The sequence below is a fragment of the Antennarius striatus genome, chromosome 5, assembly GCF_040054535.1.
Source record: "Antennarius striatus isolate MH-2024 chromosome 5, ASM4005453v1, whole genome shotgun sequence".
Taxonomy (NCBI): domain Eukaryota; kingdom Metazoa; phylum Chordata; class Actinopteri; order Lophiiformes; family Antennariidae; genus Antennarius; species Antennarius striatus.
The window spans coordinates 9,573,838-9,642,532 of NC_090780.1; the positions used below are offsets into that span (position 1 = coordinate 9,573,838).

Below are 68,695 nucleotides of genomic sequence, written 5' to 3' on the forward strand. Positions count from 1 at the left end.
CAAATATTTAATGCTGTTTGAAGCCAACTGTGATTGTTGGTGGACAGAAAACTCATCTGTATGGTGACTACATTTGGAAAGTAGATGGCAGAAAACATATGCCTTGCTTAATCTTCATTGAGATATCGAACTGTCTGTAAATGATTTTGGTCAACATACAGCAGAGATATAATCAGCTGTCCAATGTGCAGATGCTCAGAAACCGGTTTGAGTGCATATACACACAAAAAAATAAAACCATTGTACCCTTCACAATGTACCAATCGCAGTAATCAAAGACATAATAAGATTCCGTGAACAAAACCCCTGCAGGCCTGTGGAGGTCAGTTCCTTAACAAGTGACAAAAAGGTACATTCTGATTAGACGTCTGTATAACAGAGCAATGGTAATTCCATTCATGGGTTCATGGGATATTGATAAACTGCTCATGCCTTGTTTCATTAAGTATCATCCAATTAGAATCTAATTAAATGCCATCCAGTGGGCATGATTACCGTTTACTCTCCTCCAGGGGCCGTCTGAGTTTGTTCCCTGATATTTATTTAAAATTGCACCCATTGTAAACAGAATTCAATCAGGTTTGCTACTTGCTTTGTCTGGGTTAAATGCTTGAATGTAATTAAGAATACCATTGGGTATGGTCTGAGTAAAACTGTAATGAAAGTCTATTAAAGTGTTGATTTTAATACATGAGGCAGCTTAAAAATTTAATTGAAGAGGTGTAGTCAAGCTAATATTGATGCTACACGCAAGTCACACAAGATTGGCTGATAGAAGCATCCATTTTTTAAAATGATTTTTGTTCTGTTTTGTTTTGTTTTGTTTTTTGCTTTGTTTTGTTTTGTTTTGGGTTTTTTAATTTTGTTTTTGTTTTGTTTTGTTTTGTTTTGTTTTGTTTTGTTTTGTTTTGTTTTGTTTTGTTTTGTTTTGTTTTGTTTTGTTTTGTTTTGTTTTGTTACAATCCAGCCTCAAAGCGGTGATGTATTGTAATTGTCAGTGTTCATATGTTCGTTCATTCATTCGTTCGTTCGTTCGCTCGTCTGTCCGTTAGTTAGTCCAACAAATATCTTCGCAACCGTTGCAGATAGAAAGATGAAACAAAAAGCACATTACTCGCGCGGCACAGGGGAAGAAAATGAGATGATGACCTTGACCTTGAGAAAAGTAGGTGAAGGTTAAATTTAAACTTTTGTACACTCAGGAACCGGGTAAGATAGAAAGACAAGGGAGAAGACCAGTGTGAGTAAGACCGTAGATCAAAGCTAGTGCTTTGATCTATGACAGTAGGTAAGAGAACTAGCTTTGATCTTCGACCTATGCAAGTAGGTCAGGGTAGAATTTTGAATTCAGGGGTGTCGCGGGATGTTGCAGTCTGTGCCTTGGTTCTAGTTTTGTTTCACTGCTCTGATATGGTTGATTCCATACCTGGGATTCCTAAGAACATGGATCTCACCCAGTCTTTCCCCCTGGTGTGACTTTAATGATGCTTATTTCAGGCCTGACCTGATAAAGCTGCTCTTAAAGGACTTGTGCTTCTAGTTAATAGTTCTGAGGTCAGTCTGAGGTCAGTCTGAGGTTTAAAGTCTGCTCTGTCCCCTGATGGTCCTGCGCTGACCCTGTAGACAGGTTCCTCAGACACCAGGCAGATGGGATCCTCATCATCAGACCCCTCCTCTCCTCATATTGACCCCCTTCCAACATTCTCCTGCAGCCATTCTTCTCTGCTTATCCCTCGAACTCTTCTCGTCCTCCACCTTAACCCCTGAGACACTGAACTTTAAGCTGATTAAACACACAGCTGTCTGCTCAATGCAGGCAATTAACCAAGTGATCTTTGAGGTTACGCATTTATGATATACAGCCAGAAACTTCAGGCTGACCAGACCGCTCAGAAATATTGGATGAATATGTGCATCTGATACTTTGAGTGAAAAATCCGTGGTCATAACACTGGGGAACAGTTCCTAATAAAGGATTACCACTAAGGTTATGAACAAAAAAATCAATTATATTTTCAAAAACTGCATGAAAGTGTCCAACTTTTTGCATCCCGTTAATAATTACGCACTTTTAAAAGGTGTCTGGATCAGTAACCAGAAGAAAAACCAATCCAACAAACTAAACCTGTTAAAAAACCAGACAAACAAATCTCCATTTGAAGCCATGCAGACGTTTTTATGCCTCATCTCACCTGTGAACAGTATTTACCTTAACTTCCGTCGTGTTCATCCTAGTCACTGGCAGTGTCAAACTGTCTCGGATATCATAATCCATGGCCTCGATATTAACCATACCTTTGCAAACTATCCAAAATAGAGGGACAAAAACAGACAGGGTTTTGGCAGTGTAACATTAGCTCATAATGGCTCGTTTTGAAAAGCATATTAGTTCCAGCATAATTACAATCAGGCCTCATGCTCTGTGTTTTGCAGGCATTCACAGGACCAGCCTCTGAGCACCAAGTCACACCAGTTGACTGTGACTGACAGCAGATTTAGTTCAAAATGCTGTTTTTTCTTCCCTCTTTTTTCCCCACAGGACAAAAATAACATCTTTTGAACAACATCCTTTCTCCCTATTTATGTTGACTTGTTTATTTTGTGTCTACCTTTTGTCGTACTTGATGCTGCAATTATACTTTTTGTCAGTCAGAGGGGGTGAATATCAAAAGGCCTAATTATGCAAACAGGACTATGATAAGAGGCATCTGCCTGAGATGGGATCTGCTATCTCTGACATGCATCTGTCTCTGTGCTGTCTTTGGGGCTCCAGGCCTGAATATAAACAGCCTTCCCTGTCCCCAGGATTGCATACGATTCAACTACCAACACTGGAGTGGAGAGATGTTTGGGGGGGTGGGGAGGGTGGGGGGGGTGTTCGTGCAGCAACATCAAATAACTAACAACTTCCCCATTTGCATTTTTCTGAAAATGGTGCAGCATCTCTGTTTAATGCACTTGCCTGTTCAAGCCAAAGGGGTTGCCAAGTTAAAGCAGGCATGTGATTCAAGGCATTTACTAAAGGATGTCTCTGAGATAGGAGCCCGATGTGAATACAAGATAGACGACAACGATAACCGAACTGTTCAAAAACACAGTCCCTATGAATAATCTTTTCCCGTAGTTATCAAGTGAAAAACAAAAACAAAAATGAAAGTGAGTACAGTCTCAGCATGACTCTTGCACATATATATTAGATTAAAATACTCAGATCAACTTACAAAGCCATTTGCATATGCGTCAAAAATCCAGTGAAAGGTTTACTTGGTTTGGGAACGCGTCAAAATGCATCATCAATTTCTCCTGGTTGCAGGTGACCTTCTCTGGGCCGTAATTTGACATTTAGCTGAAATTGAATCTGGGTGAGATGAGATGAGATGTGTAACTATACATGAGAATAATAAAACTCCACCGTCTATCTGGGATAAAATCACTCTCAGCTCACCTTTATGGACATATGTCTTTGAATTCAGCTTTGTCTCATGCCTATCATGTCAATTACCGGTTTATAACAGGAAGCTAAGGGTCAAGGGCGCTTGTTCAGAAATCAATTTTAAGTAGTCAGATGGGGAAAAAATGGAAATAAATATATTTGTAGACAAATTTTGAAGCAACAACATCATATTCTTGTTTTCACTTTAACACAATAGATAGGTGGTAGAACTTCAGTCTGAACAACGGACGGATGGAAATGAAAATGGCTGTCTGTGGTGTCAACACTGATGTCAGTTTGAGCAACATTCTCCAGAAAAATTCAAAGACTTTTCATCCCTTGTCTCTCAGACAAAATCACATTCTTTAGAAAACGGGTAGGGGACTTGAAAAAGAGAAGAAAAATGCAAGTGAGGAAAAAAAAGATGGGAGCCTCTATAATCTTTGGGTCTCACAACAAACAATTAGCCCCCTTTTCTCTGTTTGAGGTGGGGAGAAAGTGGGAGACGGAGGGGCAGGGGGGCAAGAAAAAGCAGAGGAGACATAGAAGGAGAAGCAGAAAGCAGTGCTCTTTTATGGCTCTTGTCATATGGATGAAGGCGCGGCGCGTCCATGAGAGCGCACGCTCACCTTCAACAACAGGGCGTCCACTGGGCCTCCCAGCCCTTTCAGCCCAGTGAGACGAGCTCCTCAGGGGGCCATTAGAGCATGAATAGGGGCCTGACAGCCCTGTGCAGCTCCGCAGGGCATCCATAAACGCTGACATATTGACTCCCCATGCCCCTGCGCTGCCTGAGTGTGAAAGCGTGAAGGGCTTGTTGGTTCGTTTTCTTTTTTGTATACTTCTGACTAAGACTTGGGTATCAGTGTCAACATAAATGTTTGTTTTTAGGATTTTTTTTTTTTTAATTTGTGTAGAACCGTCTCACACCAGAAGCCATGAGGAATGCATGTCTTATATTACAAACATGTCAGTAGTCATTAATCCTTACATATTAACTATTACTAGCTCATTCAATTGTCATTATGTTTCCCACTGTGGCAATGTTATAGGGAAAAATCCAAATTAACATCTGAGAGAGCCACATGGAGCCATCACGACACGAGAGGACCAGAATATGAACATCACTAGAAGGTCTGTTGCCTCCTCCTTCCCCACTAACACTGAGCTTTGCATCAGTTTTCCTCTTCTGTCGAGCATAATGTCACTGCCTGGGCTTGAGTCTCTGCTAATTGAGGTCAGAGCAAAAGTAATGAAATTAACAGAGAGTACAAGAAAGTAAAAACGAGTCCATGGGGGTCTCTGCCAAATGGCACAGGAGCCACAGCTTCGGTCCCCCAGCAAAGAGCTCGAAAAACCTTTGCAGGAAATCAAACAGTAACGTCTCAGGGCTATGAGCCGAGGTCTCCTGGAGGAACAAATCATTTTCTCAACAAAGCCAAAGAGAGATTACTGGGCACAGTATAGGAATGCACAACGGACATTTTTATGCGCCCAAGGGAAGTTTCCTAAATTTCTGAACAGCAAATATTGTGGAAAAGTTGGTCAGTCATAGAGGACACTAGGAAGACAAGGAGACTTGTGAAAAATGATGGAAACTTAACTAAAACCTTGCTGTCAGATTGCTGTCATAAAAGCTCAAACTAAAATTCATGAGCCGATGTTCTCTTTACAGAATACACTACATACTGCAGTATGTGCACTGGAATGTTACTAGAGCAACACTGGCCTGTTGGTTTACTTATTTACACTGTTTATTTGCTTATTTTGTGAACCCTGACAATGAATTATCTCTGTAATGAGATAAAACTGTGTATTTACAAAAAACAAAAAAAAACACACTCCTGAATGCGTATTTACAGTGGGATGCTTCTCCCTGGTCCTGCTAATGCTTTACAGCGCTTGGCATTCATTCCTAAGATGTCTCCATATTGAGGGACTGTAATGTGGCACAGTAGCAAAGCTTTTTACACTGAGACTACGTATTCCCCAAGGAGAGAATGACTGACGATGCAGAAATAAGCCCATTAGTAGAAAATAGGGGACAACATTTGAAGTTGTTATTTTGTCTGCGAGGACGGGAGCTCCACCCCAGTGTTTGGACAACCGCTTACACATTTTAACTCGGTGGGAGAAAACACATTTCTGATTTGCAACACTCAGGGAACATGTTTATTGTCCTAGTGGTTTTGGAAAAAAACAAAAAAACAAACACGTACAATTAAAACAAATGAATATTTCAGTGGTGAAGCAGATCAAGAGCATAAAATGTGAACCGATGTGCCTCTAAGTAGCATAGGCTAATGGCGATTTTTAGACTAGCAGACCATGGTTGATGCCTCTCATTCACCACTGAGGGAGAGCACAGCCTCACTGTGCTAAACGTAATTACTGTTGCACATTATGTGGGCTATTCCTGCATTGTAATAAAATTAGCCAGAAATGCTTTTTGTCTTTTCTAATGCAGCTCCATGGTAACCAGTGGACGGTCATAATGCAACACACTGTCCCGATCTGCGCCAGCTGTCAGAGTTTGACACCCTTGGGTGGCAAAGCGAATTGGAGGAAGCTACGTTTCTTTCAATAAATTATCTGGCTGTGACCTGCTCATCCATCACATAATTTAATATGGACATAATAATGTCCGGATGTACTGTATACCAATTTTTGTGATCCTTCTGATTCACTATTTGGCAGAATAACAAAGATTTAATCACCGAGACACGAGTTCGGTTATGATTACATTGTCCATCCAAAAACCTCCACGAGATTATCTCAGACAGGCAAGAAATTCAATTGCTCCATATAGTTTATTCCTCAAGCCGCAGAAAAAAATCTTAGGGATGTAAAATTCTGCAAAAGCTCAACCTTTAGCCAAAGCAAAAAACTAAAGCATTTACTTCAGTAAAATTAATTTTATCTAAAATACAACAAGGAAACAAAAATGTATAAAACATACGAGCCCATATACTGAGAGATATTTGTGGAACGGGGCATTTACTGTGAGAGGCTGTAAAAGACAGAAAAAAAGAAATAGGAATTAATCGAAAACTAGTCTCCAGATAGAATTATACCAACATTAAACTGAATAATTAGTTGCTCCTTCAAACATCAGACTTTTGTGATGGTTTGACATTATCTGTTGTCTCGACGTAACGTTCACGTGTTGATATGGCGGGTAGCTTAGGTGAAATTGTCATGATTTATGGAGTCAGAAAACAAACTGAATATTCTTTAATGCTGAGATTCACCTGTTAAACACAAAAAGGAAAATACAAAATAAATAAATATAGTTGTTTGTGACATCTCCTCTATTTTGTGCCATGTTCTATAAATTGTTTTATTGCTCGCTGACAAGATTATTGCTTTCTGACTGTCTATAGAGGTCGTGGGGGTCACTTAACTACCCTGGTTTATTACAGCGATATGGAGTGTGTGCAGAACAACTATAGCAGGAGGTTTGGTCCAGTGGAAGTTAGCTTAATTGAACTGGTTCTCTGTTTTCCATTTTAGTCTTTCTGGAGGTCACGAGGAAAGAAGCCAAAAGGACATTTCAAAGCAATTAAATGACATTTCTATCTTCTAACTACAGGTCTTTCCATTAAAACCTTTGAAACTAATCTCCCGACGGAGGACACTCATCTCTCCTTGTGGCGTGGCCAGGAATCAACAGTGAGAGATATATAAATGGTCTTTAGAAAACATTGGACCTCTTGTCAAGACACATACCTACTCAAGACCGGCAATAGTCCGCATGTCTACTCATTCCCATCCCATTTCCTGTGCTGTCTTTGCTAAAACGCTCCTGTCTAATGAGGTGGTGGGGCTGCAATCCCACAGCGCCAAGATGAGCTCTGTCATCCCTGAGTGGTGTTCTCCCTGAAGACAACCCAGCCCGCTGTCGTAGGCAATTCGCACCAATCAGCTTTCATTACAACACCAAATCCATCAATGGACTGTCCACCACAAGTGCAGTTAACACCCAACTGCCCAGGAGAAGAATTACGCGTCTCAGGGACCCCCTGCCAAACTAAATTGGATTGCCAATATGGCCCAGAGACATTTGAGAAGTCAAGAAAAACAATGGAGGAGAAAATATATAATCCAAAGCCATAATGATGACTCCACTCAGTAAACTAACACAGTATTGATCGTCTTCTTCTTTTTGTTTGTTTAGTAAAGCCTCATCCCTGCTAATAGCTGTCTCAGAGTGTAATCTCTCCCTTGTCCTCCCCCTCCTCTCCTCCCCCTCCACATTCCCTATTATGTGGCTCCTTTCAGCACGCCTCACATAGTTTAGGTTCAGTGTCGCACTGGGGTACAGGGCATGGGACTGGGGACCAATTGTTTGCTAATGTTGACACCTGCCAGAGCAGGCTTGGTCTATTTGGGGCCCGCCAAGCTGCAAACTGGATGCTCCCCCTCTTTAGCGAGATTAAGTGTGGGTTGCTGGGGTCACAAATCACTGGACCCCCTCTGATGTTGTGAGGCACAGAGCCAGAGACTGAGAAGACTAAAAGAGAAAGCTGGAGAGGGAGGGACAGGGGAGGGAAGAAGGATAAAGAGTGACAGTCTATTGTTCACTGAATAGGACGGGAATAATGTATCTTCTTGAGTCCGCGTAACCAGTGTGCCCCTATTCAGAAATAAATAAATAAATAAAATATCAACAATGAAGCCATATTGCCAAAGCTCACAATAGCTTTACGCCTTGCTTTGTGTCTTCTTTTGGGTGCATAAATGATCAGAAATATTTTAAATCTATTTGCTTAAAAAGCATCACGAAAAAGGAAAGACAAATTTTTCACACTCTGCTCTTGGTCTCCAACAAACACCTTTTGCAATTTCCACATTCAGACTTAAGCAATAGTAGCAGAAAAAGGATGTAAGACATTAAACCACCTGATTTTTCTTTTCTTTTTTTCCAATTTTTTTCATTTCTATTTTTTTTTGGATGATCCACCGGACAAACGGTCTGGACTTGACTGCCACCAAATACAAAGATGATAACAAATAATATTAGCAGAGAAAAGTTCACTAAAACTTCTGACTTCTTTTTAAGTTTTAAGTGCCCACGTAGAGTTAAGTCCTAAGAAAAACAGTGTGGTCATGACAGACAGTGCCCAGCACCCTCCCTCCTTTGCAGATGTACATTAATGCAAAGAGAGGCAGAGATGTGAGCGGCAGCAGAAGCCTCCTCTCTCCCTTTAAACTGCTGCTGTCCAGCCTGATCGTGTCAGTTTGAAGGCCCCTATTCAAAAGTATTCATGCATCTGCCTTTGAGGCACAATAGCAGCTAGTTTATAAACTGTCTGCTGAGGCTCCCAAAGGCTTTAGTTCTTATTGTTTTGAGGCCCTTAATAAACTTTTTGGAGGAGTTCATCAACTTGCCTGAATAGACTATGCAGCAAGTCTCAAGATTGAAAATAACAGAAAGGCCTTTTCTCCTCCCTCTTCTTTCTCTCTTCCTTTTCTAGTCACTGTTCGTCACACAATGGGGAGAGTAGGTTGTCAGACATCACAGGGATGTTTTTGTTCCAATACAAGAAAAAAGTATTCAATAAATAGAGAACGCAGTTTCTTAAAATTGGAACTGGTGAAAATTGTATATTTGCATTTGCACAGAAATTATGGGTCGAGCAGCAAGAATGAAGTTAAAAAAAAAGGGTGTTTACAAACTAAAAAGAAACGGCATGTTTGTGAAATATTTGTGAACATAATGACATATATGTATATTATAGAAATTGTAGACAAAAGTCTTTCATTTTAACCCTTACTTATTCTAAAAAGTCTATTTATAAATACAAAACACAAATGTATATGAAATTTCTCTTGTGTATTTAGAAACTTAAACATTTGGTGAGACCTGTCAAACAGGCAGAGATGGGAGGCAATAAGATGTCATTTTGGCTGTAAGCCATTAATCCCCTGTTATACCTTTAAACTCTGAGGACAGAAAGAGACAAATTTGAAAGTCTTTAATACATGTCTGTTGTAATTAATTTCATACCTAATTACAGGAAAGCTACATAGTCTATGCAGCCTGGTCTGTTTAGCCCGCTGGATGGTCATAATTAAAGTAATAGCGGAAAAAAGCCTGCTTAGAAAACAAAGACCTGCAGCAGCCCGATTCAAAAACTCCACCATCCAACCAGCCTCCATCCTCCACCCCTGCCACCCCAGTCTGACCCAAAAAAGCCTTATTGGTGGCCCCGGATCAACCGCCTACTGTTTCCCACCGATGCTTTTGGTGGGTTTTAGCACCCTAATTAGATGTGACAAGTTCAACGAGCGGGTTCCACAGGAGGAAAAGCTGGTCAAGTTATGATTTCCGAGTCAGACTCACAGGGGAATGTGTGGACAGCTGATTCCTGTCATCCTCATTCATCTTCTTCCAGCTAATTAAACACCACTGCTGACAAAGCCCCGGCAATTTTGGAAATACATTAGTGGAAATGGAAATGATTTAGTACTGGTACATTTACACTGCCTGCACCCATACTGTTGCTATTGATACAAACCCTTATTATTATTATTATTATTATTATTATTATTATTATTATTATTATTATTATTATTATTATTATTATTATTATTATTATTATTATTATTATTATTATTATTATTATTATTGTTATTATTATTATTATTATTATTATTATTATAAAAACAATAATAGTAATAATGAAAGCCTGTTTACCCTGTATAGTTATGTAATATAATCTCTGGTATTGATATTGAAATTATTGACAATTTCCCCTCCAAAAAAATGTAATAAATAATTAACAAGGTAATTTCCTATATCAACAGAAAAACCTGCCACATAAATTGAATTTGTCATTTTCATTTCATCATGAATGCAACAAAAAATACTGGAAATACTTCTCTAACTACAAAATAAAATTACCTGCAGCATTTAAAATAATCTGACATGTTTAAACTGCAGTAGGTATTGAGGCTAACTCCAACCACCCATTGCTTCAAAATAATTACACCAAGTTCGAATTAAGTACAATAAAGTAGATGCTAACTTTTAAACAATTAGTAAAATCGGACATAACTCAGCTCCACAGTGCAATCACTATCATCCCACCTGTTGACGTTTGTGTGTGTGTGTGTGTGCGTGCGTGTGTGTGTGTGTGTGTGTGTGAGAGAGAGAGAGAGAGAGAGAGAGAGAGAGAGAGAGAGAGAGAGAGAGAGAGAGAGAGAGAGAGAGAGAGAGAGAGAGAGAGAGAGAGAGGGAGAGGGAGAGGGAGAGGGGGGTGATGGAGTCAAATTTGGGCTAAGCAAATAAAATGTGAGTTTATATTTATTTGGGCCCTCGGCCCCGGAGGCGCAGCGCAGGATCCTGAAGGATCCATTGTGAAAATTGGCGGAATAAAACACAGACAGAAATGAGCGGCGCGCCGCAGCGCCCTGCTGTTGTGACAGGATACCTGGAGGGCAGCGCTTCCTCTTTAATTTGTCTCGTATGCTTTGAGACCGCCAAGCAGACATTGAATCTTCAGAGTGTTCGTAAGCCTACTGAATTCAATTCTCGATGGTGAAATTATATGCTATAATTAAATATCATATCATTTTAAAATGCTTGGTGGCGCAGGGCATCTTATCAACTTGGTCTTTGGCGTCGTCGTTGCTATCACATTAATAGGAATAACATCTAAAATTGGTCTCTCTGCACTTATGGGGGGAATTTTAACTTAACAAAGGGCACCTATGGGTTTACAGCTTATATTCTGATATTTTAGAGCAGGAAATGTTAACCTTGAAATCTGCGTCTAACAATGTGTGATCATAACCCCATAAATGAGGGGAGAAATTGAATCCTTTTAAGTTATTAAGCAGGAAAGGATTATAAACTTGTCTTTATAAATGAGCTAGAAATCCCCATGTCTTCCGCTGTACACTTTTAAGTTTCCCACAAGAAGCTGGAGAGGAAAGATTGGCCCTTTTCAAGAGCCCCACAAGAGATGGAAAAACCATTTTTGTGCCTAGATAGGGAGTCGTCCCAAATGGTAAGCGCCACTTTAATTAATAGACAGCCTTGAGAGGTATCGCTGTCACCCTGGATAATGGAGACACAGCCCGTGTTTGTGCACCCATGAATATTTCTGATGTGATCAAAGTCAAATGCCAGCACAGAGTGAATTTAAGCCTACTCCGTTTTTTTTTTTTATAATTCAGCGTAATGCTGCCGACACTTTAAGCCTGTGACACTGAGATGCCTCCCAGTACAGTAGGCCTACAAGCCTTAAATACACACCTTAGATGCTCGCTACAGTCTTTACTGACAGTCAAAGGCTTTCGTGTTATTTGCTCGTTCCCAATGGAACCAGGTTTGTTTCAGTGGTCACTGCGCGTCACTGTCAAATATCTCCACACGTCATTTAACAACGAATTAAGCTGTAGGCCTAACATATTAATGCTGAATCTAAAAATAAATTCTAGATCAGGTGAAAATGCTTACACTTGGATATTTTTTTTCAGTATAGTGTTCCACACTTTTATAGAAATAATCAATAAATTTTAAAAAAGATATGCTTATAATTTAGGCTGATTTAGGCTGATTTAGGCTGCTGCAAGAGGCGTGGAAATAAAAACCTACAATAAATACAATTTAATCTACAATAACTAATGCTCGCAGCGGCCCACATTTTTATGCATTTTCTTATTCTGATGTACAATTATTATTATTATTATTATTATTATTATTATTATTATTATTATTATTATTATTATTATTGTTGTTGTTGTTGTTATTGTTGTTATTACTACTACTACTGTTATTATTAGCAGCAGTAGTAATAGTAGTAATAGTATAGTAGTCGTCATATTTGTTGTTGTTTTTGTTGTGGTTGTTGTTTCTTTTGGCTCCTGCCCCCTTTATATGAAATGTAGGCCTGCCGTTGTAAATTCCAGTGAAATGTGTCCTGCGTGGCTGTGGGGACAGGGGAGGTTAATCCGAGTTTAATGCAGTGGAGCACAGCGCAGGGTCTGGACTATGATGGGTATGTTATCTCTGCCCAACATTTGGGTCTCCCTCAATTTCCACCCAGCCAAATCGCTGCGAGAAAGTGCAGATGGAGTCACTCTGAATGCCTGAGGAAAAACCTTTATTAGCTAAATAAGTTCCCCGTCCTGCCAGTGAATCTCCCTCACACTGTTCTAGATGGGTTTGTTTGAAGTGTCTGTCGCTTCATCCCCCTGTCCTCCTCATTCAGCGCAGCTTTAGAGCCGAAATAGAGCTACATTATATTACCATTTAGAGACAGGCTGTGTGTGTGTGTGTGTGTGTGTGTGTGTGTGTGTGTGTGTGTGTGTGTGTGTGTGTGTGTGTGTGTGTGTGTGTGTGTGTGTGTGTGTGTGTGTGTGTGTGTGTGTGTGTGTGTGTGTGTGTGTGTGTGTGTGTGTGTGTGTGTGTGTGTGTGTGTGTTTGACGGTAGGAGAGAAGCTCTTTTTTTAAGACTAAACACAAACTTCTTTATTTTGTTCATTAATCGATGACAAACAGAAAACCCTGTTCTTGTATGTGTTTGATTTAATTTTAGTGTGCAGTTTTTGGAGGTTGTCTCAAGATATTTAGATACTTCACAAAAAACTTAAGACACAAATGAAATGGAAAAAAAAAATCTAGACGCATGTTTTTTTTTGCCCCACTGCTCGTGATTTGCACCTTATATATCCTGGCATTAGAAATGACATTTCATCCCCTGTAACAGTAGCATCCCCGCCTCGATCTGCGCTCCGCCTGACATCCTCACACCTCTGCGCTACTCCTGTCACTGTGGACTCCTGACCCTCGGAAATAATCCCACCTGGCATCTGTTTAATTGGTTTGAGGACCTCAGGTAATCCTGCGATTTGCTGAAGTGTCCATCGCCTGTCTGCACCTCAATCATGTTGGTCTGAGGCGGATGGACGCCGAGCAGCTGATTCACCTTCTCACTGGGAGGGATGGTGCGAGACAAAAGGACACCACAGTGTGCACATATGAATGACCATTCCCTTTTTTGCCGGTAATTAAATGTTGGAGTAGAATTTAACAGCATTTTTAAAATAAGCATCAAGTACAAACCCTCAGAACGCAGGGTGGACCAGATCTCCCTCCGTGACTATTAAAAATTACCAGGATAAAAAGGCAAAATACAGCAGTGTGAAAACGTACCACAATTTTCGATGCATTGTTTATTTGATTTAAATTACTCCACATTCTTCGGGAAATAGCTCATAAACACGGGTTTAATAAAACTAGATTAGAGCTTGTGATGTAACCTCTGAGAAAATCAAATGCATGAGCCTAATAAACAAATAGATAAATAAATAAAGTCTTAAAATCTGGATAAGTAAATGAAAAAAAAAAAAAAAAATCTCGTGAATTTTGTGCCCTGGGCGAGCCACTGTGAGCTCCGCTCTAAGATGAAAGTGAAAAGAAATAAAGGGCTCTATTTAATCTGCTTTAAACCCCTCTCCACATAAGGGCTGTGCTTCAAACTCGCAGAGTGAGGGGCTGATTGGGGATAAATACATTTCTTACCATGCCTGGCAGCTATTACACCCGGTACGAACACAGCACCTATTCAGCAGCCGTCGTTTCCAGCGCGTACTCTAATAAGTATTAACATTATTAGATGCCATCCGAATGCCGGTAGTCTAAACTGCTTTACGTGGAGGCTGCGTCTCTTTTTATAGCAAAGTAATTGAGTTCCAAATTAAAACACTAGCAGCTATTTGAAAAAAAAAACAAAAAAAAAACACCCCAAAACAGAAGCAGGAATATAAAATAAGCAGTAGAAAGTTAATAAACTGCATATAATGTAGTTAACACACTTTAGTTAAACAATCACGCAATGCAGTCACCGGTTTAACGCGTATCTGCTGTGCGTAAAGAGCGTTTTTCCACAAAAAAAAAATGCTGCTTATTTTCCCGCAAACGGCCTTTGCGCAGCATCCAGACGCCTAGAAATAGCTGCAAAAAGGTGAGGTTTTTCAAATAACATCCATGCGTGGTGTGAAAGAAAAAAAGAACGTTTTCACGCTATCAACTGATTATTCTCCAACTAGCCATTATATCAAATTACAAAACTATCTACCAGCGGGGCGCACTGAATAATTCATCTCCTCTTATGTCTCTCCTTGCCTTTTGTCCAAAGTTTTCTCTCTCTTTCACCCGGTTTTTTGAATGAGAAAGGACGGGACCATATTCTCCTTTTCGCTGTCCTGCTCTCCAGGATTTGCTTTTGTACCCCAGACTCTTCCCTTTATAAAAGCATCAATAGAGGGGGGGGGGGGCTTTGCGCGTGAAGTCCATCTTCAAGTTTGAAACATTTCTGGCAGTACCATTTTTTTAATGAAGCTTTTGTGAACTCTTATCTAAAGCCCATTCAGTCATTCAGTCATGTTTGATCATCAAAACGGACCAGCCTCTATATCGTTGGAAGATGCGGATTTTTTTACTCCACCGGTAACCCCCCCCCAACCAAAAATAAATAAATAAATAAATAAATAAAAACAAAAAATTAATAAAAATAAGACAATAAATCAGTTGAGATTAGACTTCTAAAAGGCTATTCATTCACGCATTTACTAATTTTAAATTGAATTAAATTATATTGAAAAACGAAAAAAAAATTATATTCTAAAACTACATAGAATAAACAAACAAATTAGTGCATATTATATTTAAAATATCGACCAGAACAACTCAAGATGTATCTGTACAGTTTAACTTAGACAAATACAATTAGTGACTAAAAATATAATACCTGTCTGAAATTCTCTCCTCGCGGCGTCATGCATAGAAAAAAAATAATAAATAAATAAATTGATTTCCACTTAAACTGACAAGTGGTGAAATGTCAGTGAACTGACATCGATTGTGAAATGGGTCAACTGTCAGCTGTCGTTTAGAGGTCGTTAAATGAGTGAATGAATGAGAAGGAATTCGCCACACAAATTAATTTTCTGCAGTTAAATACCTTCTGCCAAGGATCTCATAAATAATTGAGTGAATGAACAACTGCTGGCTCGGAGTTAAAAGCAAGAATGAATTCTCTGCGTTTAGCTGCAATTTGGATGCGGGACATTTTCCCAAGAGGACGAAAGGAAGGAAGTCTATTTAAAACACTTACATCCTTCTTTCAAGACTGTCAATTACTTTAATAATAATAATAATAATAATAATAATAATAATAATAATAATAATAATAATAATAATAATAATAATTCGTTATTCAGACATATACAGAAGGGCCAGATACTTTCTGCTGTTAACTTACATTTATCACCGAGGATGCCATCGATGCTATGCTTTGTTTTCTTTTCTCCATCTTCATCCTTCTTATCACAGTCATCCTCGTCATCTTTTTTGCCAAATCGGGCCCTCAAAACGCGGCTGATGGAGCTCACTAATGGCAACAAAAAGGTAAATGGATGATTAGCCCTAAAACCCATAAAAGAACCATATAATCCTATCATACATTTTTTTTAGTAGGACACCATAGAAAAATAGCACAAAGTTTTACATGAAGCAGCTGGCGTGTTGAATGTTATTTTTTAGGTAAATACTAAAGGAGCACAGTCACACCATATGTGTAAATCGTTAAAAAATAGTTCGAGGTCAAATTTCCCAGCATGGTGATTTTTTTTTTTCTGGGTCAAACAGAAACGTGTCCGTCCTGTTACATTAAACATGATGTCATTTAACATGTTGGATTCTGTGGTTTGATGCTGCAGTGTTCGCTCGTAATAAGAAAAAAAAAGTGCAGCTTACCAGATGAAGCCTCACCTGAAGGAACAGTGCTTCTGTCGCACACCCCGTCCTTCAGCAGCTTGTCCCGGATCTCCCAGCTGAACATGCCGGGGTTCTCCCTCTTGTACTCCTCGATCCGCTTCTCCACGTCTGGAGTTGCCACCTGCTTTAGGTTTGAAGTGGAACGACGAACCAGAAGAGACAGAAAAAAGCAGGGGAGAGGGGAGGGGGCATCCAAGATAGTTTTAATTGGAAGAAAATTAAACTGAGATCTTATAGCATACAAAATCAAGGATATATTATAGGATATATACATATTTTTTAATGCAAGTAAAACACCATTAAACAGCACTGTAGAATTAATTCGATTATTTCTATTTAAATATCAGAGAAAAGTTGTCTCCATATAAAACAGAAAGGTAACCTACGTAATATCATGACGGACAGGTACATTTGTACTAAATAAACTTGTACTATAATACGATACCATAATAAATAAAATAAAGTGAAATTTTATTTTATTTTTTGATAAATTTTGATAAATTCACGATTTTTTTTGTGAACGATTATGCAGCACATTTTATAATTGCTTGAATATTTGTGTGAATTTAAAACCATGCTGCAATTTTTGTTTTGTTTTTAACCCAGAAAAGGCTATTACTATTATTATTATTATTATTATTATTATTATTATTATTATTATTATTATTATTATTATTATTATTATTATTATTATTATTATTATTATTATTATTATTATTATACAGTGTTGAGCTCCAACAGGCTGTTAAAACAACACATCTCTGCGCTCAGGTCCCTGCTGATGGACCCACACTGACCCACGGACCCGCTCACGGACCCCACTCACCCTTGGCTTGCTGCCTCCAATGGCCCCCGGACGGATGGAGCCGGTCTCCTGGTACCGGCAGAGGATCTTGGAGACGCAACCGTGTGAAACTCGCAGCTGTCGCGAGATTACGCAGGGTCGGATGCCATGGTGGGCCATCTCCACTATCTTGTGTCGGATGTGATTTGGCAGGGGCCTCCCGTTGATAAACACACCGCCGAGCTGGTTCACCCTCCCCTGGCCCAGCGGGGTGGACACTGCGCCACAATAAACAATAAAAGTCTCACAAAAAAAAAAAACCAATACAAACAACAACACTGATCAAATTGTTCACTTTCGTTGCAAGTTCCAGGTCCAGATGTGGCGGATTCAGCAACGTGTTGAATTTAAATAATGACATTAATGCAATGTTAGTGACTTTTAACGGGAGGCAGTTTATTCACATGATCATTTCAGACATTTTCAAGAGAACCCAATCCAGAGTCTGTCTGGCGCACAGGATGCATCCGAGGCCACTCCACCATCCAATATCACACTGAAGAGACCCTAAAGAGGGTGACACTTCCAACCTTGATTATTCCTAGTCATGCTGTACAAATATTGATGTGATCCTTTGAGCCATATCTTTGCTATGTGTATTATTACCGTTTCCAGCAACAGGACACTTGAACAAATCCCGGAGCTCGACTAACTTGGAGCAACGTGGTTTCTGCACATTTCAGTCGGGAGCACTTGAGCACGAACAGGGTGTAATGGGAAAACTGTTTCCATAAATATATGCAAATACAACGCGGTCCTTTTTCCGCCCATATGTTCAGACGAGTGGAGAGCGGGCGTTGAAGTTGTTTTTATTTTAAATTACAAATTAGATTGCTTTTATATGAACGCATTGTAATTAAATGGTAATTACGAATAACTATAATTTAAAAAATCATTTAAAAAAAAGATGTTTATTCGTTAGATTGGTAGCAGTTCAGTAGAATAAATTCATAAATCATTTTTAAGTCTAAAATTATGAATAACAACATTTTTTCTGTGACCTAAAAGGCAAACCATGCAGACATACTATAAAATAAAAACAAACACAAACACATGAAATAAACAATAAATATTGTAACCAGAGGGAATAATTTATTCATGTTGTTATAATAAACAGGTGATAGAATATTGATGTAATAATTAAAACGACAGTTGTAAACACATAATGAAGACTTCAGCATCACAACAGAATGAATCAACACACTTAATATTTAAGTATTTTCATACAGGCTGCGATTATTTCCAGAAAATTGTACTAATGCTTCACTGCAGCAACAACTCACTTGTGATTTAAGTTGTCTTTAATCATCGCTGACCGGAGGCGCGTTTTTTCGCCCTCCCTTTAATTTCCCAGTATGACGCCGTAACGCGCTGCTCTGTGAGCCCTAAGCTGAATGCTCTACTCAGGAGTTTGGTCGTAGCGGCCAAGTTCAAACATAAATCACATGTTGTTGATTCTCTTACCTTCCAGGGGGAAGCCGGTCCGGGGGTAGTTCTGGCCGGGCGCAGGGCGCATCATCCGAGGCACTGTTCCTGGTAAAGTAGCCATTACGCAGCTACTGAGACGAAACAATCAAACAGACTATAGCAGCTTTGTTCACAAAGTCCAAAGTCAGAAAAGAAATGTCTTCAAAATGCTCAACAAGATGCTGAAGTCAGCTGTCAAATCCCCCAATCCAAGGCGGAGAATCTGCATGGACAAGCCCTTCTTCCACTGGGAAAAGAAGTGATGCTCTCCTCTCGACGGCTCGAAATCAAAATAAATAACAGCAGATACAAATGAAATAAAAAAAAAATCTTCAAAATAGAGTCGCTACACCTAAAGCTGTGTACGTGAGTTACAAAGATTCAATGTTACTCGTTTCCCTTGGTGTAGTTTGGTTTCAGTAGAATGTCTGCCGGCTGGTTGGAAGTAGTTTAAGTGGCCAACTTTAGTGCTTGTCGGAGGAGGAGACAGCCGAGCGCTCCCATAGGCTCCCTGGCCTTTCTTTTATGGATGAAAGAGAGTGGGTTTAGCCAGGAGCCAAGCGACCAATCACAGCGAGCCATTCCACTTTTAATTCACTGCTGTCTTCCTCATAAGATTCCACAAAAACCGCTACAAGATGTTATTAAACACAAATGTTATCCTAAATCCTGTCACGTCAAAGTGTTTCTGCTGCCATGACATTCAGCTGTTCAAACCTGTGGAATATTAATGCCTTTCAAATTAAGATTTTTTTTAAACAATTTTCTTTCTTCCTTCCTTTTTCTTTCTTTGACAAAGACCGGATATTTAAAATATAAGCCAGTGTGTTACAAACTATATTTACACAAAAAAAAAGGCAGAATCTGTCATCTTGAAACTAAAACAATAATTAATATTGCAAAAACAATTATTATTGTTTCTTCTTATTGTTTTTTGTTCATATTGTTTGCAGAATGTAATGGAAAATAGTAATATTTGGAAAAAATATCTTAATTATTTGACAAAAATCTTTCTGTTTATGACAAATGGTTCAGCGCAAAGGTGTTATTTATCCACAGCTGTGTTTGGAGAGCTTCGCGTGAATTAAGAAAAAATCACGAGAAAAAAAAAAAAAGCATCTTAAACCGATGAATGTGGATTCTTTGTGTACAAAAGCGCAGCCCTGGATGGCGAAGGTTAGACTATAAAATGCTTTTGGCTTGTTAACCTTTCAATTAATTGTGCGCAGCGTGAACATCTCAATTGCTCCTAAAGCTTTTGTGGTAAATTACAACAGTGTGATCGACCCGCTTATTGATGACAACAGGTTGACTTGCCCTCCAGTTCGCACCACGGTAATTGTTTAAAGGTAATTGTTGAAAATAATGCGCTACTATTAAATTCGAATAAAAAAGAGCACATATGGCACAGAAGGAGAGGTGCATGTGTCAACTCTGTGGGCCCACCGTGCATATAAAATTGTGTGACAATTGCCGTGGAAAACACTCCTGGTGGAAGGCAATTTCACAAATAATTTTAGCAACAATTAGGGAGTGTGGAGGGGTGAAATGGCGATTTCACATGCAGATGTGCCGGTGGGAACGATCTGGTACCCTGCCGAACAGCTATGACCCTCACTCTCCCGCTTTGGTTTGCTTCACATGGGACAGAGAAGCACAAAGAGAGCGCCTCACCCTCCTGGGGGGGCGCACAGAGCACTGGATTAAGTCAAGCGTCAATCATGTGAAATGCAAACAACAGCAAGTTTCTCTTGTTGATGTTCTTTTATTATTTCCTCCCTCCTTGTTTCTACTTTTGTCTCTGAAGCTACGATCAGGTATATTTTTTACATCACATTCAGGTAAAAATAACAATTTTGTCTCTCAAATATCACCAGTACACCTCTGCAAGGTCCTGTTCCTGTTATCCCAGTCGTCTGCTCTTCATTTGTTTTGGGAAGGAAAAGGAAAAGAGTTAAAAGAGCACAGAGAAAATAGTCTGGAAAATGTAAAAAATGTTGTACAACATTGTTTTTTTTTAAAGGTTTTTATTGACACAAAGTCATAGGTTCTTTACTAGCGTCAAACAGTTTAACTTCTAAATAATAAACTAGTGTTTTTCTTTGTTCTACATTATCACAAGAGTCTCCAACATTCATGTGATTCTAGAATTATTTTTTTTTACCTTTTTCATAAAAGTTCCACAACCACACATTTCTATCTAATTCTGTACTATGAAAATTCTCAAAGTTGTAAGATGATGCATTAAACTCACGTATATATTGTCAGGTTACGCAGGTGTGTAGTGAAGCTATAGAAAACTTGGGCCTGTGATCAAACAACTTAGTTTAATTTTGGTACATTTGAAAGTGGAAAAAAAGAAATTAAAATGTCTACACTGCAGGAAAACAGTCTTTTTTAATCATCATATCAAGTGTTCATCTTTGGTAATTTGATCAGGCTTTAAGACATAAGTCCATATCCACAATTAGATTTTCCATCAACTGGTTTATTTTAGAATCTGGTATATTTCATATCATGGCTATATCGCTCCAAACAACAGCTTTGTTGTCCTATTGTGTGGATAAATGTGAACATACAATGACACCACAAGTGTCATTTGACTGACAGTCCTCTTCTCACCCGTCCTCTTCTCCATTTTTACCCTGCTTGTTTTCTACTCAGCATCTGTAAGAAACTCTGCTTTGCTTTCAGCTGCAGCAGAGAGGAAAACACTCCATCGCTCTCCATACTGTCTCCAATCTTATCTTGATCACGACTGCTCTTCAAACACTTTGCTACATAGCCTCACATTATTTGTGTTATGGCAATTACCAGGCTTTTTTTTTGTGTGTGTTTTTTTTGGCTTGTAGGTGAACGTCCCACCCCCATCTATACATGTGGCTTCTGTGAACACAACCAGAGATCCACACTGAACAGCACAAAGAGAAAACACCTTTGATAAAGGCATCGCCAATTAAGACGTTATCTTCGTCTCAGATGAATAAAGAAGCACAGGAATTAACTGTGTATAAAAAATTTTAAAAATATATATACATTTTAACAGCTTGTGTATCTACTCACAAGCAGGGAAAGAGTGATGAATGAGACCAAATATCACCTTTTGTTTTTTGCGAATGGTGTACAGAACATAATAATAATATAATAGGCTTTTTTAAAGATGTCTTTCAGGAGTAACATACCTCTACCCAGTCTCACCTGTATAATGTTTTCTTCTAAAAATAGAATAGAAATTATTCCTTTCCCCCTGATTTATAGATTATATCCTAATTTAGTAAAGGTAAATGGTCAAAAATGTTATTGAATGTAATGACAGGATATTCCAAAATTAGTATACAGTACTACCAAATTTAAGAGTAAACATTAAACAGGCTCTGTGATTTTAAACAATCTTAATTCTGCATTAGTGCTCAAAACACGAAGCATAAGCTGCTTTCACCCTCTTATGATGTCTTGACTGCTATTCACACAAAAATGGTCACAAAAAATACAACACAGAGTTCTCAAGGGGAAAGTTTCAAGTTCTCCAAAATTTACAGTTGAGCTATTACGTTCCGTCCATTCATACTTTAGCTCCAATTCCAGGCCCTCGGCTCTGGAGAGGCTCCTGACTTTACGACGTGCTGCCTCCACAGTGACAAGGCCTCCGCTTCAACCACAGCCCTGTTAGCATGTCGAGACATTTTCACATCTGCTCAGAATTATCCAAATGTGTAATCACTTCCTTATGGGAATTATTTTATCACGATAGAGAAAGAAAGCGTAAAAAATGTGCTCTTAGGAGGAGACTGGTGAAAAGCTTACCCTGTCTTGTAACTTTAATTAAAGAAAGCTGATTTGTGATATTGATCTCATTATGTGTGGCACTGGGAGGAGCTCGATCAGACATGTAGGGCCTGACAAGGTGATGTTTGGTTAATAGGGAGAACAGAGCACGAGCATTCCTCACACTCATTTGGAACAAGTTAGCCATACGTGTGAACCTTGCTTGAACTCTTGCAGTTCAGTCTCCTTCTCTGTGGGACTTCATACTGTAGTACATATAAGACAGTTAAAATAGAAAAAACTCTGCAAAGGTGTGGAAGCTGCTGTGGAAAACGATACCATCATATTGAAAGTATAAAGAGCACAATTAAAAGAAAGTCACATTTGTGAAATCATTTCTTTGTATTTGGAAAATACTGGAAACTTTTGAGTCTTTGGAGTTAAAAAAGAAAAGAAAAGAAGAAGCATCATATGAAAACCAAAGTCAGAGGAAAGAGGATCAGTCTTTGTAAGGCCACAGCTTTAGACTCACAAATAGATGTTAAAATTTGAGGCATCCCAATCCAAAAAGATTGTAAACTGCAGTTTAAGAACTAAAACATCCCACAAGTTCATGCTTTCCAGCATCACCGTGTTCTACGTTTGCACAGCATGTGTGGTAGGAGAGCAGGAAAACAACATGTGTTAGCTGACATCTGAATCTGACATCTGAGTTATGAGACGTGGAGGCATCTATAATTCAGGCAGTGATCAAACACAGACGACGGCCACTCATCGAGGGCAGATCTAACTTCTAAGGAAATCGGAAGTATCAGAGGGATTGTAAAGCCAACACGGGAAACACCAAACAACCTTATAGCTCTTGTAAAACCAGGAAGACAACTTAGTCATATCAGTACAAGCTGGAGGAAAAAGGGACAAAGTAGACGTTGCCTCCATGTTGCAGCATCATCGACACACCTATCAGTTGTGCAGAGACAATGTCTCCTTGGAAGAAGGTGAGGTGTGCGGGAGGCATCACACAGGCGGACTCAGCTGGATGGGTGCAGGTGGGTGCAGGGGTGGCAATGGTAGGCTGGGGGTTGATCTGTGGCAGAGTGGGTGACATCCTGTCACTGCTCATTATAGTGTGAATTCTGTGTCTCCTCAAATACACCTTCACTTGGCAAAAGCAGCACAAGCTGGAGATGCCACACTGGAAACAGATATTTCTGAAGGAAAGAAAGGGACAAGTTGACCACAAAGAAACATGGAAGGCAATTAAGATGCCGACAAGGCACTGCACAAAAAGCAACAATCTGAAGTCTTGAAACCAGAACGCTCTCTGATTTCGGAGCCAGAAAGCAGCGGGAAACAGATGAGCAGAAAAACACAAGGCACACGACAAAGCAACGACAATGCCTGTTGAATCCCAGGGATTGCAGGAAGTGGAAGAGCGGTGCTTTATCCTCCTCTCACAATATTCTAAGAAACCTACAGTCTGTACATCCCGAGACTGTTATCACCCAACAGCAGAGCTCACCTGTCCTCGTCTGTTCATTGCAACAGAAACCCATCAAAGAGCCCTTTTCTGTTTCGCTGTCACACGAAACAACACTTTCTGTTCAACACCAGTTTGTTTAACATTAGTTGTGGGAGCATGGCATCGGTCATGAGAGTTTACCGTGATGCCTGTACTCTTCCTCTGCATAAACAGGCTACCATGCCACAAACATCTGCTGATCTTGTCTTTGATGATTCGCCTCAGATTGGCACAAATGCATTGAAATAATGCAACATCTAAATGGTGTATAACTTGTCATGGCCGCCTACAACATCCCTAAGATATGTCAGCTTTTGGTTTTATGTCAGTTTCTTTAGAGTGCTGCATTATTGCAGTTACGTAAGCAGCAACTCTGTATTGCTACTGGCCGTTCAAGAAACAGGTTACACTAACACCCAAACGTGGAAGATCAGAGAACAGATTTCCCTAAAGCGTGATTGAAAATGACAGAAACTAAATCTGAATTTGTCCCAGGTAATATTTGTCAGTCTTCCTCAAATCCCTTCAAAGGTTTGATGGGAAAACAACCAGGAGGTATACTTTTTAAACTGCTGGAATTTATTGGTCAAATTAAAACTAGAATCTGCTTTTAAGTTTGTTAAATGTAGACTCTTTGTGCTCCATCCAAAAAAAACTTAAATAAGACAAATAAAGTATGGCTTCCTCATCAAGAAACACAGATTATTTAGCAGTAAAAATATCTAAAACTTTACTGGTATGGTTCCAATATGTACTATGGCTGGCTAGCATCATTTCATTACAGTGGCCAGAGCTACAGTCCATTTTACACAACCAAGAATGCTGTGTGTTTGTGTGTGTATGTGTGGCATGTGATGGGACCAAATTGCGTGGGTATCACGCTCTGATGTGCATGCCGAATCCACTTGTCGTCTCACACAGCTACCAGTCCGGCTGTGTCGTCCTCAGCTCTGCCTGCAATGGTCTGGCTAGAGCAGCAGCACAGGAAGCAGGTCGTGACCTCATCCCGCCCAAATCACAATGTGACCAAATAGTATCTGAGCCAGCTGTAGGCATCCTGTATGTCCTCAGCAACCTTCTTTGTTTTATGATGGAATTTATTACCAATCTCAAGTAAAAGTGTAGGTGTCTTATTTAAAGTCAAGTCATACGATGGACATTTTAATCATTATTAATTAAATAGATTTTTTAGGAGCATAATGACCTTTATGTGCTTTCATGGGAAATTGAGTGGCCAAAAATGAGAAAGTACAGTATAAAGAGTTTTCCTCCAGATGTAACTTTGCTCATATTATGTATTCATGTTCATATATTGATCAAATGATCTGTAATTTAATCACAATCTGAAGCACAAGCATAAGTATGCAATAATTAAAGATGTTAAAAAGTAAACTATTTTTTAAATGCAGTGCACAAGTAACACAAATTACTAGAAAACCTGAATTCAAGCAAGAAAAAAAAAAAACCCTCAAAAATTGAGTGAAAAAAAAATTTTTTTCACTCTTGGAGCATGACATTTGCCACATGTTCCATGTTTGTCCGTGTTTATCATTGAGTTAGTTTTATTTTAAAACCATACCCTACTGAACGCTAAAGGAGATAATGTCTCCGGTCTAGAAGAGAGACATGTTCCAATGGTTTAAGGACTGTTAAATGTGCGGTTGTTTGTGCCTTCAAAATATAATTAAAACAAATTTAGTAGTTATACAAGCATAAAGATGGTTATACAAACATAAATATTTGTTTTTATAATTGACCAAATGGATTAAATCATTGCACAACCTCCTATTTCCAGTAGCAATGAAGAAGCCAGTCACGAAAAAACCTAATGAGAAGTGTGTGATAAGCCCCACAGTAGAATGTATTAAACTCAATAAGGGTCGGAGACTTTCTGAAATCAAAATTTATTATTGGGTTTGTGTTGTGAAAAATTTGACTAATATGGTTGCTGACCACTTGAGGTAAACTTTTAATCTCATAAGATGATCATCTTAAAGTCATAATTAAATGTGGTACTTGGTTGGGATGAACGCTACATTTCCTCTCAATTCCTCAGAACAGACAACATTTTCACTTTCATCACAGGATGCAAGAGAAGATGAAAAAGTAGCAGAAAAAGAAAAAGTCTCTTTGTTAATGAAGATAAAAGTAATGCCTTCATTTTCCATGCCATCACAATTTGTTTCACTGCAACCATCTGAAAGATTCTTTCCAGAGAAAGGAGATCACTTGACCCCCAGCTTTGACTGAATCCTGTCTTTCCATTAGGTGCTCTCTGCAACCATAACATTTATCTCTGCTCGACATCGACACACATGCTTAAAAAAAGTAGTGGGCACCACAAAGATCTTACAGACTACAAGTCACATGGTGTCCATAATTCAAAGGATCCATTATTCTGATTAACCATGCCAAAGAATCGTATGGATATGCTGTTCCTTTTAAACAACAATCTTGAGACCACATTACAAATCTGACGTGTGTTTGGAAGTTTATATCTAAAGTTAACTTTACGGGATTGTTTCCTTCAAACTGCGTTTTGATACAGCTTCATCATTATCAACATTCAGTTCAGAACAACCTGATCAGATATGTTCTCTCATAAGTTACTCTTCTTTATTTCAATGACTTTCAGTCCAAGTCAAGGAAATAAAAACTCTCTATACTGCAGGTGTTTACATTATAGGTCATTAGAGTTTATTGCAGAAAACACTTCATTTGTCACATAAAATTTTATACATTATGTCACAAAAAAATTATTGTCTGCATTTGTTCCCATCTGTGAGGAGGACTGGGCTGCCCTCATGGTTCCTAGGAAAAGTGTCTCGCTCAATGATACATCAACATGTGGACCGGGGGACAGAGTCTGGGACAATACAATGTCCAACAAGTGGACGACACTCTTACCACCTAAGTCACAGTTATTAAGAGATTAAACTCTGTAGAAATGTTTTTACACAGTGTCTGTAGTGCAAACTGTCAGTCGTACAGTAAACAGACACACACCCACAGACCTCAAACCCACAACCAATCAATGGAAAAACATCCACTATTATTTCCATACTCTACTGTCAAAAGGTCCAGCTTAGGTAAGCTTTACACGAACAGCACAAGAAGATTAATGGTGAGTTTTAGAGACGGTTGCTCTTGTTTTACAGTCTGTCAAAATTAGAATGGCTGCTTCCCCTCCTTTTCAGTATTTGTGCAAACTACAAGCTAATGGCTGCAGTCTCATTTTTATTGGTAAATTTGTAGATCAAATTAACATCTTCATCTGTTTCACAACCAAAAAATGATTGATCATCTTTCCGAGGATGTCGAAACTCCGATAAAGGTTTGGTGTGTGACACTGGACATCATGGTTGTCTAAAGTGGCTGCTAAAATTATGACAAAAACTATAAGGCCTGCCCCTCAGCTTTTGAACCGATATCCAGAGCCGCATTAATAAGGTATCTTTACCTAAATGATATAGAATGTTAAGTATTTTTCTCTCCCTAAAAGTGTAAAAAATTGTCCTTGGCACAATATGAAAGTGATATTTTGTCATTTTAATGCGTTATTATTTTCGGACGACATGTTGGTGAAAATGTGCTGCCTTGGTACCGGTGAGAAAGTGAGAAAGGTGGTGACTCAATCTTGTGTTCCCACTGTCCCATTTCAAACCCAGTTACTCATCCATCCCTCCTGTTCAGTTGGTGTCTGAGCGACTGAATCGATGGTTATCAATGATGACATGCCACACGAGGTCTCAGCCTCTGTTTCCACTGTATGGATGCATCGGTGAATGGGTAAATTCTGGCTTGTCTTGTGTTCGTGGAGAGATCACTAAATCTAGAAGAGCATTGTATAAGTAAGTCAGTTTACTATACTCGTAGTAGTAGAATCAGAGTGACGTTCTTTAACTACCATTAAACACAGTTTACAAACTGTACATTCATTTACAGTCCACAAGCTGCAAATGTAAAGCAATTTACAGACAAAGCTGATTTTTTTTATGTTTTCATCCAGATCCAGAAATATACTGTAAATATAGTTGTAAACTGTAAATAATTGAACACTATGCGGGTGACGTTGTGGTGAGTTCCTCAGTGTCATGTTACCAGAAAATGTTTTACTTCCATGCACAACCACAATGAGACGATCAATAGAGAATTACATGTACATTTAAGTGTTAGGTAACACGCAATCTAAGACCAAGCTCAGTTCTTAATAGATATTGGTCATCTTCCACATAATCAAATTAAACTCAGACATTTTTGGTTACAATGTGCAGTCTTCTTTGTTTAAAAAGGATCTTTCTTGCTTTTTCCAAGTAAAATATTTGGTCATCTGAGCATCTCTAACTGAAATTTCACAGAAGATTAGAGTAGGAACAACTTGTCTTGATATCCCAAAGAGCATGGGGTCCTCACGAGAGAGTGAGCCACAACTAGAATCAATGTCACCGTTCAGATAATCATGCATTGCAGATTTACCATGTAAGATGCATTTTGTTTGCTACCTAACTGTGTAAAGCCTCCATTCATTTTCTGATTTTTCCATGGAAAAGAAAAATGTGGTCAGTCCAATAATGACGCCTTCCTCTTGAAGTTCCATAACGGGTTGTTAGAGGCAAATGTTTTGCAGTATGTTGTTTGGTTGCTGAAAAGAATTCTATGTTATATGAAGATTGTGTGTTTGTTCTAAATTTAATTCGAAAGCAGTTTGTCTTTATTATTTGAGATGTTCTACTTGAATGGGAAAATAATTGTTTTTTCAACAGTTTACATTTAATTTGATGGCAACACAGATAAAATTGTTTAAGTGCAAACCTAGCTGATTCCATTAAATCCACAAACAACCTAATTAAAAAACTAACTTTTGTTTAATATCATTCAGAATTATCTTTTCATTTCAAAGCAGTCAGAAGTTATAAATTCCTTTACAAGAAGAAACACAAGGGTTGTATGATTGTCAGAATTAATACAATTCATCTTTTTGGAGAGTCTTCAGTGACCTCCACTCTTGAAAACCATGTGTTTGTCACACCCACGCAGACACACACAGAAAAACAAGCTTTACACAACAGGAGTGTGAAATCACCATGTTCCAAGACTGGGGGGTTGGGGGTAGCTGCACTCCCAGTGTGAAGAAATCTCACTCAGATGCACTCAGATGACATCAGTGAAAGGGATGACCCGTGAATTCATGAACACTCTCAGGAAATCAGTGTTTCATCTTTGCTGGGTCAACAGTGGAAACCGATTTAAAACTTGCATTTCTGTTGTAAGACACACAAAACTCAGGAAATCAAAATTACAGAAAGAAGAATGTAAAAGTTGACGTGTCTAACAACACAATTACAATGAGAGAACCTATAACATCAACACATTTTAATTTTTGAGGTCATCACTATATATACAGCAGCTGCTTATATCTAGTCACACTTAGAATATTCTTAAACTGCGTAAAAATGACATCAACATTGTCATCAACTATGTTTGACTACCTTTTACACATTTACATGTATACATGGCTGTGGTTCAGATGGTAGAGTGGATCATCCAATAACCTCAGGGTTGGTGGTTCAAATCCCACTCCACTCCAATCATTCTCCTTGGGCAACACACTTCGCCCACCTTAATTCCAGTGTCTCACACTGATGTATGAACATGAATGTATGAATATCAGGTCGCCAAATGAGAAGTGGTTCTCAACTGACCTACCTGTTGAAATAAGGGTTAAAAGAAGAAGAAGACCATTTCAAATTAGAATAAATGCAATGGAAACTAGAACCAAGGCAGTCACAGACTGCAACATCCCGCGACTTTCATAGATCAATCGTCTTACTCATACTGGCCTTCTCCTTTGTCTTTCTATCTTATCCGGTTCCTAAGTGTACAAAAGTTGAAAGTTGACCTTGACCTAGTTTTCCCAAGGTCAAGGTCATCATCTCCTTTTCAACCCCCTTGCCCCCTGAGTGATGTGTTTTTTGTTGCATCTTTCTATCTGCAACCGTTGCGTAGATATTTGGTGGACTAATGGATGGACGGACAGACAAACGGACGAACACACAAATACACGAACACACAAACACCGACAATTATAATACAGGTACATCACTGCTTTGAAGTGGGATGTAATAAACATAAATGCCTAAGGACTACACTATGTATAGTGGCTACTAATTTATAAATCAACATACAAACTAAGAGCTCTGTTTGTAACAGAAAATAAAAAAGTCCACCTCACCTGAGGAAAATTGAAATTGCGGTATGATAATAATAATAATCATCATCATAATAATCATAATTATCACCACAATAAAAATCATAATTTTTCACATCCCGCTTCAAAGCAGTGATGTATTGTAATTATCAGTGTTCATGTGATAATTACAATACATCACTGAACGCATGAACGAACGCATGTGCCCGTTTGTTCATGCGTTCGTTTGTTCGTTCGTTCGTATTTCCACTGAATTTCTTCGCAGCCGTTGCAGATAGATGAAACAAAAAACACATAAAACTCGGGCGGCAAAGGGGATGAAAGTGAGATGATGACCCTGACCTTGAGAAAACTAGGTCAAGGTCAAATTTGAACTTTTGTACACTCAGGAACCGGATAAGATAGAAAGACGAGGGAGAAGGCCAGTGTGAGTAAGACCATACATCAAAGCTAGTGTTTTGATCTACCTATGCACTAGCTTTGATCTATGATCTATGATCTGTGATTTATGGTCAAAGCTCCCGCCCAAAAAAAAACCCACCCAGAGTGTGAGCTGACAGTGGGAGCTGTCAGTTCATCTCTGGAGCACTGCTGAGGCGCCCTTGAGCAGGGCGCCGTCCCCCTCACAAGCTGCTCATTTGGGCACTCCACAAAGGACCTGCCCACCACTCTACCTCCCACTGCATGCTTACAGGCCCCCCTGTGTGTGGTTGTGTGTATTACAGGAGCCTGTACTTACTAATATGAATGCGTGTGATCGACTAATAGAAAAAACTAGAGTGTGCGTTCTTTATTTTCCTTTGGGGATTATAACAGTGTATAACATTAAAATAAAAAAAATAAAAAAAGATGGTGCATAGCTTTGAGCTACCCTGAAAGGTCAAAGCTACGTGCTTGTCAGGTACAGTACTACTTTCAGGGTACTCTGACCTACCTTTCGCAGGATGTTGCAGTCTCTGACTATCTTGTTATTATTTTTATTATTATTATTATTATTATTATTAGTAGTAGTAGTAGTAGTAGTAGTAGTAGTAATAGTAGTAGTAGTAACAGTAGTATGATAATGCCACATTTTGAGAACAGTGATGTAAAAAATTTGTATTGCATACATTTTAAATGTTGTTAGTGCTCCGAGTGCCTTACTTTTGTGTGCATGAATACATTATAATCCATTTTATGTGAGAATTAAATATTTTATGTAATCTCCACTCACGCGAAATACTTTCAGAAGCACAAGTGTGCATAAATTCTTTATCACCTTAAAAATAAATATTTCAGAGCAACAAGCAACCTCTCAAACGTAGAAGTTCACCGACAGCAGAACGAGGTTCCTTTTCGGAGCAGAACAACAGCGCCATCTGGAGTTACCACCATGCAATGAACTCAACAGTGACGTCATTTCCTGTTTAAACATGGCGGCGCTCTGACGAATGTCACACACGTCTGACATATAATCGCTTGTGTTTATTTGACCAACTTGGTAACAACAAACGCGACATTTGGCTTCACCGTGTCCAGCGGCTGAGGAGGTAATTCAGAGGCTCCGGCCGATGTGTGAACCACGTGGTGTGTCTGACCGGATGCGCCCCTCTGCTAACCGTGACGCGACACCTCCGACATGTGATGGTGCCTCAGGTTTCAGCACCCGATCAAAGAAGCATCGCTGCTGCGGCTGTCTGTAAAGAGATATCGACAGATGAACAGGTTTCATTGTGAGCTTTTTGTGTTTTGTGTTGCAGGTTAAACCAGCTGACACCATGGTTCATCTGTGTGAGTACAGTACACACACACACACACACACACACAGTCTCCCTTAGACAAGGTCACCTGTAGAACACATGGAGTCATATCTTTCACATCTGGACTACAATGAGCAGACGGGATCACTTCCTCATGCAGTCTTTATTACGGCTACCCAGTAACACACAAAGAGCACAAACAGCACTAAGATACACCTAGTGAGTAGGATTCATTAGTGAATGTTCAGTTATTTAACAGATAAAAATCGTTTAATTGATTATTTTCATCAGGATGTCTGTCATTCAGTCCTCTTGTTTTGAAGAGCATGTTTTTTCATGTGTTTTTTTAAGATGAGTCTCAAATGTAGTCCATATTTTAAGAATATATTTCAGAATATATATTGAAAATGCTATAGGCATCCATTTCTTTTTACATTTCCATTGGAATAATATTTTTTTTCTCCATATTGTGTCATGTAACGTTCAAAATTTTGGGTCCACAGAAAAATTGTGTCTGGAAGTATAGATGATGCCGTATCCAAAACAAATTTCATTACTCAAAGCACGCTCAGAGCACTGAGGGACACATCGTTCACTGATGTATTTGCGAAACAGTTTCGTGTTGATTTGTCACCTTTAGAAAACACTCATTAATTATCCCTCATTGATGGTCCTGTTGTAGAGGGTGTGCTCTACTTATGTCAGTATTTTCAAAGTGGCAGTTTCACATTCCTTTGGTTTGAATGCGTTGCTGTATACTGACAGATTTTTTCCTGACGTACCCCATTCATACCAGTAAAGTAAATACTAAAACATTTATCAATGTTTAACTAACACCAAATATTGCAAGAGCAAATAACTGTAATTACAGTTTAGAACCTTTTATTGATTGGAGGTCACAATGTGTTTCATATTGGTGTTGAGAGACTCTAGACAACATATATTTAAGCCTGAAATTATTCCTAACCCTGATTTATTTTGACTTAAAATTAAATTTTTTAAATTTTTTTATCCAACCAGCAAGATTTTTCTTGATTGAAAACGACACAGGTGTCACCAAGAAACATAGTAAGACTATGAACAGGAGTAGAATCATTCTAGGAAAAACTTTTTCTCAACTCTTATTTCCATTTGAACAAAAAGTGATGAAGTGGAGAAGAGAAGGAGAACTTATGTCCTCTCTGGTCTGCGTCCGTGGGACAAGGAGTGTTCAGTGTCTGTTGGACTGTCCGCCTGTCTGGGGGGTTAGGGCCAGCGGAGCCCAGATTCATCAGGATGACCTCAGTGTTGATCTCTTTATTCTTTTTCACCTCTCTCACTATCCTCCTGAGCAGCACAGGAGGATTCACGTTTTCGACCATGTCCTCTGGATTTTCCACAGTGCAGAAAACATCTATTTTAAAAAAAATAATACTTCTTCTTTGGAACTCGAAAACATTCACAAACGACCTTTTGACTTTTTCCTGACTTGTGAGCAGCCACATTGCCCAGCCACAGGTCTTCAGTTAACTCTCTTGTCTTAGCCATGACTCTCCACAAACCAGCTGTAGAGAGCTGCTGTTCCCACCTGTTGAGTTGATTTAAACAACAGTTCCCAGTGAGTCAAGTTAATAAGAATGTTTTAGAACAATCTGGACTATTTAGAATGGTTAAGAGCTTTGGATTTCCCCATATGACAAGTTGCATAATGAATGATTTTGGACATGCCACATGCTTCCATGTTGTCTTTTATCTTCTGGGAGTCGCCCCTGTCATTTCCAATCAAGAAAAAAACTTGCTAGTTGAGTAAAAGTAATTTTCAGTCACAATTTTTCTGGGGAACGGATACTTTCAGACTTAACTTTATGTAGTCTGTACAGACCTTTAAAAGATATAACACACAATAAAAAATAGAAAAGCAAACACGTACTGATCCTAAACTACAAGTTTCCACCACACTTACCATCCCTTTATCTTGTTTGTTAAGAGTGTAATTTTGATCGAAGAAGGACGCAATCAGATATGTGAAAGTTGTGGTGTCCATTAAGAGACATCAAATTAAATCCCAGTTTCAAGAAATTGCTTGATACAGTTACAATGCATTTAGGTGTTTTTCTTTGACAGTACTAGCTGTGTTTATTTCTCTTTGCAGCATCCTTCCTACTAAAGAAATACGTTGGAGGTCATGTAGTTATCAGGCTCGCTCTTGCAGGCCACAAACAAGCAAACAGACCCTTTTATCGTATTGTGGCTGCTCTCAACAAAAGGTCCAGAGATGGGAAATATATAGAACAGCTTGGTTCCTATGACCCCCTCCCAAACATCTACAATGAAAAACTCATCGGCTTTAACTACAACCGAATGAAGCACTGGATCGCCTGCGGCGCACAACCAACAAAGCCAGTGGCCAAACTCCTAGGTATGTATTCTCCACATTCACCACTTGTTCTAATGAGTTTGACCAGCATTGATCAATTTCATTGTGGGCTTGTCCAAAGAATTATGAAGCTCTGTTTGTTTTGTCAAGGAGGTCAGTGATTTGTGGAAATAATTCTTTCTGCTGACTATTCTTGGAAACTCTGTTTTCTATTTTCATAAATGATGACAAAGGTCAAGTACTATTGTGTGGTAATGGTGCACTCAATCACATTATGCCTGGCCTCTTGCTTAAATCATTGCGCAAATTAGATTTAAAATGCCTTTTATTGTCACAACAAGCATCTCATGTAAACTGCAAGGAATTGATATCTTAAAATCATGGTGTTTTATTATATTTATATTCCAAAGGTTTCAAGCAATTCTTGGTTTCATCCAAAATTTGATGGAAAATGTATGTGAAAGTTGTATTCTTCCTCTCTTGTTTCTGTCTGTGTGAAGGATTAGCCGGATTTTTCCCTCTGCACCCCATGACAGTAATGGAGGCTGAGCGCAAAAGAGGCCAAACAGCGCTGACAGACAGTACAACAAATGATGGTCTGGAGGATAAACAGGAGGAGGTTGAAGTGTGAGAAATAAACCTGGAAACTTTGGGAACTTGAGGATGTCACACTTATTTGGAGAGACACAGTTATTTGTTGTAATGTTGCTCGATGCTATGAACAATTCTTATTAAAGCTTGAACCAAGGCAGTCACTCACTGCAACATCCCGCGACTTGCCCTGACCTTCTTCTACTTGCATTGATCTATGGTCTTACACTAGCCTTCTCCCTCATCTTTATATCTTATCTGGTTCCTGAGTGTACAAAAGTTAAACTTTGACCTTGACCTAGGTCTGTCAAGGTCAAGGTCTTCATCTCATTTTCATCCCTTTTTGCCGCCTGAGTAATGTGTTTGTTTCATGTTTCTATCTGCAACAACTGCAAAGACATTTAGTGGACATACCAACTGGCGAACATACGAACGAACACTGACAATAACAATACATCACCGCTTTGAAGCAGGATGTAACTATACAAATGCACCACCTTTGGGCTTTGTTTCTGAGAGGGGAACTCTAAAAAGGCAGGTATATTTACAATTTTATTAGACTTGAATAACTGCTGTCAATATTTTGTGTGGGGATGATATTTGTTATGCTTTCCTCCAGTCTGAATTTCTTCAAAAGTAATCAATAGCAAAATATGTTTCGATCTATTTTAGCCTTATTTGTGAACCGTGCAATAATTCAGCTTCATTTTTTTCTAGCTTTTCTCTTTTTTGACCAGCATATATATGAATATGGACTCATGAATCAGTCATAATGTCCAACACAAAAAAACAATCAGAAATAGGATTTTACTTTATAACACAGAGCTCCTCTGTGACCAAGGATCCCACAGTCACTGTAAATTGGAAAATACAGTAATAGAACTCAGTCTGCAACAATAATGTCAAAATTGTGACACAAAATCTGTCTTTGTTAAGTATAATCAACACTCATCATTTTGTGGTAAGCAACAAAAGGAAGAGTATGACTTCCATCACTATCAATTCAAAAGTTGGATTTTTCATCTTGCCTACTTATAGTGGATATAAAAAGTCTACACACTCCTGTTCAAATGCTAGGTTGTTGTGATGTAAAAAAACTAGACATGATTTCACAACTTTTTCCACCTTTAATGAGACCTTTAAGCTATACAAGGCAATTGAAAAACACTGAAACCTTTCAGAAAAAACATACAAAAAACTTCAAATAACCTGATTGTATAAATATGCACACCTAAAACTAATACTGTGTTGCAGCACCTTGGGTTTTTATTACAGCATTCAGTTTTTTTGGGTAGGAGTCTGTCAGCGCGGCACATCTTGAGGTAACAATATTTGCCCAGTCTTCTTTGCAAAACTGCTCCATTTTCAGATAGCGAGGGCATCTCGTTTGCACAGCCCTTTTCAGATCACCCCAGAGATGTTCGATGGGATTCAGGTCTGGACCAGGCTGGGCCATTCCAAAACTTTAATCTTATTCCGGTAAAGCCATTCCTTTGTGGATTTGGATGTGTGCTTTGGATCATTGTCATGCTGAAACATGAAATTCCTCTTCATCTTTAGCTGTCTAACAGAGGCCCAAAAGTTTTGTGCCAACACTGACTGGTATTTGGAACTGTTCATAATTCCCTCCAGTCTGACTAAAGCCCCAGTTCCAGCAGAAGAAAAACAGCCCCAAAGCGTGATGCTGCCACCACCAGGCTTCAATGCAGGTATGGTGTTATTTTGGTGATGTGCTGTGTTGTTTTTGTACCAAACATACCTTTTGGAATTATGTCCAAAAAGTTAAACCTTGGTTTCATCAGACCATAACATTTCCCACAAGTGTTTGGGAGACTGCCGATGTCTTCTTGCAAAATCCAGCCGGGCTCAGATGTTTTTGTTAGATAAGGCTTCCGTCTTGCCACCCTACCCCATAGCCCAGACATGTGAAGAATATGGGAGATTGTTGTCACATGCACCATACAGCCAGTACTTGCCAGATATTTCTGCAACTCCATCAGAGTTTTCTTGTTGTCTTATCAATTTTGGATGGACGTCCTGTTTGTGGTAATGTCACTGTTGTGTCATACTTTCTCCACTTGATGATGATGGTCTTCACTGTGTTTCATAGTATATTTAATTCTTTGGAAATAAGATTCCTCTGACACTTGGAAAGCTCTCTGGACCATAGTTTGCGCTGGAAGATGTGGCTACAAATATGTCAGGAAAAACCTAGAAGAACAGCAGAACTTTATTTAGGGTTGATCAGAGGAACCTTCATTGGTGACAGGTGAGTGCTGACACCAGCTTAACATGAGTTTGAATGTTACTGGTCCAATCTGAACACAGCCACATCCCCAGTTATGACAGGGTGTGCACATTTATGCAACCATATAATCCGATAATTTTAAATTCACCTACCTGAAAGATTTTGGTTTGTTTTTCAGTTGTGTTGTACAGGTTATAGGTCACAATAAAGTTAGAAAAACTTGTGGAAATATATGTCTTGATGTCATTTTTCACATGAAAACCTGTCATTTGAACAGGGGTGTGTAAACTATTTATATCTACTGTAAACCTAATGGAGAAATGTCACATGTATTACACATTGAGGTATAGATGTTTTATCAGAGGGCTAGAGGAAACTGGCTTCAGAAGTGAAACATGAAAGGCTGGGTGGACATTCAGAGAGGGAGGTAGCTTCAGTCTAACCACACTGGGGTTAATGATACGTTCAATTACGTAAGGGCCAATGTACCTGGTCGCCAGTTTTCTAGATTCCACTTGAAGTGGAAGATCCTGAGAGGACAGCCAAACCTCCTGGCCGGGCTGATAATCGGAGGCTGGTGTGCGACGACGGTCTGCCAATCTCTGATTTCGAGCGGCAGTACGGGTGAGAGCTGCTCAGGCTTCAGGCCAGACCTGCCGAGCACGCTGGAGGTGCTCCTGTACAGAGGGGACTGCCTCGTCGTTCTCCTGAGCTGGGAAGGGTGGGGGCTGGAAACCATTACAGGCCATGAACGGGGACATACCAGTAGCGGAGCAAACCAGAGAGTTGTGGGCATACTCGACCCAGGGAAGATGGGTGGACCAGGAAACAGGATTCTGAGATGCCACACAACGAAGAGCTGTCTCCAGATCCTGATTAGCTCGTTCTGTCTGGCCATTGGTCTGTGGGTGATAACCAGATGACAAGCTGGCCGACGCCCCTAATGCCTCGCAGAAAGCCTTCCACACCTGGGAGGAGAATTGTGGACCTCTGTCGGATACAATGTCCCTGGGAATTCCATGCAACCTAAAAACATGCTGGACAAGCAGAGCAGCAGTCTCCAAAGCAGAGGGTAACTTGGACAACGGAATAAAGTGCACAGCCTTGGAAAAACGGTCAACTATAGTCAATATGGTCGTATTTCCTTCCGACGGAGGCAGGCCAGTGACAAAATCCACCACTATGTGCGACCACGGTCGATGAGGAATAGGCAGGGGGCGAAGAAGGCCAGCAGGGGCACGGTGAGACGCCTTGTCGTGGGCACAGACAGGGCAAGCACCAACATACTCGTTAGCATTTGCACTCATAGAAGGCCACCAGAAACGCTGTTGAAGGAGAAAGCCTGGGTGGCAAGCCAACTTAGAATTATGCCCCCACTGGTGCACAGGAGTTCGAACAGGTGGGGGCACGAACAGCCGGCCTGGTGGACAACCCTCAGGCGACAGGTTACCAATTTGAGCCTCCTGAACAAGCCTCACAGTGTCCCACATGGCTGCTCCCACCACACAGGAAGAGGGCAGGACAGTGTCTTCAGAAGAATCCTCCACTGAAGGTACAAACTGACGTGAAAGGGCATGAGGCTTGTTCTTCCGAGACCCAGTCTATATGTGGGTGTAGAGCTTTAACCAGGGGAGACCCAACACTAATGGGGAACTGGGAGCAGAAATAATATACAGGGAAATTAGCTAGCGATGGTTTCCAGAAAGTAACAAGGACAAAGGGGCTGTACGATGAGTAACTCGAGCTAGAAGTCCACCATCGAGAGCAAACACATCTTTGGGTTCACTAAGGGGCTCAGTGGGTAAGTTGGCACTAGTGACAAACTCATTATCAATAAAACTCTCATCAGAACCACAATCTACCAAAACTTGTAAAGGGAAAGAAACTTGTTGCCAGGATACAGTACCTTTTAGGACAATGTGGTTAGAGGAGAGCGACTCAGCAGACATATGGCTCACCAGTGCCCCTCCTGACACCGATGAGCCTGCTCCTTTTGGCAGAACGGGGCACTGTGCTCTCCTGTGACCCGCCTGGCCACAGTAGATGCAGAGCCTCAGTTCAAAGTGACGTTGGCGCTCTTCAGGCATAAGTCTCATCCTCCCCAACTGCATGGGTTCTTCACCGTTGGAATTAGCCGAATCCAGTGGTGAAGAAAATCCAGAGGTAGGTGGCTGGAGATGGGGTTGCTGCTGTCGAGATGGCCTGGACGGGTGAGAGGGGGATAGGAACACTCTCCCTGATTGTCCTGTCCCTGCGTCTCTCAAGAAGTCGGTTATCTAGACGAATAGCTAAAGAAATTAATTCGTATAGAGAAGCAGTCTCATCTCTAGCAGCTAATTCGTCCTTTAACTCTTCACTTAACCCGCGAAGAAAAACCGCCTGCAAGGCATTCTCATTCCATCCGCTCTCGGCTGCAAGAATGCAGAAGTCTATGGAATAAATGGATACAGGGTCTGAGCCCTGACGCAGGGAAAGGAGCTGTTTACTGGCCTCCTTTCCTTGCAGAGGATGATCAAACACTTTAAGCATCTCAGCGGTGAACAATGAATATTTGCTATTTGCAAACAGACGCATTATTGCTGGCCATTGCTACAGCCCAAGCAGCACCTTTATCGGACAATAAACTCATAAGTGCTACTCTCGACTTGTCTGAATCATAAGTTTGATGGTTGCTGATCAAAAATAAGTGAGCATTGGTGAAAAAACTCCCTGCACAACCCTAGCACTCCTGAGTACCTGACCGGAGTGGGAATGAAAGGTTCCCTGTGCTGGCTGGGTTCAGTGGCAGGAAGAACAGGTGCTGCAAAGTCGACTGGAGTGGCAGGCGTAGGAAACTGAGTGGAAAGATGATCCAAGCGGCTGTCGATCCGAGTAACGCTGGAGCTGAGTTTGCTGAGCGAATCCATGATCTCCTGAAAATGCTCTCTCATGGACTCCAACACGGGCCCCTTGACAGGCCAAAGCCTGCTGGATACCATCAGTCTCTGCGGGGCCCATGGTGGCCAGATTATTCTGTTAAGGGTAGTTCAAGTCTGGACCCCAAGGAACAGAGACTGACACACGAGTAAAATTCATCAGCTTTATTGCTCAGGCTAAACAAAAACGCTAGTTAGCTAAATAACAAAAATCAGCAGAGCAAAAACGACTAAACTCCAAAATACATAGAAAAGAACTAGTAACGGAGGGACACACTCGACACTGGCATCACAGAAGAGGACGGAATAATCTGGCACCCTCCAAGGGAAAAGCCAGGCCTTTTAAGATGAGGCTGATGAGCAGAGTGGGAACTGCCACAGCTTGACCTGTCAAGGGATAATGAGCTTCACACAATAACAGACTGGGAACATATCAATTGAACAGAATCATGACAAAACTAAAACACCAACTGGATTTTACCTCTTGAACTCTACAAACTATCATGGTACAGTTTATGGAGCAAATACTGAGCTTTTATGCATGACAGCAGACAAGATTCCGTAAAAAGGTATTTACACTCAAATTTTTTATATTTTCAGGTAAGGTTTTTATAGTTTGTTTTTTTTAAAGCTGTAGGCTATACTTATCAAAAATTTAAAAATACTTGACATATTTTGGTTATAATAATAATAATGATAATAATCATTTATTGTCCCACAGTGGGGAAATTTGTGAAATACTATGTGGCTGCAGCTATAAGTAATAATAAAATATTTTCCTTTTCTATGACATTCAATTTTTTTAAGGTGCACCTCTACAATACTATCTATACTTCAGGAATATCTCAGTCAATACTTCTTTTTCCCTGGTGCTGTTGAAAGGTTTCCTTATACATAATAGGATCATGGACCATCTGTGATTTTTTTTCAAATTAGTAGTCAGTATGTCCTTCAATGTAATTTTCCTTAGCTATAGATATGGGTCTCTCCCTCATGTCCAGTTATGTCACAGCATGCATATACAGGATTGAAACTAATTGTAAATTTAAAGTAAAATTCTGAATTGCCAGATTTGTCACTGCAAACAAGTATGTGGTGTCACCATTATTAATAGGTGATAAATCGTTACTTTCCAGGATCACACCTACAAAAACCCCTACCTCATCCACTTGTGACTTATTCTTTAACCACTTAAATATTATGGTTGGGGACCACTGTAGAAACAAAACATGTACGGGGTGTGATTTGAGTTTCAATGACCTACACAAACTGCTCCAGTACCATGCACAATACAAAAAAAGGTTTGCCCAGGGAGGGACTTACCTCAGTTTAGCAGTTGAACATTGATGACAGAACAGATCTGATCCTCATACAAAATTTTTTATGTGGCCCACATGTAACGCTTGGATCCAACTAAACTTCTAATTTACTGTCAATTTTAAGAGACAGCATCAATAGTATAATGTGAGACTGAATGAAATTTGATAAACAAAGTTTTCATTCACCGCATTGCATCCAAGTCTACGGACCGAAAGACATTAATACAGTTAAATAATTTTAACTTTGTTTCTTTTGATGGATCCCTAGATGTGGATGACAATGAAAAAGTGTATTTGTTTGGAAACCTGTAAGTGGAGGACACTTTTAATCATTTCTATATTTTTTACCTCTGTGGTCATTGCACTGATTGACTTTTACCTTTTCTTCACACAAAAACAAGGTAAGTCTGTTGTTCCTGCTATTATTTGAATAACCAGGTTAGTCATCAATAAATATTGTGTCTACGTTTTCAATAATACTACAGTTAGACAACATGTAGTGTACATTACAATTAAAGTCGGCCATTATAAATTGCACCCCTGACAATACAGTACTTTGTTTACAGTTAATGAAAAGAATTGAAATAAAATGTGTAACTTTTATTGGTACACAATACATGAGTTAGTGATTTTAGAACATTACTGTTCACATTAATTCTTATTTAAATCAGCCTTTTAAGCTTTTCACAAAGATATGCTTGTGTATGTGTAATATTAAAAAGAACTTCAAGTACACTATTAGCTCATTCACTGCCAGCCTTTTCAGATCAGAGATCCCTACACTAACAGTTGTTCTAGAGCATTTTGACCGGTCTTTCAAGACCCAAGAATATTGTGTTCTTTGAAAATACCAAAACTTTCAAAAGAAAGAGTGGTGTCTCTTCTTTCATCAAGAAAAAAAGGTTTGAAAAATTTTAAAACCTTACTCCTTTCTCCAGTAGTCAGCAGTAGATCATAGACTGGTTTCACCAAACACACTAGTGTTTGACCAAAGAAAAGCTGAGAAAGCAGCAACTTTTACGTTTTTTTTGGGTTCTTTTTATATAGTGACACCTAAAAAATGGACAGAGCTTTCCTTCCATTGAGCAACAACCAAAAAAACCGAACAAAACCTGATAAAGCACTTCTGATGGTAAGGTAATTTCATTGCAAATATATAAACCTCTACATTTGACAAAATCATAATCTTTTTGCTGTTACAGCCTTAATAAATGCAGCAAACTCCGCTGAAGCTCTCTGGTGCCCAGAAGATGCAGTGAAGGGGATGTGATTCAGACCATAATGTCAGTGAACAGTAGCAGTGAACAGTTAGGATGCCAATTGACTTCAAATGGTGCTTGTTGAGAAAAACATATTTTTATTGTTGAAGAAAGGGTTTTCATTTTATGTGAAATAAGGGGCCAGTCTGTCCACAATAAAAATACACCTGGCATTAAAATTATGTCATGTTAACATTGCAGATTGAACTCGCTGTGATTTTGGAGTTAGTGCCAAAGGAAAGTGACAAATTATCTCAAGCCCAAACCATATTGAATTCAGGCAAGTCAGGTTGCTTTGCATATGTTGACATGTGTTTATCATGTTTAAACAGGACATCATAATGAAAACAAAGATCAACTTGATGACGGATGGGGGAAACTACAAAAAATAGACAACAATGAAGAAAAGAATCCATCAAACAACAACATGAGAGAGAATGGAGTGTCAGAGCAAAATGCAAGTCAAATGCTTGAATTTTGGGCAAACATAGTTGATGATAGTTCTACAAGGACTTCTGCAAATAGTGCACTGACAGGTAAAGTAAATCGTCAACATTCCACCAGGCTCACATCTGGTGGAATGTCAACAATCCCAGTGGTGTCACCCACTTCAGCAACAGCAGTCTCTCCACAATCCAGCCATTTCACAAGTACAACTTCCAGTCACACTCCTGTCAGAACTGTCAGGACTCCACTGCCAACAACAAGCTCTGAAAAATCAACAATAGTATCCTCATTACCAGAGATAAAGTCACATTCCTCACAAACAGTGATGTCTTCAAGAAGTACTGAATCGACAGTCCCAGCCTTGTCATTGAGCAATAATGCCACAACAAGGACAACAAGAAGTTTTCATTCCACTACAATTGCAATGTCCTCCACAGAAAAGCCGGCTTCACACAGCTCGTCTCCTGCAATGTATTCAGTAACACCTCCTTTTACAGAAACAGGTCCTGGAAACAAAATGGAAACAACATCCAAATTTCCTACCTACAGTGAACCCCCAGTGAGAAGACATGGAACATCTACTACTATGCTACCCCCTTCAGAGTCACTGGTTACCTCCTTGACATCAGCGATGCAAACAGGAACAACTGAGTCAGCAGTCTCAGCCTCACATTTCACCACAAGTGCAGTAACGGGCACAACAAACCGTCAAGATTCCACAACCGTCACTTATTCCACAAATACAGTGGTTTCACCCTCCTCCGCAACAGCATTCTCTCCACAATCCAGCCATTTCACAAGTACAACTCCAAGTCACACTCGTGAAACAACACCAACATCAGCTGGCAGCACTGCACTACCGACAACCAGCTCTGAAAAATCAACAATAGTATCCTCATTACCAGAGTCAAAGTCACGTTCCTCACCAACAGTGACGTCTTCAAGAACTACTGGATCGACAGTCCCAGCCTTTTCATTTAGCACCAATGCCATAGCAAGGACTACTAGACATTACCATTCCACGACCATTGCGAAGTCCTCCACAGAAAAGGTGGTTTCACACAGCTCGTCTTCTACAATCTCTTCAATAACAACTCATTTTACTGAAACAAGCCTTGGAAAGAAAACTGATACAACATCCAAAATTCCTACTAACAGTAACCCTCCAGTGATAACCAATGGAAAATCTACTACAATGCTACCCCTGTCAGAGCCACCAGTTACCGCCTTGACAAAAGTGACGCCCACAGGAACAACTGAGTCAACAATCTCAGCATCACACTTCACTACAAGTGCTGTACCAGGCACAACAAACCGTCAACATCCCACAACTCTCACTTCTTCAACAATTATGTTGGTATCACCCTCCTCAGCGACAGCAACGTCCACCGGAACAACTGAGTCAACAATCTCAGCATCACACTTCATTTCAAGTGCTGTACCAGGCACAACAAACCCTGAACATTCAACCAGTATCACTTCTTCAATAATTAGAGTGGTTTCACCCTCCTCCGCAACAGCATTCTCTCCACAATCCAGCCATTTCACAAGTACATCTCCCAGTCACACTCGTGAAACAACACCAACATCAGCTGGTAGCACTGTACTACCGACAACCACCTCTGAAAAATCAACAATAGTATCCTCCTTACCAGAGATAAAGTCACATTCCTCACAAACAGTGATGTCTTCAAGAAGTACTGAATCGACAGTCCCAGCCTTGTCATTGAGCAATTATGCCACAACAAGGACAACAAGAAGTTTTCATTCCATTACCATTGCAATGTCCTCCACAGAAAAGCCGGCTTCACACAGCTCGTCTCCTGCAATGTATTCAGTAACACCTCCTTTTACAGAAACAGGTCCTGGAAACAAAATGGAAACAACATCCAAATTTCCTACCTACAGTGAACCCCCAGTGACAAGACATGGAACATCTACTACAATGCTACCCCCGTCAGAGCCACTGGTTACCTCCTTGACAACAGCGATGCAAACAGGAACAACTGAGTCGGCAGTCTCAGCCTCACATTTCACCACAAGTGCAGTAACGGGCACAACAAACCGTCAAGATTCCACAACCGTCACTTACTCCACAAATACAGTGGTTTCTACCTCCTCCGCAACAGCATTCTCTCCACAATCCAGCCATTTCACAAGTACAACTCCAAGTCACACTCGTGAAACAACACCAACATCAGCTGGCAGCACTGCACTACCGACAACCAGCTCTGAAAAATCAACAATAGTATCCTCATTACCAGAGTCAAAGTCACGTTCCTCACCAACAGTGACGTCTTCAAGAACTACTGGATCGACAGTCCCAGCCTTTTCATTTAGCACCAATGCCATAGCAAGGACTACTAGACATTACCATTCCACGACCATTGCGAAGTCCTCCACAGAAAAGGTGGTTTCACACAGCTCGTCTTCTACAATCTCTTCAATAACAACTCATATTACTGAAACAAGCCTTGGAAAGAAAACTGATACAACATCCAAAATTCCTACTAACAGTAACCCTCCAGTGATAACCAATGGAAAATCTACTACAATGCTACCCCTGTCAGAGCCACCAGTTACCGCCTTGACAAAAGTGACGCCCACAGGAACAACTGAGTCAACAATCTCAGCATCACACTTCACTACAAGTGCTGTACCAGGCACAACAAACCGTCAACATCCCACAACTCTCACTTCTTCAACAATTATGTTGGTATCACCCTCCTCAGCGACAGCAACGTCCACCGGAACAACTGAGTCAACAATCTCAGCATCACACTTCATTTCAAGTGCTGTACCAGGCACAACAAACCCTGAACATTCAACCAGTATCACTTCTTCAATAATTAGAGTGGTTTCACCCTCCTCCGCAACAGCATTCTCTCCACAATCCAGCCATTTCACAAGTACAACTCCAAGTCACACTCGTGAAACAACACCAACATCAGCTGGCAGCACTGCACTACCGACAACCAGCTCTGAAAAATCAACAATAGTATCCTCATTACCAGAGTCAAAGTCACGTTCCTCACCAACAGTGACGTCTTCAAGAACTACTGGATCGACAGTCCCAGCCTTTTCATTTAGCACCAATGCCATAGCAAGGACTACTAGACATTACCATTCCACAACCATTGCGAAGTCCTCCACAGAAAAGGTGGTTTCACACAGCTCGTCTTCTACAATCTCTTCAATAACAACTCATTTTACTGAAACAAGCCTTGGAAAGAAAACTGATACAACATCCAAAATTCCTACTAACAGTGACCCTCCAGTGATAACCAATGGAGAAATGTTGGGTCTAAATCTCGAACATTCACTCAAAAACTGTTCTAAGCTAGACCAGGGTCATCAGACAAAGGCACCCAGAGAGGTTTTAAAGTTTTACCAGCTGCAGCAGGGAGAGACACAGAAGAGATGCACCTGACTTGGTGCAATTCAAAGTAGACTCTGACTCTGTCCCACCCGGCTGCTTTCTTTTATTAAAAAATGGATAGAGCAGGGTTAGATAAAGACGCGCGCAGGCGTCGTAACAGTTTAGATCACACACAAGGTCGAGAACAATAAGACGTTTTTCTACATGTTGGGAGTTAACTTGTGGTTATCTATGTTGGAACATTCTAATCGTCATCAAGGTTGTAGCTGTCTGCAGTAGGTGATTAACTGGAACAGGATGTGTTTGTTAGTACATTCGGGTGCAGCACTTCTAAATGTAGATTAGGATATTTTAGAAACACACATATACTTCATCTAAGTTTTAGCTTATCTTACAAAAATCTACTACAACGCTACCCCTGTCAGAGCCACCAGTTACCGCCTTGACAGAAGTGACGCCCACAGGAAAAACTGAGTCAACAATCTCAGCATCACACTTCACTACAAGTGCTGTACCAGGCACAACAAACCGTCAACATCCCACAACTCTCACTTCTTCAACAAATATGTTGGTACCACCCTCCTCAGCGACAGCAACGTCCACAGGAACAACTGAGTCAACAATCTCAGGATCACACTTCATTTCAAGTGCTGTACCAGGCACAACAAACCCTGAACATTCGACCAGTGTCACTTCTTCAACAATTAGAGTGGTTTCACCCTCCTCCGCAACAGCATTCTCTCCACAATCCAGCCATTTCACAAGTACAACTCCCAGTCACACTCGTGAAACAACACCAACATCAGCTGGCAGCACTGCACTACCGACAACCAGCTCTGAAAAATCAACAATAGTATCCTCATTGCCAGGGTCAAAGTCACGTTCCTCACCAACAGTGATGTCTTCAAGAACTACTGGATCGACAGTCCCAGCCTTTTCATTTAGCACCAATGCCATAGCAAGGACAACAAGACATTACCATTCCACGACCATTGCGAAGTCCTCCACAGAAAAGGCGGTTTCACACAGCTTGTCTTCTACAATCTTTTTAGTTACAACTCCTTTTACTGAAACAAGCATTGGAAAGAAAACTGAAACAACACCCCAAATTCCTACCAACAGTAAACTTCCACTTACATGTCATGGAACATCCACTACAATGCTATCCCTATCATCAGGACCACCGGTTACCACCTTGACAACAGTGACACCCACAGAAATAACTGAGTCATCAATCTCGTATATTTTATTTCGAACCAATGCAACAGCACCAACAAAGTATATATCCACAAGCAGCTCTTCTAAAAAAATGCCTGGTTCCCATACCTCATCTCCTATGACCTTTTCATTCACAAGTTATTTTTCTGTAATGACCCCTAAGAAAACTGAAAAAACAACCAAAAGAGCTACCAGCAGTAATACTTCAATAACAAGCCATAAAACATCTACTACAATGCTGTCTTCTTCATCAGGGCTTCAGACGGCCTCCTTCACAACAGTGACACCCACAGCTGAGTCAGCAGTCTCAACCTCACATTTTTCCAGAAGTGAAGTGACAGGGACAGCCATCCATCAACATTCCACAAGTCTCACTTCCTCCACAATTACAGTGGTTTCACACGGTTCGTTAACTTTTTTACCAATATCTCCAGACCACAATTCCAAAACAACACTGACAACAAGTAGCACCAAACAGACACCAAATACAAGCCACAGAGCAATTTCCTCATCAAGAGAGACACAGTCTGCATCTCCATCCAAACTGAATACCACCAAAATGACTGAATTAACGGCCTCAAATCCGCCACTTACCACAGGTACAGCAACAGTGACAACTAACAATGATCATTCCGCTATTGCATTGAATTCTGTGACAACAACCACAATATCTCCCAATGATGTCACCATGACAATCGATTACATGACTACAAAAACAACCGTGAAAGCTTCAGTAATGTCAGTTGTAGCTTTTACTTCAAGTGGGCCAACACTGCCAACGAGAAGAAGCAACACATTAGCAACTACTGTCAGTGTTCCAACATCATCATCAACTGAGAAGACAAGTTTGCTTCCAATAAGTAGCCTAGAAACTTCAAGTCTAACTTCGATAAACTCTCCACTTACCATTATTTTGACCACTAACCGGCCACCATATACATCCACCCAAACAATTACACATACAACTACTACTTCAACAGGGAAAAATGCAGCAGCAAAATTCTCCACCCCATTGACCATGACTTCAAATCACAGAACACAGACTGTAACACCAACTGTTACCACCACAAGCACAGAATATGTTGTGACGCCTAGTTTTACACCTTTGACCGTGAATCCAATCTCAAATACTCCGTCTTCAGTCTCCTCCAAAGGTACAGCATTGACAGTGTCTACAACTGCACCTACAAGAGAGGCAACATCAAGGGGGAAAACAAGTGGAAGCACACAAGCAGCTTCCCCAAGTAGACCAACTTCAAACACTTTGACATCAGCAGAGATGATCAGCACAAATACACTTACAACAATCAGTCATTCAATGTCTACAATTTCTCCCCTTTCAAATACCCCTGCTGATTTTTCAACTCCATTTACAACACCTCAGTGTAGTGATAAGGATTGCCCTGGGTGTACTGGTAGCTGTGCATTCAACCAAAGAGTGGGAAGATGTCAGTGCCTCTGTCAGCCGTTTGTCTTTGGAGATAGCTGCTCTTTTGGAATGGATGACATTTTCCCTCACATTGGTGAGTCTGTTCATATTGGTTATTTCATATATATATATATATATATATATATATATATATATATATATATATATATATATATATATATATATATATATATATATATATATATATATATATATATATATATATATATATATATATATATATATATATATATATATCCATACTGTATATATCAAATACATTTGGAATATGTGGATTTTTTTATATACTTATATATGATATGTTATTTTCATATGAGATCATTTCATATTGATGCAATGTCTTAAATATCTGTCGAAACAAAAGTATTTTTATTATTTTGCAGCTACCGGAGGAATACCAACTCGAAAAACAAATTTCACTTTTGAAATTAATGTCACTTTTCAGTCAGCTTTTGAAGATTTGAACTCGTCTCAAGCAAGGAAATTCATCAGGACATTAGAGCATGAGGTAGTATTGTTCATTGTCAGATGGCTACTTGATTAACACACAGTGAGTGACTGTAGTATTTATTTAATCACCTATAATCCAATGTCAATAATTGAAATAACTGTTCTTCATCATTTGTCTTTTGAATTCTTTTTTGATAACCAAAAATATGGATTTACTTCCACACCTATGCTATAATTACTTCTTTATGTTATAGCTTGAAGCCCTATGCAAAGAAGCAGATCGTCAAAGCTTTAAAAATGTATCCATCATCAAGTTAACGTAGGTTTTCATGAAGAATAGCTAATGAAATTATTATCAAGGCAAGGTGCTTTCTATTACAGTAGTTGTTTCTTTTTTTTCTGCTGTAGACCAGGAAGTGTTGTTGCAGAGAGCCGGGCTGAATACATCTATGCAAACAATGAAATTCAAATCCAGTTTGTCAACACTCAGCTTCAAGGGGTGTTGACGGATATCTTGACGAACACAAGTAACCTCAATGACATATCTCAGGCCTTCAATGCAAGTGTGCAATTTAAAGGGATCACCTTCCCGTTACCTGAGATTAACAGTAAGTTTACTCTGTCAGTCCTTAGTGTTTGTATTCTACTCAGCACTGTGTTGTGTTTTTTTAATCAATAGATACAATTCTCTCTGGTATTTCCACAAAATGACAAATATACCTCTTTTTTCTCTTAGATATCACAAACTTGAAACCTTTTGTCAACTGCTCTCAATTTGCTAATTACACTGCTGAGATTACTAATGGTCAGTGGCAATGTGCATGGTGACTGTTTTAACAACATTTACAAAGGGCCAACCTGTAGGTAAGCAAAAAAATCTGTTTCGAATTCATTTTAAAGACTTAAAATTTGTTACTTTTCAAAATATTATTTCGTAATGGTTCACATTTTGTCCTTCCAACCCAGGTGTTATGAGTCAAGCCTGAAACAATATTATGGCCCACATTGTGACATCTTTCGTTATGGTCCAGGTTTCTATGGTGCATTATTTGGATCATTGACAGGAGCTTTTCTGCTTTTCATTATCATTATCAGTGCTGTCATCGCTAAAAAGAGGCGTACAAGGGTTTGGTGAGTTGTGATTCCCAAAACCCTACTTCATATATAATATTATATAAAAGGCCACAACTGTGTCTTGTAACCTGCACATGTAATCAAAAAACCAAACGTTCCAATGTGACACTGGTGAAACACTATTTTAGGAAAAGAAGAAACTCTCATAACAGAAGACTGTCAGTTTTTGATGAAGATTTCTTTGACTTTTCTGGTATGAGTTTTTTTCTTACAGTTTTTTCTTTAAAAAAAAAAAAAAAGATAAATAAAAAAACTGTGTGCAAGGTGTGCAAGTTTATAAGTTTAAACATTTTCATTCACATTCTGTTCCCCCTGGTTTACCAGGCAAATATTCATCAAAGATTCTCAGGACACATCAACAAAATGTTGACACCCAATTGTAGGCATTTTTCTTTACTATTTTGATATTACTTATAATACCATGGTTTGTCGTACGGTGTACAAAAACTACAGCAATACTAACATATGAATATGAAGTTATTAAAACCTTGACATTAATGTTGTTCTTCTTGTGGTGTTTTTTCCAAGTCAAAATAAAACATCTAGAGGTTTTGAAGATCAACTGTTGATGAAGACCAGGCTGCAAAAATTGTTCTTGTTCTTCATGCTACCAAAATAAAAAAGGGAAATCTATGTGACTAACTATGAGCTGTATATGTATTGTAATTACTTTGTGGTTGTAAATTTATAATTTTATTAATAGCTTATAATTGTAAGTCATTGTAGCCTAGAGACAGTGTCACTGAGGAAAAGACAGGAGACAGAGCTGGAGGTAGCAGAGATGAAGATGCTGAGGTTCTCTCTGGGAGTGACCAGGAAGGATAGGATCAGGAATGAGTACATCAGAGGGACAGCACATGTTAGAGGTTTTGGAGATAAAGTCAGAGGAGAGATATCTAGAGAAGATAGTGAATATATTGGTAGAAGAATGCTTAGTTTTGAACTACCAGGCAGGAGGCCTAGAGGAAGACCAAAGAGGAGGTTTATGGATGTAGTGAAAGAGGACATGAAGGTAGTTGGTGTGAGAGAAAAGGATGCAGAAGACAGGGTTAGATGGAGGAAATTGATTTGCTGTGGCGACCCCTGAAGGTAAAAGCCGAAAGGAAAAGAAGAATTGTAAGTCGTTGTAGCCTCTTATGTAATTTTTATACATCTTAATTCAAATTAGTGTTAGTTCATTCACATATTATTGTATCTATTTAAGGTTTCTTCAGTTCTTCAGTTTTGGTTTCTTTTGATTGTTTGTTTGTTTTGGGGAGGGGGGTAAAAAAAAATACTAATATTTAAATCAAGTTTGAATATTAGTCAGTTAACAAATTTTATTCATGATTGCAATGAAAAATGCAGCCCTACAGTATTGAGATGCAAAAGTGAAAACAAAAAATTAATACAAACAAAAAAGGTTAAATATTAATAATATTGACTTCACAACTGTTATCTTCCTCAAACGGGAAATTGCTGCTAGCTTCTTCTTTTTGTTTAAGAGTGTTAACTTCAGGTTTAGAGCAAGTCACACAGTTATTGGTGTCAGTTAACACAATTTTATGGGCTGCAACAACATAGCATTTCTCGTGACACCATTAGTCCACACTTGCTTGAAAAATGAATAAAAATGAAATGATGTGTGTTAACATACTGTTACATGTGTAACATGTAATTATGTTTTTATGACATGTTACCAGTTAATCTATTCAATCAACCCATAATACAGAAAGACAACCTGCATCGTGCTCCAACTTGCATAGCTTTGTCTTGCTCTTGTCCCAAATGATCTGAAACGTCATATTCAGAATATTCATGTATTCATGAAAACCAATGAAGCTGAAGGGCCGGCACATTAAAAGTATTGTTTTGCCTTACTGTTTTATTTGGCATCTCATGTTGTAATCGTTCTTTATACAACCTCAGAACATTTTTTTTCTTTTTACTTTGATTACTTTTTTACTAAATATCTCATTTATTTTATTTTATTTTATTTATATTTAATTTTATATACTGATTTGTTAATGACAACTCAATGATGCATCATAAACTAATAAAAATACATCCTTGAATCTTAAGAATTCAAACACACTGAATGGACAAAAATAAAATGATCTTCACATTTGGTCATTTAGTTTTGAGCAATCAAACACAATAGTCATGTAACGTTTTTGTTTTTATGCAGCTAATTTTTTTTATGAATTAGTGCCCACAAGTGCAAATCAGTCTGCTGTTGTATCCAAGTTGAATGGGACACATTACCTTTGGCCAAAGTCAGTACAATATTTTGCCACTAGATGACGCACTAGTTTTAATGATGTTCTACTTTGGACCGTGAGATGGGATTGTCTTTACTTCCATTGTTATCATTGCAGTGACCATTAGGATGAGCAATACCAGCTTTATCAAACAGGCCAATATAACCTACTAATGTTCATGTTTATGCTGCTCTACCAAATCTACAGCACATCCCAGTGTTCCAAAACATCTACATATCACTAATAGATTTACTTTCATTCCTAACTCAAAATAAAGACGTTTTCTTTACTACTACTCTGACCTCAATAAAAGTTAGGCAGCAGCACATCGGTCTAGGTTAAATATTTGCAACTCTGTCCAACCCTCCCAGTAAACGATAAGAAAAGTTGCAACAAAGAAAAAGTGAATATAGACAAAGGAACAGAAAAGGTTTTAAAATCTAGATGTGTCTCTTATACGACCCCATCAGGCTTACTCCTGGCAGGATAATTATTTGACCACTAATGGGCTGTATGGCTCAGTGTCACTGTGGGCTCAATGCCCAACCACATGCACTCAGGTCAAGAGTAAAAATCTTGCAACATTGTGAAGTCCTTAAAACCCTGGCACAAATCTGACTGCCATAGAACATCTAAGCAGTCATGCAGAAGGAGAACATGTCATAACCAGGAAGAGGAAGGCAATATACTGTACACCTGTCAGGCGACCATTGTAAGTCATTCTTCTCTCTCTGGATAGAGGCCAGTCACAATAAAGTAGAGCAAGAGGGTGTGTGGGTGATAAACAGGCCAAATGACTTGAGTTTAGACTTGAGGTTTGACAGATTCAAGAAACAGAATGAAACAGGGTCATAAATAAGTCATTTTATTTTGCTTTTTTTTCAAAGACTATATACTTATCTATTCATAGCAACAAATGGAATTGTTAAATACTGTACACAGCATACTGTACTCTCCCAGTGCATGTCTTCACCACAGCAGAGTTGTTTCTTGATAAACTACTCTTCATTCTGTTTTATTATTTCAAATAAGACATATGAATACCTTAAGATTACATAGTATCAGTATATGATGTAAACATTTTTCAGACATTTAAGTCAAAAGCAACATTGTGTTGACAAGTTTGTGTGAACAGAGAGGAGACAAAAAGCAGATTTCAGTGCCCGTTTGACCTTAATTTTTATCTGTTTCTTAAACTGGACACTGTGTTCGATTCTAGGATTACTTCAATGTATGTGCTACATTTATTATAACATCCTGACAACTCTTGAATAATCTACAACAGTAAAAGTCTTATATTTTCTAGCCTGCCAGCGGCCAGTCTCTCAGACCACACCCACTGCAATCATGTACGACAGGAATGCATGAGCAGAACAGGAAAGTCTGTCAGGTAGGTAAACCCTGCACTGTCTTTGTAATGTGTCTGCATTAACAGATTATGTTAACATCTCTGTAATCTAAATGATCCGAATACTCTTAAGCATTTCCTGTTAGAACCGACTGTGTTACTCTTAAGCGATGCCTAACTCAACTACACATTTGTGTCAACTTATATATGGAGATGGATACCAAATTTCAAAGATTAAATTGCCAAAATTTGTCTTTATTAATGGGAGAGTGTGTGAAATATAGGATTAATATCAAAGGGAGGTAGTACTTGAGGCAAATTAGATCCAAGCAATAACTCACAGCTTGATCAAAATAAGCTTCTCCAACTGTTTGGTGGAATCTCAGTAAGAATAGCATACATTCACATAATGTTCAACAGGTCAATTTCTGTGCGACAAAACAGACCTGGTCAATGAAGGAAAGCAATCAAATATGTGCACTTCTAGAGGGTTGTACTCAAAGGCAGGCACTGCAAATAAGCAGAGCACAGTAACAAGTATTTTTAACGATTTTACTACGAGCTGTAAAAATGTCATTTTATCACTTTTCCAGCTGCTGTTCCAATGCAGTTTTGCACAAACATTGACACACATTCATATACAGTCATGCACTACAGACAAGTATACCATAAACGCTGCACAAGACATTCTAAAGGAAACGTGCATAGCTACCAGTGATGTACCCACCTCTTAGTACAAAACGTAAAATGTCAATGAGTGATGTGGGAAACACACGTTTGCACAGATGCCGAGACCTGAGCAGAACTGTAACTTCATGGAGGCAGAGAAACAATATCAGTATTTATAAGAACAAACAGAATGGAGACTTATGTGCGAGAATCCTTCATTTTTGATAAGAGTTAATTGGCCTTGTACTCAAACTTCATATTTTAAGTGATACATGGTTATTTTAATGACCTTTAGTCCATCCGTGTGAGATACAAAAGCAGCATCCATGTCGTCTCACAAAACATCCTAAACCTTCCAGACACAGCAAACACTGAGCACAAGGTCCAAGGCCCGCTTGTACCTTCAGCCTAAACCACATCGTCAGAAAAACAAAGACCACAACATTGAATGTCACAAAATAAAAATCTTATAAAAATAAGCTCTACAATGTTGAATTTTGCCCACATGAGACACAGTTTTAACATAAAGTATCTCATTTGTGGTAGTTGTTCCAACATTACCAGTAACTGAATACAGTGTGCACATACCCTGTGTGTTCAGAATACATAGGGGGTTAAAAGTAATAACATAAGCAGCAGTTTGAGAATGGTTAGCATCCAGTTTCGCCTTTTATTCCAAGTTGGGGTTGTTTTTTTTATACAGTGGAGTCATGTGCTACTTCCAATAAACCTTTTCAAACTAAATGCACTTGTGGTTTCCTCCTGGTGTGACAGTCCCAGTCTGACTCTGATACATCTGTATCATGAACCGAGGTGTTGTCCATAGCGCGAAGAAACTTCTCTACACACGGTGAGTCCATGAAAGCTGGTCGATCAGGCAGAAGATAGTAATGTGTAGTGCTGGCCTTTTTTCCGTTCTCCATAATAGGGAGAATGCAGGGGGAACCCTCACTGTTCTGTCTCTGTAAACCTCTGTAGCTTACATACTTTGGGTCCGGTGCAAAGCTTTGAGTTGGGGGCATCACTCCATTCACGTATGTGGGTAGGACCTTGGGGCTTGGGGTGCGGGAGCTGCATCTGGACAAAGGTTCCCGTGGGGGCACCTTGGGTGGTTTGTCCTCATTGCTGTAAGCCCCTGACGAGACCTCTGCTGACCAGCGGCGATAGTCTCCTGTCTTCATTGTTCGGGGAGGGATAGGGGGTGGGACCTCGGGCTTATCCATACTGCTGGTGTGGCGTTTGGTATACGTAAGACGCAGCAACGAGGACTTGTTAAAAGATCCGGCGGGGCCAGAGTGTGAGCGCCGAAGCCTCCTCTGAGCTTTCTCCTGCTGTCTCTGACAAATCACCTGCTCAGGTAACTCTGGCCGATGCTGCTCACACTGCTCACGCACATCCTGTGCACAATGTGGCTCATGCTGCTGCTGTTGGGACTGGGGTTGCTTTGGAGTTTGCGGTCCCAGTGGACCATCGTAGTAAGCATAGTTTATCTGTCCACAGTCCCTGAAGCTTCTCCGACTAGGGACTCCATATCGGAAAGGAGACAATTTGGAACAGTGATCAGACACCAGACGGCAGCTGTCGTCCGAACTCGTGAAAAATTCTACCTCGTTGTCCATAGCTTGTTCATGGCAGATGTCTGTTTTTGTAGGGATGGGGGGCAAAGGCTTGGAGCATCTGCCTGGTGTCTGCGGTGGACTGCTGCACTCGTACACCGACAGCCTCTGAAATGAGGGAACGACCTGGTCGTCATCAGCAGGGCTCGGGGTGGAAGACTCAGTACCGCTGGACAGGGAAAGGTGGGATGGCCTGGACTTCTTTGGGGGCAATCTTTGTGAGCTGGGACTATGTTTATGTCCTGTCAGAGGGGTAAAATGGAACATAACAAGAATATTAATGACACAATTATAATTTTGAATGTACAGCTCAACTACATCTTATAGTAAATGACTCTGTGGACTAGTAGGTTCTCTTCTACATTTCTGATTGACTTACTTTCATAACTTTGACAGGGTGTAGGTGGCCCCTTTAGCTGGGCATGAGAGCTGTGATCTGTGTGAGCAGTGTCCATAGTGAAGTAGAAGCTGTTAAAAATGATTATTACCAGTTTAAATAAGCTGTATTATAGTGCATGTCTGCAGTCTTACAAAAACTATAACATTTTAGCATGCAAATTTTGAAAAGACATCCCTTCATTAAAGTTTTTACCCCAATATTCAGTCCCTCCACTAGAACACTTACTTGTCCACCTCATGGCGATAGTTCCAAGAGGGTTTGGATCCAGCCATGGTGTGACAGTCGCTACCCCTCAGGAAGGGGTTTTCTATGGGAAAAGAGATCTCCTGAGCAGTCAGGCCCACTGTGGACATGCTCCAGGTACACACGGGTCGCATCAAAGCCAGGAAACACTCAGATCACCCGGCTGGCTGCCCCCGTTTCTGGTGTCCCTGTAACACAGCCAAGACAGCCATGAAGGACGGTTGTAAGGAGGTTAAAGGCAAAAGCAGATGAGGCGAAAAAGAATATGCATCAGCATATTGAAAAATACTCTCTGAAAGCAGAGCCAACATTCTCCACTGAAGCCGAGAAAGACAGACGATCTGTTTATCACAATACGGAGCAAGTATGCCCACTAAAACAAACAGTCACGGCTTTGTGAGGGGTTTTTTTCTCAAAGGAGAAGAAGAGAAATGACAAATGCTCAGTATGACAATATTTTAGGATCCTTGTGTCGTAGCACAACATGACGACACATAATGAGCAGTGTGTTATTCATGTGTTTTGGCCTTATATTATATTTTGAAGAAAAAAAAAAAAAAGCTTGGAATTGAAACAAACTAAATTAATCCCAGAATAAACTTTACCCCATATCTGGCCTGAAGCAGCAGGAATGTGGAGACACAGATATATGACAAGCTTTTAAATAAAAATCTTTTTTTCACCTAATTAGAAATTAGAAAAAGTTAGTTTTTTGGCAGTGCACATACAATATTTAAACTGATAACCAAATACCACTGCAAACTTTCCTCAACAAAGGATTTCAATACTTACAGAACAATCTATACATTTCACCTATAACACATGTTGTCAAAGCCGAAGTTTAGGTCTGACTGAATTAACTGACTTTCAGGCTTCTCTTTGTACAGCCGGGGCCTCCACTCCTAATAAGTTTATTTTAAAACTTGACTGTGCTCTGCACCAATGCTGAAATCTCGCTTGTCCTGAAGAGCAGAGGAAAGGGCTCCTCCTGTTACCAGAGATATACCTGATGTTGCAAGAGCTCCTCAAGTCAAATGACCTGAACGTTCATGTCATGTCAAGTATGTGTCAGAGTTGAGTAAACAATGTATACAGTATTCAGAAAAGAAGAGACAATACAGCATTTCGGTATTCTTCACATCTGCAAGCAAATATAAGCTTTTCCACATTCACACTAAATCTGTTCAGTAAATGCTTAAAATTGATTAAAATGTGACTAAATATTACTTTTAAATATGTGTAGCCTTTTTATTTTCAGGCAGGTGTAGCATGCGTAACCATAGGTATTTTTGTTGCATGCATCGTCTTGAATTCACGTTGCTACCAGCATGCATTGTTGCAGAAAGCCTCCGAATGACCTCAGTGCCCTATCAGAAGCCTTCTCCACAAATCCTGTAGTTCAGGATGCAAGAAAACAGGTGCACCTCTGCTCCCGATGGTCAGCTCCTCTGCAGACCGCAAATGAAGTGTGTGCACACACCCGGGGATGTGTTGTTCTCCTCATAATGTAGGAGTGATGACTGAGAAGAACATGGCCCCCTTGTTCAGGGTCTCCTCCGAGCCATGTTTATGTGCTACCCTGACAGCTGGTGAGAAACAAAGCCCTAAAACAACAGGAAGCCTGGGGCATCAGCCTCAGCCAAACTGCCCAACATGGCATGCAATCTGTCGATTCGGTTCGGCGGGGACGGGAAGCAATATGATCCTCGATAATGAACCCCCTGGGGTTTGTGCTTCCTCTTGCAACAGGTGCAAAGACAGCTCATCTGGCAGTTAACCATAAGGGCATTTACAGGCAACAGGATTGAATACATTACATTTAGTCATGTGGAGTGTCAACCTGCTTGAGGAATTCTTTAGATCTTTTGATTTTTTTCATAGTTCTGCATCATAAAGTCTTTGTATGATCAAATCTGATGTTTAGTCTGACTTTGAGGGTGGAGGTAACAGAGGCTGTGGGTATTTGTTGGACTGCATGAGGGGAGTCTGACGCAATTGGCAGTGATGTAAAACATCAGCGGACAGCTCGCCGTTTTGATTCAGGATTCAGTCGTCACACACAGCCCTTGAAAGCAGGAGTTCACACCCCGCTCATGACACCCCTGCAGCGGTTTCCGAGCAACCATACCCGCTCTACCTGTGCTGCAAGCAAACAGTGTGCACACCCCCTCACTTTACTGGATTGAGATAATAATGGTTAAAAGCCCTCTAGCAGGCAGGTGACTCACACCACAACACTCAGATCAGCTATCTGACTTGCTCATTTAAAAAAAAATAAAATAAAAAAAATAAAATATATATATATATATATATATATATATATATATATATATATTATATTATACTGTATATAATTTCTTTTGTTCAGTATGAAAAAATACAAGTAGATCATAGCACACTAAATATCAAACTGTCTTTGGCCAGATTCAGTTCATAAAAACAGACCAAATGAATTTGCTGGTTTTAAAGGACTGACATAGATTAAATTAAATCTGACTGATGGAATCCCCTGGATTAAGAACAAGGAATCAGTCGTTGAGTAGGTCAGAGAAAATTGAACTATACAAGACAAAAAATATTTGAGCTCAAGTTGCATCAATCGGGGGAGTTATGGTGCTGACACCCCCCCCCCCTCCAGAGGGGCTTAGAGACCAGACGTGGTTCCTCAGCCCAAACCAGCTCTTTCTAATCGGTTGAACTCACCTATAAAACGTCGCTGTTCTCCCCCGCTGACTCCTACACTCCTGTTTGGTCAAATATAGCTCCTCGGTTCCTTTTGGGAGGGGGGCGGTGAGACAGCGAGCTCTTGATTTCTATCGCATCAGGAACAGGACGCGCGCATTTGGTGACGTTCTAGTTAAAATGTGACACTTGTAGGTGAGTGTGACAGTGTAGCAATGTTTTATAAGATATACACCACACTGGAGACGCAGGCTCCGCCCCCACACTTGCCCTTAAAGGCGCAGCGTTCCTTTTTTTTTTTTTTTTTTTTTTTTTTTTTAACTCGAGATGGTTTCGTGCAAACCTTCCACGCGGGGTCTGGGTGGGAAAGAACGAGCTGCCATCGAGGCAGCAGATCATGGAATTAAGGAATTATGAAGCGAAATATAATCCGATGTGTTCCTTTTTGAAAACGTTCTATTCAATGCTCTATATTATAAGGACTTCAGTTGTGTCACCTGTGCAGGTTCATGGACAACAAGCGTGCAAAAGCTGCAGTCAAAATCGAACTGCAAAGATCTGCAGTGGGGGAGAGGCAGTGGGGATGGATCCAGGGTAGATAACACAGACAACAGCAGAGGAACTCTCTTATCTGCACAGCATTCAGCTGCCAACTTTCTGCAGCCCAGACTGTTCAGTTCCCCACTTATCAGATCATCCAGGGAATTTTCTTGTAACTATACCTGTTCTCCATTTACTTGATATAAGGTTCACTTGAGCATCATGTCAGTAGAAAACCTTATGCTGCAGGATGGATGTGCATACATTTTTCAGGGTAATAATGGAATAATTTTATATGTGAAGTTCCTCTAACTCTCCATTTACAGTTACTTAGCCTACATAGACATGGAGTGGTGTCAGTTTACTGACCCAGGCTAAACAAACCCAGCACTGTCATGCACACTAACCAAACAGACGGATACAATAGCCACAAACAACTGGTGCTGAATCAATAGTAGAAGAAAGCAGAGGTGTGTATGAAAGGGGAACACAGTGTTCCTGTGTCTGACTTTGCAAATCCTCTACAGTCTGTTGTGCGTGAAGCACCAAAATGAAAAGATTATCATTACATACTTGGCACCTACCAGGATTATGTTAATTATGTTAATTGTGTTTTATAATTTAAGACACATTTCTGGGATTCCCCCGAGCATTTGCTTTGTGTGGCATATGGTGGTTAATGTGGATGGTATGAACATTAAAGTTTAGTTCAAAACTCACTTATAAAAATTGAATGTAACACATGGTGTAAGAAAAATAACACATAGAACCACATAGGTTAATTATCAAACGCAAGAGAATGGAATAAAATAAAATCCAGTTCAAACAAAAACCATGTATTTCACTGTGTTCCTGCTTTACATTTCTTAATCGATCACTAAAACTCTTTCCATGTTCCGCCAAAAAAGAACATTCAGTGGGAGAGGCTTTGTGTCCATACTCTCTCTCCTCCCACTGCACCCCCATCCCCCTCCCTGCTTGTCAGCCTTGTTGTGACGTCATCACACACAGGAAGTTCCTTATAAAGTTAAACAGGGAGGGGGAAAAAAGTTAGTCAGTGGGGAGATAAGCAGACGCAGCTGTGACGAGATGGCAGATAAAAGAAGTCGTGTCAGAGAGGATATCCTCTCAGAATGAATTACTCCGGCTTTTCTTTGGTTCTGCCTGGTGACTCAGGCTGAGCGTTGTCCTCCAAAGGCAGCACCCATTCCCAAATAATGACACCGTTGGCTCGCTTTACTTTCAGTTCCATTTGGTTTTTCTCTTCAGCCACTCTAGTCTACTCTATTTCTAATAATCTCTCACCCACAGGAAGGGTGTAGATGGAAACTAGGAGAAAAAAAACAAACCCAACAACGTGAAATCAGTGTCAATGATTTATTCACTCTGGAGGTCAGCATTGATTGCCTCTGCCCACTGAGGTAATTAAATTGCATGAATATTCCATCTGTGTTCAAAGTTCACTGCAGCAAAACGTTCAGCGTGTTGAAGTGACGTTAATCCTGTTGAACAGAGATTCTTGTCAGTCAGTGTTTGAGGTTTGTACCTTTATTCTGATCCAGAACCAGCTGTGCTGCAGCCCCTATGTAAAACTGAAAGCTGATTACAAAGCGGCAGTCTACAACTTCCTACCCTCAGGCACAAGAACTGTGACCGGAGTCACCGAGTTTTCTTCATTAAGACCAAAGGATTCAACCTGACATGTGTGACTTGAGTTTGTGCTAGCTCCAGGGAGGCATGATTATTTTACAAATGATGTCAATCAAACACGTTGTAACCATAGAGACATGCAACAGTAGCTCACAGTTGCAAAACATCTCAACACCACTGTGTCCTGGCCCGGGGTTCATACCGCAGATGAGCTGCTTGTCCAGTCGGTGTAGCCGTGACGACCACATCCGGCGCTCAGGCCGACACATCACAGAGCATTAATGCTGGATCGTGGCTTTGTCTGGCAGACACACACACTTGGCTTCTCCAGTGGAAATAAAAACAAATCCCCAGGCAACAGGTTGTCGTCTCTCACAGCAATGTAAATATTACCATATTCAAGCACTTCTACTTGTTAACCATCCCAAAATCCTGACAGTCATCCAGCTGCTTCAGTTATTTATCACTTCCTGCACCGGTACAAAGACTTCTGGGAAATTTGGGGACTTGAAGGGTAAATTACATCACACACAGGTATTTTCTATTTTGGAGTGTAATATAATCAAAAGCAGTAATCACGACTCATCATTGCATCACTCCTCAACATTGTTATGTTGAGTTGTTCCAGTACAGCCGCAATCTCCTGTTAGTAATGGGTGGAGTGAACCGGTACGCCTCCTCCATGATGACAGGGTGTGTTTAGTCTCCATGACCAAAGGATCGCCTGAGAGGCAGACCGGGGGAGTTATTGGCAAACTCACCCTATGACTGAGACCAGATCAAATCAACGTTAGTAATTATAAATGGTCAGTATTGTGGTTCTCATAGCGTATTAATTCTTTCTGTTTTGTAACCACTGTTTCAGGAAGTAATAAAAGCAATGGGAACACTCAGTGCTGTAAATTATACTCACATTATCCAAGATACACATCCACACAAGCACTCATTTGTGTCTGATACCAGAGGAGAAGCTGTGAAAACGACAGCTGTAGTGTGATGGATGATTTCACGCTGGTTTGACTCTCTTCAGCCACTGGTTCAGAGCCAACGCTGCTCACATGTTGCACCACTAGAGCGCCACAGGACTGACTGACACACACACAAACTGATTCCAAATCTGCTATCTTTCCAGTTTCATAACTAATAATTGAGGTGCATAGCATTGGCTATGGTTACATTTTTATTCTCTATATTCAGGAAGCATTATTTGATCCTTCAGGGTTTAGTAGAGAAATACAACACCAGTTTCCTGAAATATAACACCTGTGTTGTATTTCATGTATTTCAAACAGCCAAAACAGGAGTTCCTGGGCTTTGGCCAGGTAAACCAGGTTTCCGGTGAATCTGATACTATCCTGTAGAAAAGAAGTTTGAGGCTTCACTTAATGGTGAAATCTATTAGTCCTAAGTAATGACTGATTGCTGGGGGAGTTTGTTCTACCCATGATTTCCTAGTCCAGTCTCACTCTTGGGGGATATTAGAAACACAGAACAACCCAAAGCCCCTGACTGCTGATCAAAATTTCAGATGCTGTCCACCAAAGAGATTAACAGGCCCACCATCCAAAGGGGACAATTAATAGAGTGAGTCATAAATCAGTAGCCACAGTGGTATGACAGTACTGATGTCCAGGTACACCGTTAGGACAGGAAACCTATGTGGAATGAAAGATGAGGCCCAATGAGCAACAGTCGGTGAGCTGAATAAATCCTGTGTCCTCATTTATACTTGAATGTGCATGAGTGCATGTGGCACGGACCGATGACAGCAACCGAGTCATTCAGGCAGAGCATGCTTTTGGCCGTCTGCCGTTTGTTTGATTCAAACAAAAGGTAGTTTTACGTCCACTGATGACTACCTGATGAATGCACAGCAGCAGCTAAATTTATTCCTTGCAGGAGAAATTATTTGGATCACTGCTCACACAACTCTATTAACAAGGAATCGTACAGGTTTAGAGCAACTCTGATGAAGTCCCACTCTTATTTTCCTCCCCCTGTGAGCAGGTTAGGTGTGCAGATGCATATGTTTGGGGGAAAATGTGGCCCTCCAGCAAGAAAACCATGTGTGGGTGGAAAGTTCAGACCTGTCCTTACCTCAGTAGTAAGAATTTGAGGGACATAATGGCCTAGAGGCTACATGTTGAAAGCTAAACCAGAGTAATAACTAAACTGGAATATACTTTGCACTACAATATCAGCTGTGACTTTCCATAACAACTACTGCAAAATGACACTCAGCACACTATTTATAGGCATTACAAAGGAACATTCCTTTTCATGAATTTACAATTAACAATTAATAAAATTCAAAGATGTGTGAAGTCAACCCAATCAAGACAAACACATAACAATCAGAGTATTTTAAAGGTTTTATTTTAAGGTTTTCTTTCTTCTCATTTCCACATTTTAGTGTGAAATGCAAGAATGCATATCATTTTGAGTAAAATAAAAGTGTTGAAACAGTTACAATCTATATTGTTTTGTTTTTTATTTATTTGTAAAGTTCAACAGTAAACATGCTATCCATCACAGTCTATTTATCTCTGCACATCCTTTGCCTCAATATCAGTAAAACTGCAGGCAGCCAACAAAAACATACAGTAACAGTTCAAGGAGGTTGTGGTAATGAGTAAATACAAATCAGTACAAAAGGAGGTAACAATATATTCACCAGTTGTCTGTGAATCTGTTACCAGCATCAAAACTTAAAGATGGAGAGTTTTCATACTTTTGTTTTTAACGATATATACTGTTTATCAGTAATGTTTTATAACCATAGACTTACTGACATTACCTCCAGCCAAGGTCTTGTTGGTAAAAGGAACTGAACGAGGCCATGTGCAGGACAGGCTTAACAACATTGATTGAGACCAGAGATTTAGAATTTAAAGTGTAATTGGAGGTCAGAAACTGTTGTCAACATATCTGTTCATTTTCCATATCTGTCATGTTCTATGACTGCACTTTGTATGTTGCAGTAATAATTCTGTGTCTCCAAGATTCCACAAGAAATTCTAAATAAATACATGGTACGACCCCACCGTTATTTTCATGCTTTCTTTTCTGGATTTTACAGAAAATGAAGAACATTTAGGAGATAAATCTGGTTATTATCAGTGGATAATTCACAACTCTGAAAACAAATAATGGATCACTGGTGTCCATCCTAATTCAAGTCATACAAATTGAACCAGACGGAGGCTGAGATATAGTTACTTGAATACATCAGTGAAATTCTCATTGAGCTTGTCAAATTAAAGTCATGTTTTGTCCTCTAGGTTCTATGTGCAAGCTGGGAATTAAAACACAAGGTCACTGAGAATGCTTCTGTTTCATGAGGTGATGAAATGTATAACGACCAGCTGTTATGCCAAGTACATTAAACAGAATTATCAATGTGTCCATCTGTGTGCCTTCCGGCAGATGCGGTCCTCCGTGCTCTGATGTGGTCTCTGGCAGGAAGTAAATCAGCCGGGGAGCCGCCCCAGACCAAACACTGCAAGGGCCTCCGGAGCTGTAGGTGTGTGGGAGGTGTACACCATGTCCACGGGGCACAACGTGCTGTAATTTCCTTGTCAAGTAAAAAAACAGACAGTGGCATACACAGATGTTCATATTCATGAGTGTTGACTCAGAAAACACTTTTTACACTGTGCCCAGACTGACAACGCTAAGCAAGATGCTTATGCAGACAACGTAAAGCAAAATATTCAAGCTAAACAGAAAAACACATTTCCATTCATTTAAGTTTTAAATTTAGAAAGTGTTTTTCCTTCTATTACTATACGACACATACCATACTGATCAAAGTTCATTTTATAGTATGGGTTATTTCCATGACCATGTGTGTGTATTACTCCTTGCAAATCAGTATCTGTGTCATTTATTTATTCATGACATTAGTCAACAATCCACTTCCCAATCATATATCACTGATAAATACAACCACTGCTATCCTCACAATTGCTGAGGTCAATTCCACCTCCAGTGCCTCCATGACTGAAAAATAGGTACATCTGTGGGTGGAGCTTTTTTGGATCACCTGGGCCAGTTGCTCCGTGACAATTTACAACCCGCCTTCAAGCTTCAGTTGCTCTCTGCACTCTGTGTGCTTTCAGCCACCGCCGCCATCCTGCTGCTGAGGTGCTCTTTAAATAAAGGGCTTATTATTTGTCTCCTACCTGCATCTCTGAGTTTTTGTCATGGCTGGAAACCCAGGTTGTGACAACAATATTGACAATGCTTTGACAAAAATTGCACAATATCACCCCCATGAGATCTACAACGCATCAAGTCTGATCTAAACCCAAGGAAAATACCCGAATCTGTTGATCCAACATGCTTAGTCTAACAGGACTCATGGAAAATTCACTAGTGTGAGACAGGAAATACAAACTTGCAAGTAATTTCAAAACATAGGTGAAATTATGCTAAAGATCAAAATTCAAAATTAGATCTTAAGGATTTTTTTTTGAATGGCCATTGAACTAATAATACAAATGTGACTCCACAATCCAGTGGTGGGCTCTCGTGTTCGTCATGTAACGAGGGTCAAGCTATCACAGTGACATAATCGAGAGAATAAGCTGCCTGAGCAGAGCTGGCTCTCTGTGGCTGGTGTGTAGTTAATAATAATATGAATTTCAGTAACTCATGTGCTTACAGGATGAGGAGAATTGAGGAAGAGCCCCATGTGTAATTTATCCAAACCGCAAACACAAGTATATGATTTAGCTTTACCACAGACAGCACCTTTCAGGCCACCATTGTGTCATAAGAGAGAGAGAAAGGGGGGTGGTGGTGGGGAGGGGGGGCACACACACAAAGTAATGTAAAAACTAGGACGACATCTGAAGAAATACTGTTTTAGCATTTTTTTTTGTTGAGATAAGAGTTTAGTTGAAAATCAGCGTATTTAAAAGTGGCAGTTGCCTGAAGAGCAGGGTGACCAAATCTATCACATTCAATAGTTTTACTTGATAGCAAAACTAATCAAACTTAACTAGCCACGACTTCATCATCAGAAATAACACGCAGACGATACAATCAAAGTGATAGTTCACATTAAACTAAACCTCGAGTTTTAAACAGGAGTTTAGCAGACTCCTGATGTTTATATAAGACATGCTGCTGCTTTACAGGGAGTCCTTCGGCTACCCAGCATCACTGCAACCTCTGTAGGTGAGTTTATAAAGTGTTCCGATTTGAGCCCACTAACTAAAGTATACCAGTGCAATGTGCAGCTCTGCACATTGTTTACTATTTGTGAAGGAGTGGAGAAGCAAGGAGGCGCTAACACATTTAACCTGTGCCCAACTCGTTGATGCATACCAAACTCGAGCCAGATAAGATTGTACACCATTGAGGGAAGTCCAAAACAGCTAGCACTTTCCTCCCCTGTTTCAACAGCTCCTTTCAGGGATATCTCTTCTTGGCTCTCTGTCAGGACAGGAAGTGCCCAGCTGGGAGAGACAACAACAACTTAGCCTCCTTTTGCTTTCCCTGCCCAGAGAGGCTGAGCTACCAGGAAGGACACTACTGGGTTTGTTTTTATGATTGCTCACAAGTATATGCATCTGTGTCATTGCATGGATATCATAAACACTTTACGAACAACAGACCATATAACACTTCATGGGAGTACGTCAGCATTTGTGTTTTTGGCACGCTACGTGATGTGAAGCAGACATGGCCCTTGATGTGTTTCCCTTGTCCCTGACTGCTTGTTACTGTTAGCACCATAGCAGATGTATAGAAGAGAAAAAAAGTACCTTATAATGGGAAAGGCTTAACAATGACGGACGGGTGGACTTGTACCAAACACCTACAAATACATAGTCACCACTCCCTGCAGGGTTATGGGGCCTTTTTGTTTGTATAGACATCTGTCCATGGGACACAGTCATAGAGCGGCAAACAGAGCTGTCATGTTGTTCCAACACCAGTGTAGTATTGGTAATATTCACATCTTCAGTCAATTATAACATGAGGGAAAAGGGGGAATTCATGGAGAAATTGTTTTGATGATTCACATCATGGAAGGAAGATGTCAAGAGGAAGAGTGTTTGAGAAATGGGTGAGGGAGTAGTCACAAGAGAGAAGCCCCCACACTCACCACAAAGGCTTGAGTCATGCGGCTTGGTTGGCATATGGCTGTGGGATGTTGCCTTGACTCTTTTCTGCAGGACAAACTGCCTGCACCCTGAGCTAAACCAGAGCAGAGCACATTGTCCAGGTCACTGACAACAGCTTTCATAGCTGGAGCCACAGCGACTGGCTGGTCATTAGAGTAGAAGCACAGTTATCTAAATCATATGCATGTAACCCTGCAGAGAGCTTACCTTGCAGGTCATGCACATTGTAATGAGTGGCAGTCCAAATAAAGTCAGGGTGTGTAGCATACTTCACTGTGAATAACTGAGCTTTGCTACACTTTCTTACTGTATTCAGATGTTAACTCAGTTACAGAGAATGTTTACTGTTGTGCTTTATATGTGCTGTTGACAAGATAATCAATTGGCACATTGTGTGCTTGTTATTCTCTTTTCCACAACTCTTTATCAGCTGTGTTCATGTTGTGAAGCAAGGTTGTTTATTTGCCAATGTAACAAAAAACCAAGGATACCAGGGCTCCTAAGGTACCTTTATGGGCCAAACAAACATCTGATGGAACTACAAGATGACGATAATGGAGACTCTTTTGAAATTGGTAAAAGTTATCTATCGACCTGAAATAGTTACGTTTACATGTTTCTGTTTTGATTGCTTGG

The 68,695-nt window shown here is 39.9% G+C and overlaps 4 protein-coding genes across 7 annotated transcripts in view; 2 read left to right on the plus strand and 2 right to left on the minus strand.

Moving 5' to 3' along the window:
* Positions 1-18,965, minus strand: part of pax7a (paired box 7a) — a 43,985-nt gene extending 25,020 nt beyond the window's left edge. Inside the window, exons 1-4 of one of the 2 annotated variants that reach the window (XM_068315788.1) lie at positions 18,532-18,965; positions 17,050-17,285; positions 16,218-16,347; positions 15,709-15,837 (exon numbers count right to left, since the gene is read on the minus strand). In XM_068315788.1, the coding sequence (XP_068171889.1) occupies positions 15,709-15,837; positions 16,218-16,347; positions 17,050-17,285; positions 18,532-18,616 (580 nt within the window). In that variant the 5' untranslated portion in view covers positions 18,617-18,965. Of the gene's footprint in view, positions 1-15,708; positions 15,838-16,202; positions 16,348-17,049; positions 17,286-18,531 lie in introns of both variants that reach the window. The other variant, XM_068315787.1, reaches the window with a different exon arrangement.
* Positions 18,966-31,424: 12,459 nt separating this feature from the next.
* On the plus strand, positions 31,425-34,891 carry mrps16 (mitochondrial ribosomal protein S16). The gene is made up of 4 exons (XM_068315560.1): positions 31,425-31,558; positions 31,769-31,799; positions 33,900-34,166; positions 34,625-34,891. The coding sequence occupies exons 2-4, from the start codon at positions 31,787-31,789 to the stop codon at positions 34,753-34,755; spliced, it is 411 nt and encodes a 136-aa protein (XP_068171661.1). The 5' UTR covers positions 31,425-31,558; positions 31,769-31,786; the 3' UTR covers positions 34,756-34,891.
* Positions 34,892-47,735: 12,844 nt separating this feature from the next.
* On the plus strand, positions 47,736-50,917 carry LOC137594972 (mucin-3A). The gene is given in 11 exon segments (XM_068314707.1): positions 47,736-47,797; positions 48,643-48,744; positions 48,885-49,023; positions 49,396-49,458; positions 49,655-49,719; positions 49,809-50,008; positions 50,137-50,218; positions 50,220-50,264; positions 50,367-50,531; positions 50,663-50,727; positions 50,859-50,917. Coding segments are annotated over 11 exon segments (1,047 nt in total).
* Positions 50,918-53,623: 2,706 nt separating this feature from the next.
* Positions 53,624-60,444, minus strand: errfi1a (ERBB receptor feedback inhibitor 1a). Of its 3 annotated transcripts, XM_068315368.1 has the most exons (4): positions 59,754-60,444; positions 57,033-57,238; positions 56,787-56,875; positions 53,624-56,649 (listed from the first exon to the last, which is right to left on the minus strand). In XM_068315368.1, the coding sequence occupies exons 2-4, from the start codon at positions 57,182-57,184 to the stop codon at positions 55,526-55,528; spliced, it is 1,365 nt and encodes a 454-aa protein (XP_068171469.1). In that variant the 5' UTR covers positions 57,185-57,238; positions 59,754-60,444; the 3' UTR covers positions 53,624-55,525. The 3 variants fall into 3 exon arrangements, with proteins under 3 accessions (XP_068171469.1, XP_068171470.1, XP_068171471.1); XM_068315369.1 differs by lacking the exon at positions 59,754-60,444 and having other exon boundaries at positions 56,787-56,843; positions 57,033-57,178; XM_068315370.1 differs by lacking the exons at positions 56,787-56,875; positions 59,754-60,444 and having other exon boundaries at positions 57,033-57,178.
* Positions 60,445-68,695: the final 8,251 nt, after the last annotated feature.

What these genes read in the sequence shown, in the direction of transcription:
- mrps16 (XM_068315560.1), top strand. An exon ending in GCCAGTGGCCAAACTCCTAG is followed by an intron (nt 34,167 to 34,624) that starts GTATGTATTCTC and finishes GTCTGTGTGAAG; the next exon opens with GATTAGCCGGATTTTTCCCT.
- errfi1a (XM_068315368.1), bottom strand. Translation starts at nt 57,184, where the DNA reads ATGCGACCCGTGTGTACCTGGAGCATGTCCACAGTGGGCCTGACTGCT. An exon ending in TATCGCCATGAGGTGGACAA is followed by an intron (nt 56,876 to 57,032) that starts GTAAGTGTTCTA and finishes CATTTTTAACAG; the next exon opens with CTTCTACTTCACTATGGACA. An exon ending in ACCCTGTCAAAGTTATGAAA is followed by an intron (nt 56,650 to 56,786) that starts GTAAGTCAATCA and finishes CCCCTCTGACAG; the next exon opens with GACATAAACATAGTCCCAGC.